Source organism: Scyliorhinus canicula, chromosome 23, assembly GCF_902713615.1.
Source record: "Scyliorhinus canicula chromosome 23, sScyCan1.1, whole genome shotgun sequence".
Taxonomy (NCBI): domain Eukaryota; kingdom Metazoa; phylum Chordata; class Chondrichthyes; order Carcharhiniformes; family Scyliorhinidae; genus Scyliorhinus; species Scyliorhinus canicula.
The window spans coordinates 14348229-14419358 of record NC_052168.1 but is presented as its reverse complement, the minus strand read 5'-3'; the positions used below and the strand labels follow the sequence as shown (position 1 = coordinate 14419358).

General features: G+C 49.8%; 1 protein-coding gene across 2 annotated transcripts; it reads right to left on the bottom strand.

Annotated features, from left to right (window-relative positions):
- Positions 1-11207: 11207 nt before the first annotated feature.
- LOC119956462 (cytochrome P450 2J2-like) lies at positions 11208-46647 on the bottom strand. Of its 2 annotated transcripts, XM_038783730.1 has the most exons (9): positions 46284-46647; positions 42566-42728; positions 38467-38619; positions 35341-35501; positions 32326-32499; positions 20108-20249; positions 16753-16940; positions 14238-14379; positions 12569-12982 (listed from the first exon to the last, which is right to left on the bottom strand). In XM_038783730.1, exons 1-9 carry the CDS (start codon positions 46464-46466, stop codon positions 12801-12803), a joined length of 1488 nt encoding a protein of 495 aa, XP_038639658.1. In that variant the 5' UTR covers positions 46467-46647; the 3' UTR covers positions 12569-12800. The 2 variants fall into 2 exon arrangements, with proteins under 2 accessions (XP_038639659.1, XP_038639658.1); XM_038783731.1 differs by lacking the exons at positions 12569-12982; positions 14238-14379 and adding an exon at positions 11208-11323.
- Between the last annotated feature and the right edge of the window lie 24483 nt (positions 46648-71130).

Sequence of the window (71130 nt, the reverse complement as noted above, 5' to 3'; positions counted from 1 at the left end):
CGATGTTGTGCCGAGCCATGATCACCCTACTCAAACCCATGTATCCACCCTATACCCGTAACCCAATAAACCCCCCCCCCCCACTTAACCTTACTTTATTAGGACACTAAGGGCAATTTAGCATGGCCAATCCACCTAACCCGCACATCTTTGGACTGTGGGAGGAAACCGGAGCACCCGGAGGAAACTCACGCACACAGGGGGAGGACGTGCAGACTCCGCACAGACAGTGACCCAGCCGGGAATCAAACCTGGGACCCTGGAGCTGTGAAGCATTTATGCTAACCACCATGCTACCGTGCTGCGCTGTGGCCGCTGTTCAGATTTAGATCTATCGGGTCTGTAGAAGTAACGGCTGCTCAGCTGGGCTCAGCCGTCTGGTAGCGGGCGTTGACCTTGAACTTGCTTCTGATGGGGCTGCAATTGGGGATAGACGTTGCCGGAGCGCCAAGTCCAAGAGAGGCCGAACACATGGTGGCCTTTCTCTTTATCCTTGGAGGTTTCGCGCTTTTTTGGGCGGTCCTTCGGTTTAGACCCCACTAATTGGGTAATTCTCGATCGCTGTGTTCGATTTGAACCAATAAAGGGGCGGGTGCCCTGATGGCTGGGCGTGTCCTATTGACCCTGTTGTTTACGCTTCCTGAGTACAGGGAGTGGCAACAAAATGTCTGGGATTGTATGGGTTGCTCAAGTATCAGTCCTTTGTCTGACGGAGATGGGCCATCTAAATACTAATCGGTTTGGGATTTCGATACTGTCTGGATTCTTTGCTCACAAATATACATTCGGGCTCTGAGCCTGCCTGAACCTTACATTGGCCATTTTTCCCATTATGCTTTGCGACCGTCCATGGGCAGCAGGGTAGCATGGTGGTTAGCATAAATGCTTCACAGCTCCAGGGTCCCAGGTTCGATTCCCGGCTGGGTCACTGTCTGTGCGGAGTCTGCACGTCCTCCCCCTGTGTGCGTGGGTTTCCTCCGGGTGCTCGGGTTTCCTCCCACAGTCCAAAGATGTGCGGGTTAGGTGGATTGGCCATGCTAAATTGCCCTTAGTGTCCTAAAAAGTAAGGTTAATGGGGGGGTTGTTGGGTTACGGGTATAGGGTGGATACGTGGGTTTGAGTAGGGTGATCATGGCTCGGCACAACATCGAGGGCCGAAGGGCCTGTTCTGTGCTGTACAGTTCTATGTTCTATGTTCTATGTTTCTTATTGTGAGTGGCCATCCCAGATGGCTACAGAAGCGAGCACCAAAATGTTGACCTCCGAACTGCCTGGCTCGAATTTTAAGGTTATGTCCATGGATGTGCAGATTAGGTGGATTGGCCGTGCTAAATGGCCTCTTAGTGTCCAAATATGTGCAGGTTAGATGGGGCTACAGGGTTATGGGAATAGGGTGAGGAGTGGGCCTAGTTAGGGTGTTCTTTCAGAGGGTTGGTGCAGACTCGATGGGCCGAATGGTCTCCTTCTTCACCGTAGGAATTCTATGTAATTCTATGGTTCTGTGTCCCATTGCTCTGGACCTTATCGACCAGATGAAACGGTTTCTCTGTATCTCCTCCTTCTTCAGGCACTGTTCAGCAGGAGGGAGTTGACAAAGAACAACATACAGCACAGCAACAGGCCCTTCGGCCCTCCAAGCATGCGCCGACCATGCTGCCCGTCTAACATAAAACCTTCTACACGCCCGGGGTCTGTATCCTCCTATTCCCATCCGATTCATGTATTTGTCAAGGCGCCCCTTAAACATCACTATTGTTCCTGCTTTCACCACCTCCCCTGGCAGCGAGTTCCAGGCACCCACGACCCTCTGTGTAAAACATCTTCCCTCGCTCATCTCCTCTCAACTTTGCCCCTCGCACCTTAACCTCCTGCCCCCCCAGTAATTAACACTTTCACCTTGACTGCCCACCCTGTCCATGCCCCCCATCATTTTGTAGACTTCTATCAGGTCGCCCCTCAACCTCCGTCGTTCCAGTGAGAACAAACCGAGTTTATCCAACCTTCTCTCACAGTTAACCAACCTCTCCATGACGACCGTGGAGTTCCATTCAATTGGCCCGAGATGATGTTTGGCAAAGGTCTGCGGTATTTTTGCCTATGCCGTCTGCATTCTGGCTGGCCAGGAAACTCTCTCTCTCGTACCGACTGCCGTCAGGCATGTTGGAAGAATGTTTCACCACGTTATCAACACACCTTCTGTGGGCCATCAAGTTCTGGTGGGACTTGAATCCAGAGCTTCTGGCCCAGAGATAGGTTCGTTCCAAGACCCCTCTAACTCTTTCTTGCTCGTCTTTTGAAATCCTTTACTCTTCTGAAACACTGCAATGAAGTTACTGTGAATATCCCCTAGTCGCCACACTCCGGTGCCTGTTTGGGTACACAGAGGGAGAATTCAGAATGTCCAATTCACCTAACAGCAATGCAAGAAAAAATGCTGGAAAATCTCAGCAGGTTTGACAGCATCTGTGGGGAGAGAAAAGAGCTAACGTTTCGAGTCCAGATGACTCTTTGTCAAAGCTAACAGACAGAGAAAGTGGGAAATATTTATACTGTGGAGTGAGAATGAAAGATGGGTCATAGCCACAGAAACCCATGGAAACTGGGTGCTAATGGCCACAGATACCAAGGGGAAAGAGTGTTAATGGCAGTCCCCAGAGAGAACAAAAGATGTGAAAGGTCAAACAGCAGGGAAACTAACATCAGAGGATGAACTGTAGATGTGGGAGGAGGGGAAGGGGGAGGCAAAGAGCAGAAAGGTTAAGGAAATGTGGATAAGATGGGGGGGGGGGCGAATTAAATATATATTAAGAAAGAAAGAAATGGGAAAAGACAGTTAAAATGAAATGGGTTGAAAACAAATGGGTCGAGGTGGGGTAGAGCTGATCATCTGAAGTTGTTGAATTCGATGTTCAGGCTGGAAGGCTGTAGCGTGCCTAACCGGAAGATGAGATGTTGTTCCTCCAGTTTGCATTGAGCTTCATTGGAACATTGCAGCAGGCCAAGAACAGACATGTGGGCATGTGAGCAGGGTCTTTTGTTAAAATGGCAAGCAACAGGAAGGTCAGGGCCCTGAATGCGCACAGACCGAAGATGCTCAGCAAAGCGATCACCCAGTCTGCGTTTGGTCTCTCTGATATAGAGGAGACCACGTTGGGAGCAGCGAATGCAGTAGAACAAATTGGAAGAGACGTAAGTGAAACGCTGCTTAACCTGGACTGAGTGTTTTGGGCCTGGGATGTTAAGCATAGAAGAGGTAAAGGGGCAGGTGTTACACCTTCTGCGATTGCATGGGAAGGTGCCATGGGTCATTTTAACTGCCTTTTGCCATTTCTTTCTTTCTTAATATATATTTAATTCCCCCCCAATTCTATCCACCTTTCCGTAACCTTTCTCCTCTTTGCTTCCCCCTTCCCCTCCCCCCACATCTACAGTTTATCCTCTGATGTTAGTTTCTCTGCTGTTTGGCCTTTCACATCTTTTGTTCTCCCTGGGAACTGCCATTAGCACTCTTTCCCCTTGGTATCTGTGGCCATTAGCACCCGGTTTCCCTGGGTTTCTGTGGCTATGAATCATCTTTCATTCTCACTCCACAATATAAATATTTCCCACTTTCTCTGTCTGTTAGCTTTGATAAAGAGTCACCCCGACTCGAAACGTTAGCTCTTTTCTCTCCCTACAGATGCTGCCAGACCTGCTGAGATTTACCAGCATTTTCTCTTTCGTTTCAGATTCCAGCATCCACAGTAATTTGCTTCTATCACCTACCAGCTCGTCTTTTGGGACTTGTGGGAGGGGACCGGAGCACCTGGAGGAAACCCACGCAGACACGGGGCAGACTCCGCACAGACAGTGACCCAAGCCGTGAATTGAACCTGGGACCCTGGCACAGTGAAGCCACAGGGATAATTAAGTCTTTACAGGTCCAGACCATGCGACTGGAGAGAGGGATAATCACAGGTTATAGAGGTGTGAACTGTCTCAAGCCAGGACAGTTGGTAGGATTTCGCACGCCCAGGCCCCAGATGGTGGTTGGGGGGGGGGGGGGGGGGGGGGGGAGGGGGGGGGGTGAATGTAATACGACATGAATTCGTTCTGAAAGCTAGTGATTCAAAACAATCGCGTTGGACTTTAACCTGGTAGACTTATTACTGACATTTTTCTGACTCATAAAAAGTGTTCAGAGAAAATGTTTAAACCAAAACACAATTTTATCATGCCCCATTGATTTTTTTTCACCTGGGAATTGCTTGGAGCAGTGTTCAGGAGATTATTCTTTAATTCCGGGAGTCATGGGATCAATATTCGGAGCGTTGGCACTCTTTACATTCCAGATCTTACAATCACATAGAAGATGCAGCACACAAATAGACCATTTGGTCCATCTGGGCTATGCTGGTGTTTATACTCCCCAACCCTACTTCATTTGGCAGCACGGTAGCACATTGGTTGGCACTGTGGCCTCACAGCGCCATGGTTCCTTGTTCAATTCCGGCCTTGGGTGACTGTGTGGAGTTTGCACGTTCTCCCCGTGTCTGCGTGGGTTTCCTCTGGGCGCTCCGGTTTCCTCCCACCGTTCTGGTTTAACGTACAGGCAGACTCTGGACTGGATTCTCCACAGCCCGGCGCCGTAATCACGGCCGGCGGCGGGGCGGAGAATCCAGTTTGTCGCCCTAATCGGGCCCGGCTCCAGTCCGGCGATTCTCTGGGCACCGGAAATCGCCGTCACCGCGGTGTAGGCCATTGCCAGAGGCCCACTCATCGATCCTCCGCTCCCGGCCGGCCAAGCCCCCGACGGCGTGGAACTAACCACCTATTGCCGGTCGGGATGCTGGTGTGGCGGCTGCGGACTCAGTTCCCGGCCGTCCTGGTCGGAGGCGGGCTGATCGGAGACCAGGGGGAGCCTTATGTTCTTTGGAAGTAGACCTTGGAAAATAGGCGACAGGTTTAGATAAAGGATCTGGATCGGCGCAGGCTGGGAGGGCCGAAGGGCCTGTTCCTGTACTGTAATTTTCTTTGTTCTTTGTTCTTGTTCTTATGGGCGGCCGGGGATTAAATGTGCGGGGTTTGTGGGTTGGGTGATCGTGGGGGGGGGGTCGCTTTCTTCGGTGTGCCTCCGCGTTCCGGGTCCGCCATGGAGCACGGCGCGGCCGCTGGAGGTCGCCGCCGTGCGCATCCGTGACCTCCGACCCAGACGTGGAAAATAGGAGACAGGTTTAGATAAAGGACCCTAACCCTTACCTGCAGCAAAATCTGCAAGATTCACTCCGGGTCCCTGCTCGCCCCCTGCAGGGCTATGAACCGATTGAACTTAATTGCAGGGATTTCTGGAGTAAACCTCCACTGGTTTCACGCCGGCGTGGGGACATAGTCTCATTTTGGGAGAATCCAGCCCGATTGTGCGGAGTAACGAGAAAGGGAAATCTAGGAACCGACACATCAGGCGGGTCAGTGAAGAATGCAGGAGAGTCGAAGAAAGCAGTGGAGAAAAGATTGAAATCTGTCACGGAGAGAGAGAGAGAGAGAGAGAGGGAAGCCACGAGGAGGGGCCACAGCAGATGGTAAGCTGTTTTCATTTTCATTTCTGGGATCTGGGCGTCGCTGGCGTGGCCCAGCATTTGTTGTCCTTGCCCGGTTGCCCTTTAAGGAGGCGGTGGTGAGCTGCCGCCATCTTGACCCCGCTGCGGCCCATGTGGCGTAGGCACACCCCCTGTGCTGTGAGGGAGCGAATTCCAGGATTTTGACCCACCGAGAGACTTAACTGGGCAGCACGGTAGCATTGTGGATAGCACAATGGCTTCACAGCTCCAGGGTCCCAGGTTCGATTCCGGCTTGGGTCACTGTCTGTGCGGAGTCTGCACATTCTCCTCGTGTGTGCGTGGGTTTCCTCCGGGTGCTCTGGTTTCCTCCCACAGTCCAAAGATGTGCAGGTTGGGTGGATTGGCCATGATAAATTGCCCTTAGTGTCCAAAATTGCCTTTAGTGTTGGGTGGGGTTACTGGGTTATGGGGATAGGGTGGAGGTGTTGACCTTGGCTAGGGTGCTCTTTCCAAGAGCCGGTGCAGACTCGATGGGCCGAATGGCCTCCTTCTGCACTGTACATTCTATGATTCTATGATTAACCTGGACTGGAAGAGGAATGGGTGACGGAAGGGATAAGTTGGAGAATCAGTCGAGGCGACCCCAGTAAAATGGAAGGTGAAAGGCGGGGGGGGAGGGGGGTGGGGGGGGGGGGGGGGGGGGGGGGAGGTGAGGGGGGCGGGCAGGTTGCTTCAAGGCGAGGGGGTGCCAGAATCGTAAAAGTAACCACGCTCGGAAATCAAAACCAAAGTTGGTCTTGCAGGATTACTGTTGAAAAACAAGCTCCTCTTGTTGAGCAGCGAGAGGAACGAGGGGAGATTCAGCCTTGTTCAGCGGGGATGGGTGTCAGTATTGCAAACCTGCTCTCAGCCAGCAGAGGGCGACGTGTCCTAGGAGATGAGGCTGAGGGTCTGGAGGGTGCCTGATGGCTGAGCACGGCTGAACTGGGATTGTCCCGGCTCAGTGAGAGCAATGGAGGAAATTCAGCTCCAACAATAGGGCCTTTGACGAGGGCGGTTCTGATGTGTGCGGCCATGCCTGGTATTAGCAAAGCTTGCCGATGTTTTAGTTAGATGACCCCACCCACTCCTCTCTCTCCCCTGCAGTTCTCTGCGTTGTGAAAGATTGATTTGTTTTCCTGTTTCTTGCCTTCCACTCCGGGGGAGGAGGGGATTTGAAAATTAGCACCCGTCGTTTGCTCAGCTCCCAGCAGCTGTGGTTCATTCGGGAGCCTCCGAGTTGGAATATCATAGAATCTACAGAGCAGAAGGAGGCCATTCGGCCCATCGAGTCTGCACCGGCCCTTGGAAAGAGCACCCTGCTGAAGCCCACGCCACTACCCTATCCCCGTAACCCAGTAATCCTACCTAACCTTTTTGGACACTAAGGGCAAGTTATCATGGCCGATCCGCCTAACCTGCACATCTTTGGACTGTGGGAGGAAACCGGAGCACCCGGGGGAAACCCACGCAGTCACGGGTGTGGTGATGTGCATCACTGTAAATACACAAGGGGTTAATGTAAATACATGTAGACGAGCTAGACACTAGAGGGAGCACCAGAGACATGACACACAGACACTCATCCAATAGAACAGTTAGATAGGACATGACCAATGGGCATTCACGATACACACAGAGGTGACACGACCACAGGAGGGCATTACACCAACCCATATATAAAGGACACCACACACATGATCTTCCTCTTTCCAGTGGAGACACTCAGTGAGTACAGACACAGGGTTGATTGAACATCACACCCACCACGTGGATTGTAGCAGACTGGTTTGTCAGTCTGGCTAGCTATAGTAGGATTAACAGTAGTGTCGAACCCGAGTAATAGAAGTGTATATGGTTTGATAAACGTGTTGAAGTTATCTCCACGTCTGAACCTTCCTTTGTCAAGTGCACCACAAGGAAGCTGCTTATGCCACACTTAGAGCATAACAAGACAACGGGGAGAACGTGCAGACTCCGCACGGACAGTGACCCAAGCCGGGAATCGAACCCGGGACCCTAGAGCTGTGAAGTAATTGTGCGAACCACTGTGCTACCATGCTGCCCAATATCAGGGGCCCATAAGCAGTGCAGAAATTGAGGCTGAAATTTCATTGCAGTACCAAAGAGTCTCGATTGGCCATCTTTCAGATGACATACTACACTAACCCTCAGGGGACCCACGGGGATGCCCAAATTGACCTCCCCCGTGGGGCTTGTGGAGTGCAAGCTCCCCTGCTCGTGTGCGGAGGCCCGTCAGCTGGGACTCGTAGGAATCGCCTCATAAAAGCCGGCCCGGATTGGGACTGCTGTAACGGTTGTCCCATTTGGGGCCTTGGAGATGTAAGCCACGTTGCGGCCTTTACGTACGGTGTCCCGAACGTTCAAATGGACTAAGGCCTTAACCGTCTCCTCTTGTTAAAGATCCAAGGTGGCACTACTGGCGCAGTGGTTAGCACCGCTGCCTCACAGCCCCAGGTCCCCGGGTTTGATCCAAGTTTGGGTGACTGTCTGTGTGGAGTTTGCACGTTCTTCCCGTGATTGCGTGGGTTTCCTCCGGGTGCTCCGGTTTCCTCTCACAGTTCAAAGATGCGCAGGTTAGGTGGATTGGTCGTGCTAAGCTGCCCCTTGGTATCCAGGGATGCGTGAGTTAGATGGGATTGTGGCGATAGGGAGGGATCCTGGTTAAGGGGCTCTTTCGGTGGGTTGGTGCAGACTCAACGGTCTGCGTGGCCTCGTTCGGCACTGTAGGCATTCTGTGGGGTGGGATTCTCCACTAATGGGGCTTTGTTCCCACGCCCACGAAGAAAAACGCGCGCGAATCACTCTGGACATAGCTGGAGAAAGTCCAGGGCGATTCTCTGATTTGCAGGGGGCTGGCAGGGCCCCGGAGCGCTCCTCGCAGCTCCGGCTCCCGGCACGGGGGCCCTGCACTTGGCCAGCTGGACTGAATATTGGCAGCCGCAAAGAAAGCAATCAATTCGCAAAGCGCTCAGTGAAATCTGGACAACCAGTGGTGAAAGAATTGCAGGGAGAGAGTGTAAGATTAATGTGAAAAGATCCGGTTGCTCAGAGAGCTTAAAAACCCAAATTAAGGGGCGGCACGGTGGTACAGTGGTTAGCATTGCTGCCTACGGCGCTGAGGACCCGGGTTCGAATCCCGGCCCTGGGTCACTGTCCGTTCGAAGTTTGCACATTCTCCCCGTGGGTTTCGCCCCCACAACCCAAAGATGTGCAGGCTAGGTGGATTGGCCCAAGGCTAAATTGCCCCTTAATTGGAAAAAAATGATTGGGTACTCTAAATTTTAGAAGATAAATAAAAAGCAAAATTATGATCGGAAAATGTACATCAATCACCTTTAAGAACGGAATATAAAAGCTCAATAACGATGGAGAATGGACATTGCTAATTCACCATGTAATGAGGTTCGAGGCTCCTCGACCATTGAAGAAATTGGATAATTGGTCAGGATTGCCATGAAAATGGACCACAGCCACCATGAATATGCTGGTCAGATCCCGTCTGGAGTGCCATGTACATAAATGGTCACTGAATCACTGGGTGCTATTGTTCTTGAAGGGCAGAGTTACAAATCTTGCAGCGAGTAACTCACTCCCTGACTCTTCAAAGCCTGTCCATCATCGACAAGGCACGTCAGGGGTATGATGGACTACTCCCCACTTGCCTGGATGAGCGCGGTTCCAACAATACTCAAGAAGCTCGACACCTTCCAGTCCACTTGATCAGCACCCCATGCACAACCATTCACTCCCTCCAACACCGACGTACTGTGGCAGCCGTGTGGGACATCCACGAGATGCACTGCAGCAACTCACCAAGGCTTCTTCGATAGCACCTTCCAAACCCACGACCACTGCCATCTGGAAGGACAAGAGCAGCAGATACCTGGGAACCCCACCACCTGGAGGTTCCCCTCCACGTCACTCACCATCCTGACTTGGAAATATATCGGTCGTTCCTTCACTGTCACTGGGACAACATTCTGGAACCCCCTCCCTAACAGCACAGTGGGTGTACCTACACCACATGGACTGTAGCGGGTTCAATAAGACAACTCACCATCCCCTTCTCAAGGGCGATTGGGAGTAAATGCTGGCCGAGCCAGCGATGCCCACAACTCATGAGGATAAAAAAAGCTACCAAACTCTGGCATGAGCAACCTGAGACCCAGACACCCTGGCAGTGCCACCCTGCCCAGAGCCCAACCACCCAGGGGGCCTCCGATGGGCTGGCAAACCCCCCCCCCCCCCCACAGGTGCCGTCATTCCTGGTCCAAGTTTGTGTGGACCAGTGATAACCTGCGCCATGGCGAGGTCTACAGGCCTCCTGGGATAGAACGTATGGTGGCACAGTGGTTAGCACTGCTGTATCACAGCGCCAGGGACCCGGGTTCGATTCCAGCCTTGGGGGGGGGGTCACTGTCTGTGCGGAGTCTGAATGCCCTCCCCGTGTGTGCGTGGGTTTCCTCCGGGTGCTCCGGTTCCCCCCCCCCCACAGTCCTGAGATGTGCAGGTTGGGTGGATTGGCCGTGATCAATGCCTGGGGTTCCTGGGATCGGGCGGGTTCGTGGGCCTAGGTAGTGTGCACTTCCGGAGGGTCAGTGCAGACTCAATGGGCCGAATCTGATATTGCCCTGGTCACAGTGCACCCAAGAGAGAGGGAGAGACACAATTTGGTTGCTTTTCATACTCCCGTTGGTCCGGCCCTCTAGTGATCATGTGGTGCTACTGAGTACACATTAACCCCTTATGTACATGCTCATACAGAGATCACTACATCCCCTTTTTTTCTTGTGTTACATATTTTCTGTATGTTGTAAAGAAAATTGAACAAACATAATGGATGCAGTTACGTAAAATCAATGAGTTAATCAGTCAAATGTTAATACATTTCGTTTCTTAGGTTTTTTTTTGTTTGCTTGAAACAGGTAGATAAATGATGTTATTTACAAGTTATGATGATATTGATGATTATACAAAGCCAAAATTAATATTTCTGAGTCCAATCTTAATAAAAAATTGATGAGTCCAACTTTATGAATTTATTCGGTTGAGTTGCTTTCTTCTTCTGTTGTTGACGTGGTGATGTTAGTGTTGTAATTTCTTTGTGAACGTCGTCAGTGTTCTTGTGTTTAAGTAACCAAGACGTCGTCATGAGGTGTTCGAATGGTCGAAACATTCTGTTGTCTGATTTTGACATTTGTTTCTATGCTTGTGGTAGCGATTCTGTGTTGCATCTTTGTTGTCTGACCTGGACTTTTTCAGGTGCTTGCGGTATTGAATCTGTATGTCATCTTTGTTGTCTGAACTGGAATTTTTCCTGTGCTTGCGGTATTGATTTTGTTCAAAAGCAAGGCATTTTTGTATAGCGATTTCTAGTGTTAGCTACTTATATTGTGAAAGTTCTTCCCTCAAATTTTTATCAGGTAGTCCAGGGGCTGGTTTAGCTCACTCGGCTAAATCGCTGGCTTTTAAAGCAGACCAGGCAGGCCAGCAGCACGGTTCGATTCCCGTACCAGCCTCCCCGGACAGGTGCCGGAATGTGGCGACTAGGGGCTTTTCACAGTAACTTCATTGAAGCCGACTCGTGACAATAAGCGATTTTCATTTCATAAATTAATTGATCCATTATCATAGTGTCTCTGAAATCAGCATAACTACAGCCTTGTGCTATTAACTTGAGGTCTGTAATAAAATCAGTGATGGGCTCTCCATTTCTCTGGCATCTATGCAAAAAGATAAATCTTTCCAGCATCTCACCAGACTGACTTTTACAATGTTCTTCAAATTTTGCAATAATCACTTTAAATTTAGTTTTGCCTTCACCTTCCAAGAAATTAAAGGAGTTATCAATCTCGATATCTTCATGTCGTGCTATTCTGAGTAGTATTGCTATTTTCCTTTTTTTCAGAGACTGTGTTTAAATCATTAGCTGCAATATATACTTGGAACTTTTGTATAAACATTTTCCAGTTATTACTTAAGTTACCGTCAGTTTTCAGCTGCATTTATACTTGAACGTGGTCCATCAAATCGTTTAGTCGTTGAGGATCCATCTGCTGCGAAGTCTTCCACAGTCGAATATCCGGTCTGAATTTTTCTCTCTTTTTGCCTAACCTAATCTAACTAATTCTGTTAAAGCCAACATACATAGAACATAGAACAGTACAGCACAGAACAGGCCCTTCGGCCCTCGATGTTGTGCCGAGCAATGATCACCCTACACAAGCCTAACGTATCCACCCTACACCAGTAACCCCCCCCCCCCCCCCATTAACCTTACTTTGACACTAAGGGCAATTTAGCACGGCCAATCCACCTAATCCGCACATCTTTGGACTGTGGGAGGAAACCGGAGCACCCGGAGGAAACCCACGCACACACGGGGAGGACGTGCAGACTCCGCACAGACAGTGACCCAGCCAGGAATTGAACCTGGGACCCTGGAGCTGTGAAGCATTTATGCTAACCACCATGCTACCATACTGCCCACCTGGTACCATGTATTATTACACTCCTGTATTATCTTGATATACACTGGACCAAACCATATACTACGTTACTCAAACCTTGGTTACTGATGAGGTCTCCTGAATCTCGATGAAGAAGACTCAAACTCGTCCAGTGGTAACAAAAGGTTTATTGAGTAACTGTAACAATAATTGCATGAGTTCTGTGCTTTAACATTGATACTAGGTTGACAAGATCTAACTACAGTAACTACACTAACCATCTGAGCTAATCTGATTCTCCTGCCGTTGTCACAGTTCATCCAAAAGAGAGAGAGAGAGAGAGACACAATGTGGTTGCCTTTGTACCCGTTGGTCCGGCCCTCTAGTGATCATGTGGTGCCACTGATTACACATTAACCCCTTATGTACATGCACATACAGAGATCACTACAATCATTGTTGTGGGTCTAAGATTAGGTTGTTCATAGTTTGGATTTACAGATACCACGGGAAGCAAAGTAGTTGGTAAAATCAACCTTTTATTGAACTATATATGGTATGTATAGTACAAGGCTCAGCTCTACATAGAATTATCTCTCAACATACTTTGTTGTCATGCAATCTTACGTCACTGATGTTGTAACCTAAATAGTTACATATTTAAGATTAACCTCACCGCCAGCCTTCAGTAAGGCTAGCCCCACCTCATCGCCACTGCATTAACCTGAGGTCACAGGTCATCGTTTGACGCCTAATTCCTGCAGCTGACTTGCATCTTATACGGCTGCGGAGTTAAAAGGATTTTATACAAGCCTTTCAGGTCCGGAGAGGAGGTTCTGTCAGGCCAGCGAAACTGGAAGTTCTGAAGGAGCGAGGTGAAGAACAGGAAGAGTTCCATCTTGGCCAGTTTTTCCCCAAGACACGCTCGTAGACCTATCGGCGAATCAAGATTGAAGATGCTTTGCTGAATAAAGCTTAGGGGTAGCTCATGGCGATCACAACACGGGCAGGATTTTGAGTTCCCCATTCCTCCCCCCCGCCCCCTCCCCCGTGGCGGAGACCATGGAGGATGGCGGCTGCGAAGATCTGGGTCACCCGCTGGCACGTCAGTTTCCTGCCCTCACGCCAAGCGGCAGGGCTAGCTATCCGCAAGCGGTGGGTAGCCAACTGGGCTCCTTCAAGCCGACTTGAACCAATTGGCCACCAGGCTCCTGTCGAGGCAGCCTCCCAGTGGCAGAAGAGTGCGGCCAGCTCCCCGCGAAGGGGCTGGTTTAGCACAGTGGGCTAAGACAGCTGGCTTGTAATGCACAACGCGACCAGCAGCGCGGGTTCAATTCCCGTTCCAGCCTCCCCAACAGGCCCTGGAATGTGGCGACTAGGGGCTTTTCACAGTAACTTCATTGAAGCCTACTTGTGACAAGAAGGCAATTATTATTATTATTATTGAGCGTCCAGCTTTGAGAACTTGCATTCCACACATAATTACAGGGCGAGCCTGAGCTCCAGCTATCAGCTGCCTAACTCAGGGATCATCACTGCCAGCTGACTGTTACCAACGTCGTACTTGGTACTGACACCAGCTTTCTTTGGCGTCACGCGCCCCGAAGTCTGGAGGGAAAATCCTGCCTCATTTCAAAAAACTTCTCTTGTTAGCAGGTCCTAGCTCACCCACAACACTCAACACTCCAAAATAAGGCAAAATTGGCAAGAGAATGCTTAAAGACTGGGGATCCACAAACCTTTGCGTTTCCACCTTTAGCGGTTTTTTACACTGTGCCTAACCATCTTTAATGGCCCATCTGGAGGCCCCATGGGAAAATCAAACTAATTAAGGCAGCACCTTCCAAACCCACGACCGCTACCATCTAGAAGGATGAGGGCAGCAGACACCAGGGAACACCATCGCCTGGAATTTCCCTGCAAAGCCACTCAACATCCCGACTTGGAAATATATCAGCTGTTCCTTCACTGTGGTCGGGCCAAAATCACGGATCTCCCTCCCTAACAGCACTGAGGGTGTACCTACACCTCAGGGGCTGCCGTGGTTCAAGATGGCCGCTCGCCCCCACCGTCTGAAGGGTAACGTGGGAAGGGCAATGAATGCTAGGCCCAGCCAGCGACGCCCACATCCCCGTAAGTGAAAATGAAATAAATGATCTCAAATCGGCATTTCAGCCGGGCAACTCACCCATTGAAAATGGAATGAATGCATCTGGTTGGAAAAATTCTCCATTTTCAGTCAGGAAGTTCTCAGGATTGAACTGGTTTGGATGTTTCCATTGGGACTCTTCAAACATGACCGACGACAGGTTTATCAGAACAATAGTCCCCTAGAACGACATCAGAAACAGCTTTGAGGTACATCGTTAAGCAGAGATAGCACATACAGCTCTTGTGCATAATATTGACTCCATGGCCTACATTCTCTAATGATGGATATTGTGAAAAACGCCCCCCTGAAACGTCGTCTCAGGGAAAACACTGTTGTGGGGAGGCGGTGGTGTAGAGGTATTGTCACTGGATTAGTAAACCAGAGACCCAGAGTCATGCTCTGGGGACCTGGGTTCGAATCCCACCGCTGCAGATGTTGAAATTCGAACTCAATAAAAAAAGAATCTGGAATTAAAAGTCTAACGAAGACCATGAAACCATTGTCGATTGTAGCATGGTGGTTAGCATAAATGCTTCACAGCTCCAGGGTCCCAGGTTCAGTTCCCGGCCGGGTCACTGTCTGTGCGGAGTCTGCACGTTCTCCCCGTGTGTGCGTGGGTTTCCTCCGGGTGCTCCGGTTTCCTCCCACAGTCCAAAGATGTGCGGGTTAGGTGGATTGGCCATGATAAATTGCCCGTAGTGTCCGAATAACGTAAGGTTAAGGGGGGGGGGTTGTTGGGTTACGGGTATAGGGTGGATACGTGGGTTTGAGTAGGGTGATCATTGCTCGGCACAACATCGAGGGCCGAAGGGCCTGTTCGGTGCTGTACTGTTCTATGTTCTATGTCGTAGAAACCCATCTGGCTCACTGAAGTCCTTTGGGAAATCTGTCGTCCTTACCCGGTCTGGCCTACATGCGACTCCCGATCCACAGCAACTCAAGAGCAATTCGGGACGGGCAACAAATGCTGGCCCAGTGTTTTCTGGTGCGGCGCACCCCCGCCAGAAGCGGGATTCTCCGTCCCGGCAGCCAGCCAATGGGGTTTCCCATTGTGGGCGGCGCCAGGCCATCGGGAAATCCGGGGGCGTGAGTGCGCTGCCGGCGAAACGGAGAATCCCGCCGATGGAGAATCCAGCCCACGTGAGAGTGATGGGTTTTCTCGTCATAATAATTTTGCAACACCCTCCGCCCTCATTGTGTTCCATCATTGGCAGAGAATGAGCCAGCTTTTCAATATGACTGACAAGAAGTCGTTGACAGGAAAAATCTACTTCCCTCTTCACGCATGTTGTCTAACCTGTCGAACGTTTCCGGCATTTCCTGTTACTTTATTTCAGATTCCTAGCACCCGTATATTTCGCTTCGATTTCAACGCGGTTCTTCCATGTTGTGACGAGCTTTATGAGATACACATGTTGTCAAGTGAAATGAAATGAAATTAAATCAAGTGTCTCCTTAAATTTAAAATGAAACAGATATTGTGGGTTGGCATCGCCTCTCCTCAGAGACAGGCCCATATGATCTGGTTGGCTATGGGGAAATAAACCCAGTCTGAAACCTATTGGAAATCAAGCGACAATTTTCACATCCTGTCACAGACAAAGAGACATCTGCTTTTAGCAGCCACAGATACCCAGAGACATGGGAGAGAGAAAGAAAGACACACAAGAAAGCAGCTACTGCCGTGAAGAGCGGGTGAACTGATTTTTGTGTTTACAACTAACAGTCCAAAGATGTGCAGGTTGGGTGGATTGGCCATGAAAAATTGCCCTTAGTGTCCAAAATGCTATTATTAACCTAGGACAAAGGTTTGGTGCAACATCGTGGGCCGAAGGGCCTGTTCTGTGCTGTATTTCTCTATCTATCTCTATCTAAACAGAAGACTTGCAAACGTTGGTCATCTGTTTGGAAGGAAGGCAACAGGACTGAGGGGACTTGTGGAGTAACCAAGGTGGATATTTCTGGTGAAAATAGGTGCTGGAATATCCTGGCTATTGTGGAACAATTTTCAGAGGAAGATTCAACCTGGCAAGGCAGGGAGAAGTGAGCCTGCTGGGATCCCCGTGTTCCAAGCTGCCTTCTTGCCGAAACCCACCCCCTCGCATGATCCCCTCCCTAAACTGCCCAAGCACCCCCCCTCCCTCGCCCAATACCCCAGACTTACCTTTCTCCGGGATGCGTTGGGCCTTCTTCTTGGGCCTCCTTGCAGTTCCGGCAGCGGCCACTAAATACGGTTTAGGCGCTGCTGGGACTGCTGGAGCTGCCGGCCACCATGATTGGCTGGCAGTTCCTGAGGGTGGGAGGTCCTGGCCAGTTAGTGGCACCGGCAGGCGGGTGTAGCCTTGCCGCAGGGTGTTACGGCTGCCGGGGAGTGGCTGGCTTGGCTCAACGGCACCTTTGACTTTGGGTGAGGGGGGAGGGAGGAGGGGGTGGGAGGGGAGGGGTCAGGGTGGACTGTCCATGCACCGCACAGCCCGTGTTATCATGTTAATCAAAATAGTCAATGATAATGATAATCAGAGAAAAGCACAGTATGAGAAAGAAGGACTACCTTTTTCAATGTGTACCCCATAAATTTAGTGTCTTGCGTTGTTGCATGGCTGACTGCAAATGGAGCTAAGTTCCCAAACCGTTGAACCTCATGAATAACAGCATTGGTATACGGCATGTTGGGCCTGTCAGTCAGCAATGGGGCACGGGACTTGCCAATCACCTTGTCGATCTCCTTCTGACACTTCTCTGCAAAACAAAACAACAAAATGATTTGGGCTGCTCATTTCCCAGGCCATTCAATTGGCTTCTGGACAGATCTGAGGAGATTAAGGCCACACTAAACCAGACACGGGTAGCGAGGAGAAGGCCTATCAGTTCTATTGAATCCCTGCCGCCATTTCCCCTGTTTTTCGATCACTGCTGATGGTTCAGCGAGTAGTCAGCCGGGTCAGAAGCATTGGCCGGATTATTAGGCCTCAAGAGTGAGTTGGTATGCGGAAGGAAGTGGCGTGAAATCAGGTGCCATCGCCTGTTGCCCACCCATCCCCATTGGAATTTCGCCACTGTCAGGAGAGGCTCCAAATCCACCCCACTCCCCCAACGTTGCAACCATTGAGGCACTCAAGTGGCCAATGAATGGCTTCCTCCTCCTGCTCCTGGTAACCTACCAGAACTGGCGAGTGTCCACTCCCTGAGCTGTGTTTGGGGATGGGGCTGGGGTGTGTCGCTCCTGTTCGGACACACTGACCCAACGGAGCCCCCCCACCCCCCCCCCCCCCCCCCCACCCACCCCCCACACACCCAATGGAACTTCAATCCCATGTTTCACCCCCTATTTGACCTCTTGAACTTTGCCCTCCAACTCCCTCACCAGGGCCTGCCAGACTAGCCCCAGTAGAGTTTTCACCTGACCCCGTGAGAGGATTGCCTCATTGCCTGCAGTCCCAGGATTGGCCATTGGTGGTGCTACTGGGCCTGGACAGCTGCGGGCCATTGAGATTGGTTGGCATGTCTCCTCCACGTTTGAGCCAAGTAAAGGCCCACCGACCAGAGAGTCAGCTCGGGGCTGTGCCCGACTATTACCCCAGGGATGCTGGGCCATTGGCTCCACGGAAAATTTCGCCCACTGCCTCCCGATCCTGGCGCGTCTCTCCAGGAAGCCTTATCAAGACCTCAGAGAGGGTACTGAAGGGATTTACTGGAGTGGTGCCAGGGATGAAAGACGTCAGTTGTGAATAGAGACCGGAGAAACGAGGATTGTTCTCCTTAGAGGTTCAAAGGAGATTGAACAGGGGTGCTCAAAGTCATGAAGAATCTTGAGAGACTTCCTAAAGAATTGGTTACACTGAAGCATTTAGTTCTCCATTGGCTGCGTTAAATGTCCAATGTCAAGAAATGGTAGCAAGCAGGTGTTAGGCCTCCTATTTACCTAAGCATAGAGCCAAACACCTGATTCAAGACCCAAGCTGTGGACACCTATCCTGCATACCCTTACCAATATGGTGGTGGGGGGGGGGGGGGGGCACAGTTTTGGGGCTGGGATCTCCGGTTCTCCCAGCCGCGTGTTTCTCGGCGCTGCGCTGTTTGCCGCCGGCGGAATTCTCTGCTCCCGCTGCTTGTCAATGGGATTTCCCATTGAAGAATTCCCATTGCTCGGAAACCTACGGGCGGGGGTGCACTGAAAGTGAGAAAAGAATTCCCAGGGCTGGTGAATTCCGAAGCTGATGTGGAAATGCGTGGACCCAGCAATCCCAAAATATTTTAGATTTTAGGAGCCCATTTTTGTGCCTGTAAAACTTTTGCAGCGTTAACAAATTGACCCACAGTAGGAAAACATTACCACAGTACCACATTTAATTCAGGGCACCACCCGATTTGCGCCAAATATTTTTGTTAATAATCGTTATTGAAACAAGTCGGCTTACATTAACACTGCAATGAAGTTACTGTGAAAAGGCCCTAGTCGCCACATTCCGGCGCCTGTTCGGGTACAAAGAGGGAGAATTCAGAATGTCCAATTCACCTAACAAGCACGTCTTTCGGGACTTGTGGGAGGAAACCGGAGCACCCGGAGGAAACCCACGCAGACACGGGGAGAACGTGCAGACTCCGCACAGACAGTGACCCAAGCCGGGAATCAAACCTGGGACACTGGCGCTGCGAAGCAACAATGCCAACCATTGTGCTACAGTGCCATTTTCTCCCAGGCTGCCCACAGACGTAGCCTATGAGGAGTAGTGAGATCTGCGACTCGGTGAGTCGCACTTTGACCCCTGGGAAGCACCCTGACCTCAGGGAAGCACTCTGACCTCAGGGAAGCACTCTGACCTCAGGGTATCATTCTGACCTCGGGGAAGCACTCTGACCGCTGAGTAACACTCTGACCTCTGGGTAACACTCTGACCTCTGATTCAGAAGTTTGTGGGTTCTTGCCCCTTTCCAAAGATTTGACTGATGCTCCGGTGCCAACACTGAGAAAGTATTGCACTGTCAAATGTGCTGTCTTTCAGATGAAACGTTAAAACCAAGGCCCTGTCTAACCTCTTAGGAGGCCATCAAACCATCTCCATGACACTGTTATGAAGAAGAGTGGAAGCGTTCTTCCCACCGCCCTGCCCAATATTTAACTCTCAATCACTATTAAACAAAAAGATTAGCTGGTCATTATCACGTTGTTATTTGTGGGAACTTGCTGGGCAGAAATGAGCTGGCATGTCTCTTACATTACAACAGTGGATGCAGACTAACTGGTCTTCATTGGCTGTAAAGTGCGTTGGCGAGCTTTCTGGGGTATCCGGCGGCACGGTAGCACAGTGGTTAGCACTGTTGCTTCACAGAAGGAAATAAGGACTATGGGGATCAAGTGTCAATGCCTTATTAATCACATTTTATGGCTTAGTTCGATTCCTGCTTGGCTCACTGTCTGCGCGGAGTCTGCACATTCTCCCTGTGCCTGCGTGGGTTTCCTCCGGGTGCTCCGGTTTCCTCCCACGTGTCCCGAAAGACGTGCTTGTTAGGTGAATTGGACATTCTGAATTCTCCATCTGTGTACCCGAACAGGCGCCAGAAGTGTGGCGACTAGGGGCTTTTCACAGTAACTTCATTGCAGCGTTCTGTAAGCCTACTTATGACGCTAATAAACATCATGATTATTATTATTATATAAATGAAGTCCTGTCACAGAAAAATTGAACTTCATCGATGAGGCTTTCATGGGCTACAGCAGTTCCAGAAGGCGGCTCACCACCACCTTCTCAAGGATAATTAGGGACGGGCAGTAAATGCTGGCCTAGCCAGAGATGCTCGCATCCCATGGAAGAATCATAAAAAAAGTAATGTTCTTGATTATGCTATTGATTTTTCAGAATCCTCATTGAATACCGCTCTACGTTGTGTTGGAAGCTCGGATTTACCTTGTATGTCTGGGTAAGCCATCATGTATAGAAGGCCCCAGCAAAGAGTAGACGTTGTGCTCTCGGTGCCAGCGAGGAAGAGATCATAGACGTTGTATAGCAGATTTCCTTCCGTCAGATACGAATTGGGGTAGTTACGTTCCTGAAAAAGGAAAGGTCTCTCTGATCAAGCACCTTGCAAAGTCAACTCTCGCTCAGTGCGTCGCGCTCTTGCCAATAAGGTTCAGGATTGAAGTCTAACTCCAGGACATGCAGGGCAGCAGGGTAGCATGGTGGTTAGCATAAATGCTTCACAGCTCCAGGGTCCCAGGTTCGATTCCCGGCTGGGTCACTGTCTGTGTGGAGTCTGCACGTCCTCCCCCTGTGTGCGTGGGTTTCCTCCGGGTGCTCCGGTTTCCTCCCACAGTCCAAAGATGTGCGGGTTAGGTGGATTGGCCATGCTAAATTGCCCGTAGCGTCTTAATAAAAGTAAGGTTAAGGGAGGGGTTGTTGGGTTACGGGTATAGGGTGGATACGTGGGTTTGAGTAGGGTGATCATGGCTCGGCACAACATTGAGGGCCGAAGGGCCTGTTCTGTGCTGTACTGTTCTATGTTCTATGTTCTATGACTGAAGAAATCAAGGTTGAAGCTCCTGCCGCAGTACTGAGGGAGTACTGAGGGAGTGCTGCACCGTTGAAGGCTTCTCTTATGTGTGTCTTTCCCTCCATGTCTCTGGGTATCTGTGTCTCCTATGAGCAGCTGTCTCTTTGTCTGTGTCAGGATGTGGAAAATTGTCGCTTGATTTCCAATAGATTTCAAACTGGATTTATTTACCTATGGTCAGCCAGATCACGTGGGCTTGTCTCTGTCATCAGTTTAGTACGATGCCAATTGAGACTGTCTATTTTACCTTAAACTTAAGGAGACATTTTACAACATAAGCATCTCATAAAACTCATAACAAAGTGATAAGTGCAAGAATCGCGTTAAATAAAAGTTAAAGACTGCGGATGCGACAAATCTGAAATAAAAAAACAGAAAATACTGGAAATGTTCAGCACATCTGACAACATGTGTGAGGAGAGAACTAGAATTTTCCTATCAATGAACTTTTGTCAATCATATTGATAATCGCTGATTGAGTCACCAATGATGGAACAGAATGGGTGTGTGGGTTGTTGCAAATTGTTAGGAGCGAGCAAACCTATCATTCTCATACCAAGTGCTGTTCATAGAATCATAGAATTTACAGTGCAGAAGAAGGTCATTCGGCCCATCAGGTCTGCACCAGCCCTTAGAAAGAGCACCTTGTTTTGTTACCTGTGTGGTAGGTAACATGTGCTACTCAATTCTTGGTTGATGATGAGGTCTTCTGAATCTCGATGAAGAAGACTCAAACTCGTCCAGTAGCAACAAAAGGCTTATTGAGTAACTATAACAATAATTGCATGAGTTCTTTACTTTAACCTTGATATTAGTGATAAGGTCAACAAGATCTAACTACAGGGCAGCATGGTAGCACAGTGGTTAGCACAATTGCATCACAGCTCCAGGGTCCCAGATTCGATTCCCGCCTTGGGTCACTGTCTGTGCAGAGTCTGCACGTTCTCCCCGTGTCTGTGTGGGTTTCCTCCGGGTGCTCCGGTCTCCTCCCACAGTCCAAAGATGTGCAGGTTAGGTGGATTGGCCGTAATAAATCGTCCTTCGAGTCCAAAATTGCCCTTAGTGTTGGGTGGGGTTACTGGGTTATGGGTTATGGGGATAGGGTGGAGGTGTGGGCTTAAGTAGGGTGCTCTTTCCAAGTGCCGGTGCAGACCCGATGGGTTGAATGGCCTCCTCCTGCACTGTAAATTCTATGATTCTATGATTATAGTAACTATACGTAACTCCACTAGCCATCTGAACTAATCTGATATTGCCATGGTCACAGTGCACCCAAGAGAGAGGGAGAGACACAATGTGGTTGCTTTTCATACCCCCATTGGTCCGGCCCTCTAGTGATCATGTGATGCTACTGATTGCACATTAACCCCTTATGTGCATGCACATATAGAGATCACTACATCCCCTTTTTTTTCTTGTGTTACATATTTTCTATATGTGGTAAAGAAAATTGAACAAACATAATGGATGCAGTTTGCAAATACATTATGTAAAATCAATGACTTAATCAGTCAAATGTTAATACATTTAGTCTCTTAGGTTTTTCTTCACGTTTGCTTGAAACTGGTAGTCAAATGATGTTATGTACAAGTTGTGATAATATTGATGATTATACAAAGCCAATTAATATTAATGAGTCCAATCTTAATGAAAAAAATTGAGCCCAAATTATGAATTTGTTCAGTTGAGTTGCTTTCTTCTTCTGTTGTCGAAGTGGTGATGTTGATGTTGTCACCTGTTTGTGAGCGTTATCAGTATTCTTGCATTTGAGTGGCCAACAAGTCATCATGAGGTGTTCGAATGGTCGAATCACTTTGTTGTCTGATTTAGACTTTCTTTTCTTTTTCTCTATGCTTGTGGTAGCGATTCTATGTTACACCGTTGTCTGACCTGGACTTTTTCCTGTGCTTGCGGTATTGATGCTGTCTGTCATCTTTGTTGTCTGACCTGGACTTTTTCCTGTGCTTGCGGTATTGATCTAGTGTGGCACCTGCCTTGAAAGCTGGTGTGCTTGCTGGTTCTGGAGCAGATGTAAATTTGTGACATTTTTTGTCATGCCATGGCATGTTTGTAGTCTTGTCATTGTTTTGCACTGTGCTGTGGCATTGTCCTTCATGTACAGAGTTGTGCCGTGTTGAACTGGTCGTTGTTTCATTGTTGTTGTTTCTGTCGTTTCTGTCTTTGTTGTTTTTGTTGTTTTTGTCGTGCTTGTTGTTTCTGTTTTTGTTGTTTTTGCTGTTGTTCTTGCCATTTTTCTTGTCATGCGTGTTGTTTCTGTTTTTGTTGTTTTCATTGCTGTTCTTGTTGTTTTTCTTGTCGTGCTTGTTGATTCTGTTATGCGTCTTGTTGTCCTTGTTGTTGCTGTTGTTGTTCTTGCTTCTGCTGTGCATCTTGTGGTGTTTGTTGTTCTTGTTGTGTTCAATGAGTGTTCCGTGTGGATGATTTGAGTCATTTTCACAGTTATTGGTGTCAGTGTCCGTTGTGGTATCTGTTACATTGAACGTTTCTTCTTGAGAATTATGAGAATGATCTGATGTTGCATTGATGTTGGTGACTGTCATTTGTGGTGGATTTGATTCCTCTTCTTTGCTTCCTTGGTACTCCTCTTCTCGAGTCATTTCTGGTTCACTTGATCATCATTGATTTTGTGGTGTTCCTCTTTTGGAGTCAAAATCATCATGATTTCATTCTCTTGTGGGTCTTGCTGCTCCTCTTCTGGAGTCAAAATCTTCAAGATTTCTATTGACGTGGTCCCTCTGGACTCTTGGTGCTCCTCTTCTGGAGTCAAAATCTTCACGATTTCATTTGACATGGTCTCTCTGGACTCATGAGTAGCCCTCCTCTGATTGTTGAGTCCTTCTGTGCAGACGAGCTGAGATCTGTCAGTCTCACTGTGATCCTGCACATCCTGTATGGGAATTGTGATTTCTTCGTCACTTGTCTCACATACATTCAGGGTAGACATTCAGTGTCTTCTTGTTGGTTAAATGAGCTGGGTAGACTTTCATAGTCTTTTTCTGGTGGCTCAAATAAGCTTGATAGACCTTCATGGTCTTGTTCATGCATGGACTTGGCTATGGAGTCTTTCATTGCTTCCATTTTGGAGTCTGTCAACGAGCTCTCTGTGGAGGCTTGTATCGCTCTCTCTGTGGAGTCTTTCATTGCTCTCTGTGTGGAGTATGCAGTGGTTTCACTGTGGAGTCTTTCATCGCTCTCTGTGTGGAGTCATGCAATGATCTCGCTGTGGAGTCTTTCATCACTCTCTGTGTGGCGTCGTCTTCTTCTTGGGTATTTGACAGGTTGCTGTCATCCAATGTATCGACAATCTGCCATGGCATCATGGTATTGGATTAATCTACCATGAGTAAGTCGTGTTGAGCTGTGCAGCCGTGTTGCTGATGCTGTGATCAGCATATACGAATAACACAGCCATGTCTGAGTAGTATTGTGTGTATTGTTCGATAAACAAATCATCTCTTTTTGTTTTGGAGTTGTCATTGTGCTCTTCAGTTTGGGTGGTGCAGGGTGCTTGTGCCAGGGTGTTGTGAAAGTTATTTTCAACTGCTGATTGTTCTAGCTTTTGAGGTAAGAAAATTGGGTTTTGCAGCTTTAAATTTCTTTTTTTCAATTTTTGTGCATGTCCTTTTTAAGTGGGCGTGGTCCGGGTCCTCTGACATCATGCCGCTCGTGACGTCATGCGGAGGGCTCGATTGCGCATGCGCAATTCCTTTACTGTGCACTCTTTTCGCAACTGCGCCTGCGTGGCTTCTTGAGCATGCGCAGAACACTGTTTCGCTGGTTTGCGTCTTTTAGGGTGGTGCGCATGTGCGCACTGGCCGGAACGCTCTCGCTCAAGATGGCTGCCAATCAAAAAGTGCTGTTGCATTGAGTGAGATTCTGCCTCTGCCTCGTGGTGAGTATTGGCGCCATTTTCACGGATTTTGTTTTCTAGATAATGATTCTGGCTTTGTAAAGACTCAAAGTATTGACGTTTTTTTTTATAAGCAAAGCATTTTTGTATAGCGATTTCTAATGTTAAATACTTTTTTTGTGAAAGTTCTTCTTCCCTCAAATTTTTTTCAGATAGTCCATAAATTAGTTGATCCAATACCATAGCGTCTCTGAAATCAGCATAATTACGGACTTCTGCTAGTACCTGGAGGTCTGTAATAAAATCAGTGATGGGCTCACCATTTCTCCAGCATGGTAGCATGGTGGTTAGCATAAATGCTTCACAGCTCCAGGGTCTCAGGTTCGGTTCACGGCTGGGTCACTGTCTGTGCGGAGTCTGCACGTCCTCCCCGTGCATGCGTGGGTTTCCTCCGGGTGCTCCGGTTTCCTCCCACAGTCCAAAGATGTGCGGGTTAGGTGGATTGGCCATGCTAAATTGCCCGTAGTGTCCTAAAAAAGTAAGGTTAAGGGGGGGGTTGTTGGGTTACGGGTATAGGGTGGATACGTGGGTTTGAGTAGGGTGATCATTGCTTGGCACAACATCAAGGGCCTGTTCTGTGCTGTACTGTTCTATGTTCACCAGACTGACTTTTACAATGTTCTTCAAATTTTGCGATAATCACTTTAAATTTAGTTTTGGCTTCACCTTCCATGAAATTGAAGGAGTTACAGATTTCAACAGCTTCATGTCCTGCTCTTCTGAGTAGTATTGCTATTTTCCTTTCTTCAGACACTGTTTAAATTATTAGCTGCCATATATACTTGGAAGTTTTGTATAAACATTCTCCAGTTATTACTTCAGTTACCATCAGTTTTCAGCTGCATGGTGCAGGCTTAGATTTCAACAGTGTTCTCCAGGCGATGGTGGGGGTGAATTCACCAGCTCCCCAGCCGCGAGCGGCTCGGTGGTGCATCATCGCTGGCAGCGGGATTCCCCGTTCCTGCCGCTGGCCAATGGGTAGGAGTACGCTGCCGACAGAACGGAGAATCCCGCTGGCGGAGAATTTGCCCCAGAGTTTAAGGGGGCGGGAGATCTTAAACCTATCTTCCCTTTCGGATGGATGTACATGATCAAAGAATTTAGATTCATATAATTTACAGTGCAGAAGGAGGCCATTCGGCCCATCGAGTCTGCACCTAAGCTGTAGAAACCATGGACAGGGCAGGCACCATAGCAACATTAAGGCACTATTGTCTACGATGTGGCTAACAGCTAAGTCAGCAGAACTCCAGTTTAAACTGGCCACGATAACAGCAGCGAATCGCATTCCAGAACATGCACAAGTATTCGGACATAAAACATTTAAAACTAATGTTGCACATTGTAGATTGACAGCTTACCGTCAAATCAAACTCATTTGATTCTAACCCAAACCAATTAGGATTACATAGGGGTGTAGATAGTGGCTAAAGACTGATACGATTTTGTATAACTGTGAGGGTCTGTACGGCCATCTTTATTCATGAAATAAAATGAAAATCGCTTATTGTCACAAGTAGGCTTCAAATGAAGTTACTGTGAAAAGCCCCTAGTCGCCACATTCCGGCGCCTGTTCGGGGAGGCTGGAACGGGAATTGAAACGTGCTGCTGGCCTGCTTTAAAAGCCAGCGATTTAGCCCAGTGTGTTAAACCAGCCCCTGTGTGCTAAACCAGCTCTGAATTATTCATGAATAGTTTGATCAAAACTATTCGCTGTCTCTATACTTTCACTTTTCCACTCTAACTCTTGAAGTGAATGCAAGCTGTTTTGCCATAAGCAAGAAACCATTTCTGTATTACTTTGAACGTTAAATTGTGTACAAATTGCTTCTCTTTATGTCCTTTTTGCATGCCGGACATATTAGAGAATAAGATTTAAGTCATTCTCAATTGTAATCAAATAGAGGCAATAAACGATTCTTATTTGCACCCGAGAAGTTTTAACCCAAATTTCTACTCAGTTTTAGTGTTCACAAGTGCCACTAAATCTGCATGGTAGATCTCTACGGAAGCCCATGCCTAATCAAGAAACCCCGCCTAACCTTTTGGACACGAAGGGGCAATTTAGCGCGGCCAACCCACCTACGCTGCACATCTTTGGACTTGTGGGAGGAAACCGGAGCATGGAGGAAACCCACGCAGACACGGGGAGAACACAGAACATAGAACAGTACAGCACAGAACAGGCCCTTCGGCCCTCGATGTTGTGCCGAGCCATGATCACCCTATAGAATAGATAGGATAGATGCGGGCAGGTTGTTTCCACTGGCGGGTGACAGCAGAACTAGGGGGCATAGCCTCAAAATAAGGGGAAGTAGATTTAGGACTGAGTTTAGGAGGAACTTCTTCACCCAAAGGGTTGTGAATCTATGGAATTCCTTGCCCAGTGAAGCAGTTGAGGCTCCTTCATTACATGTTTTTAAGGTAAAGATAGATAGTTTTTTGAAGAATAAAGGGATTAAGGGTTATGGTGTTCGGGCCGGAAAGTGGAGCTGAGTCCACAAAAGATCAGCCATGATCTAATTGAATGGCGGAGCAGGCTCGAGGGGCCAGATGGCCTACTCCTGCTCCTAGTTCTTATGTTATGTTCTTACTCAAACCCACGTATCCACCCTATACCCGTAACCCAACAACCCCCCCCCCCCCAACCTTACTTTTTAGGACACTACGGGCAATTTAGCATGGCCAATCCACCTAACCCGCACATCTTTGGACTGTGGGAGGAAACCGGAGCACCCGGAGGAAACCCACGCACACACGGGGAGGACGTGCAGACTCCGCACAGACAGTGACCCAGCCGGGAATCGAACCTGGGACCCTGGAGCTGTGAAGCATTTATGCTAACCACCATGCTACCGTGTTGCCCCACAGGGAGAATGTGCAGACTCCACACAAACAGTGACCCGAGGCCGGGTCCTTGGCGCTGTGAGGCAGCAGTGCTAACCACTGTGCTACCGAGCCTCCCAAATGATCCCATGACACTATTTTGTACAGGACAATAGGAGCTATCCTTGGCTGATATTTATCCCCCAGTCAACATTAATAAATTGGATCATCTGGTTATTATTGCATTGCTGTTTCTGTGAGCAAATAAATGTCTGTATTTCCCACATTATAACTGTGATTGCAGTTAAAAAAGTACTTCACTGACTGTAAAGTACATATTCTTTCTGTTCTAACATTTTATACATCATGAATCAACATCATTGCTAACTGGAATGTGAATGTACAGCGGATGTGGAGCATCAGCCTCAAATTCGGCTGCCTACAGAAATTCGTCACCATCCTCCAGCTGCTCCACGATGACATGTATGCCATGATTCTCACCAATGGAACCACCACAGACCCAATACGCTGCAAACCAGGGTCAAACAGGGCTGCGCCATCGCACAAACGCTCGTCTCCATCTTCCCTGCAGTATCGCTATATCCCGTCTCCCTGTAGCTCTCCGCTGGTGTGGAGCTAACTTATCGGACAAGTGGGAAACTGTTCAAACTCCCACGCCTCCAGGCCAGAACCTAGACCACCCCAACCTCTGTCATCAAGCTGCGGTACGCAGACGACGCCCGAGTGTGCGCACGTTCAGAGACGGAGATACAAACCATCATCAAAGCATTCACCAAGGTATGTGAGAGATTGGGCCTCAGACTAAACATCCTGAAAATAAAGGTTCTCTACCAGGCCGCTCCTCCAACGCAAAACTGTCCCCCGACCATCAAGATCCACGGTAAGCCCTTGGGCAATGTGGATCATTCCCCTGACCTCAAGAGCCTCCTCTACGGTGCGAGCAGACATTGACGACAAAATCCAACATCGACTCCAATGCGCCAGCGCAGTCTTCAGATGCCTGAGGAACAGAGTATTCGAAGACCGAGACCTCAAACCCAGCTCCAAGCTCATGGTCTACAGATCAGCTGTTGTCCCCGCCCTCCAGTATGCATCAGAAACACGGACAATGTGCAGCAGACACCTCAGATCCCTGGAGAGATATCACCAACCAATGCTGCCTCCACAAAATTCTGCAGATCCAATGGCAGGATAGGTGTATCAACGTGAGTGTCCTCTCCCAGGTCAATACCCCAGTATCCAGGCACTGGTCACACTCGGACAGCTGTGATTGGCGGGCCACATTGCCCAATTGCCCGACACAGGACTGCCAAAACAAGCGCCCTACTCCGAGCTCCGCAATGGCAGGAGGGCAGAGGAAATGCAACAAGGACACTCTGAAAGCTTCCCGAAATAAATGCAACATCCCCACCGACACGTGGGAATTTCTTGCCTCATAACCCACCAGCTGGAGAAGAAGCATCCGCCAAGGCGCCAATCCCCTCGAGGGTCGCAGGGTGGAGCACGTGGAGGCCTAGTATAAACAGTGGAAGGAGAGCGCAGAATCCAGGGCGTCCCACCCACCCACCTCCTCAAACACCACCTGCAAAACCTGTGGCAGAGCCTGCGGATCCAGGATCGGGACTATTCAGCCACCGGAGAACCCTCCCCCCACACCCCCCCCCCCCACCCCCGCTCGGCTCCCGGAGTGGAAGCAAGTCACCCTCAACCCTGATGGACTGCCCAAGAAGGGGATCCACTGGGCAAGAAGCGGCACATTGGATTATGTCTGAAAACCCACCCACGTAGAACGTAGAACAGTACAGCACAGAACAGGCCCTTCGGCCCTCGATGTTGTGCCGAGCAATGATCACCCTACTCAAACCCAAGTATCCACCCTATACCCGTAACTCAACAACCCCCCCCCCGCCTTAACCTTACTTTTTAGGACACTACGGGCAATTTAGCATGGTCAATCCACCTAAACCGCACATCTTTGGACTGTGGGAGGAAACCGGAGCACCCGGAGGAAACCCACGCACACACGGGGAGGACGTGCAGACTCCGCACAGACAGTGACCCGGCCGGGAACCGAACCTGGGACCCTGGAGCTGTGAAGCATTTATGCTAACCACCATGCTACCATGCTGCCCTTTTCGTGTTTTGCTTTTCGTTTTTCACTGACCAGGATAAAGGCAAGGGTACCAAATGGCAAACGGCCAGCCTTTTTCTCCTGCAGTATAGATTGTTGTGCTGATTCGTCGGCTAGTCGACTCTTATTGGCCAAGATATTTGCCATGGAGAAAGTAACAGGGAACTCCAGGCTCCTCAAGCTCCCTGCCAGTTAAACAGAAACCTGGGGCTTGAGCATATTCCTTTTGTTTGCAGAGAAAGCGTCCCTGTGTATGAATGTATGTGTCGCTTCCAGCAAGTATAAATGAGTCATGCAACGAGCTCGACTGATTGCTGTAGATTGATTGTTAGTGTAGATATGCTGGCCCAAAACCAAATGTCTGCCATGAAATATAATCCTGTGATTGGGTAGAACTTGTTGAACAAGCCTGAGTGTGTTAATAGCTACACTAACAATCGATCTAAGGCAATCAGTGTTGCACAACATGTTGCTTTGGGCCACGTGAGTACAGTCTCTACGCTGCATGATGGGTTAACGGCTACATTTTAACAACACCGACAATGGCACCTGGAGCACTGAAATAGGCAATTCACGCTAATCAAATGTCAATGCTCGGAATAAGCTTCCTTGCATCCCATCCGACTCACCCCGAACACCGTAAAGTGTAAGGGATGCCAAGGGGTGGCAACCTCTACTTTCGGATGATGGTCAAAAGTCACAATTGCTTTGCATCCTTTCAAAGGACGTGGGCGTCGCTCGCAGCATTAACACTTGCTGCTAATCCCTAAATTCCTTTTGAGGGCAACTTTACCTGCTCCCCCTCCCTCCCCCCAGGAACAACCCGGTCTTCTGGATGAACGAGAGCAGTGGCATGACCACTATGCCATCGTCTTGCCAATCAGCGAGGTGTAAGAAGAAATGGATTGAGAGTTGGGGCACTCCCCTTATGCCTCCCCTTAACCTAAGTACCTAAACTGAATCAAGGAGCCATTTCACCTTTGAATCAATATTTTGGATTGGCGATCAGGAATTGGGTTGATAACCGACAACTGCTTGAATGTATTAGTTCTGAAGATAATGAGGCGCAGTGGCCGTCAATTGAATCGACAAAAAAACAACGGGAACTGAGATAGAACGAAAATAAAGAATCGCAGAGGCTGGAAGTCTAAACTCAAAACAGAAAAGGGGCCTTCTGATGGGGTCTCCCCACCAACTCTCCCATACCTGCACCCCCACCCCCTCCCACCCCTCCCACCTTCCCGTGGAGAGGATGCTAAGTTTTCCTATTTCCCAGCGTGAAGCATCTGGAACTTTCCTGCCTGGAGACTGAGGCGGGGCCCGAAAAGGCCATTAAGTGGGCACTTAAGGGCCTTAATGGGGGCAAGGGCAGACTTCCTGTCCGAGGGCCTGCCTGCTCCCCTGTCAAATCAGGTCGGCGGGAGAGGGATCCTGGCGGGAATCCCGTCCGTGGAATTTAACATTCCGCCACCCTCCCCCAACCAATCAGGCACCTAGCTGGGCAGCGGTGGGTCATCCCTAGAAGCAGATGTCCTGCCCACTGAGGTCTGCTCGACAGCGCCACTGGGAGGGACAGTGGCCACTGCCGGTACTACACCCAGCCGAGCCACAGGATCACTGATGGACCTGGGCGCAGCTAAATGATGGCGGGGGAGAGGGGTGGGGTCCACAGGGTAGGGGGGTCACAGGGAAATGGGTAGGGCAGCACGGGTGTGCGCGATGGCTCTCAGCCTGTCCACCCATTTCCCGATGCCCGGCGTGCCAGTCAGGCATTGGCCGCTCTTTGAACGGTAGTCACCCCATGGCAACCCCGACAGGATTGCCTTCCAACTGGGTGAATGGGGGGATGGCATTGGATTCTTCCCGGTATTCCAGGCCAGTAACCCTACATCAAAGCTGTCAGAATGAGTGAACAGCTTATTTAATGTGTTAAAGTGGATTGAAGCACCCAGTACCCTGCACCCGCATTACGCCATCAGAACCACTTTAGAATCATAGAATTCATAGTGCAGAAGGAGGCCATTTGGCCCATCGAATCTGCACCGGCCCTTTGAAAGAGCACCTTACTTAAGCCCACTCCTCATCCCTATCCCCGTAACCCCACCTAACCCTTTTGGACACCAAGGGGCAATTTAGCACGGCCAATCCACCTAACCTGCCCATGTTTGGACTGCGGGAGGGAACCGGAGCACCCGGAGGAAACCCACGCAGACAGGGGGGAGAACGTGCAGACTCCACACAGACAGTGACCCGAGGGCGGAATTGAACCCGGGTCCCTAGAGTTGTGAGGCAGCAGCGTTAACCACTGTGCCACCTTGCCGTCCCACTGCCCTGACATTGGTGTATCCCACACTAACCAGCGCTCGAAAATAATCGCCCAATATGGGAGTAAAAGCAAACCACCGTGGGTGCCAGAAATGCGAGCGGCAACCGGACATAATCGCTACAGAATCTGAGCGGGAATCTATGGAGAGAGAGAGAGAGAGAGAGACAGAGCCAGATCGTGTGCCACCTACGGCCTTGTTTCCCTCCTACCAGTAACCGAGCTGTTCCTATTGGGAGGAATTTTCCTTTACCCTTTTTCCATGGGCACATACATTGAGGGACAACAATCTGACCGACGGCGATGATCATGAGCGGGTGGGTTTGAAGTGCTGCACACTCACCTTCTCCATTTCCAGTAGGTAGGCATCAATGAAATCCCGGATCTCTTCCCCATTCAGTGTGTCTTTGTGCTGGTCGATGAAGTCCTGAAGCATGGCTTCGATTGACACCTTGTTTTTGAATATCCTCTGGTGGGGCCCTGGGATGTGCTGCACGTTCGGGATTGCACAGCAGGCCTGAGCAGAGACCACAAGATTTGTTTAGCTTCTATTTCAAAGGCAAGTTCCAAGGTTTTAATACTTAGAATTATCATATTAAGAGGCAGCTTTGGGACAAGGCTGAGTTTCATTGGTGTACAGGAGGGGGGTAGAGTGGGTGGGTGCTGTGTGTTTGTGTGTGTATGAGAGGGGATGTGTGTGTGCGAGCATGTGTGTCCATGTGTTTTAGAGAGCGAGAGCGTGTGTGTGTGAGAGCATGTGTGTAAGAGAGTACCTGTGTGTACATGTGTGTGAGAGAGAGAGAGAGCCTGTGTGTATGCGAGAGCATGTGTCTGTGAGAGCATGTGTGTATATTTAAGAGAGCACGTGTGTGTGTGTATGAGAGCCTGTGCGTGTATGTAAGAAAGCATGTGTGTGTGGGTGCGTGAGAGAGAGCATGTGTGTGTGGGTGCGTGAGAGAGAGCATGTGTGTGAGAGGGCACGTGTGCCTGTGTGTGTGTGAGAGAGTGCGTGTGTCTGTGAGAGCATGTGTGTCTTTGAGCGTGTGCGTGTAATCATGGGTGCAAAAGAGCATGTGTGTGTGAGTGCGTGTGGGTATGAGCAGGTGTGTGTGTATGTGAGAGCGTGTCTGTGAGAGTGCGTGTGAGAAAGTGCATGTGTGTGTGCATGAGAAAGAGAGAGAGAGTGTGTGTGTGTGTGAGAATGTGTGTGTGAAAGGGAGAGATAGGGGGCTTAATTCTCCACCGGCGGGACGCTCCATTTTGCCGACAGCCCGGGGGTTTACCGACGGCGTGGGGCTGCCCCACAATGGGAAACCCCATTGACCAGGTCGGTGAAATGGAGATTTCTGACTGCGTGGTGAACCAGAAATCTGGCACGGCGGGACGGAGAAACCCGACCAGGGCATTTGTGTGAGTGTGTGTGAGACAGTGTTTGGGACAGCATGTGTGTGTGAGCGTGTGTGTGTTTGCGTAAGAGAGAGAGTGTGTGTGTGAGTGTGTGTGTGTGAGAGTGTGTGTTTGCGTAAGAGAGAGAGTGTGTGTGTGAGAGAGTGTGTGTTTGCGTAAGAGAAAGAGTGTGTGTGTGAGAGTGTGTGTGCGTGAGAGAGAGTGTGTGTGAGTGTGTGTGTTTGCGTAAGAGAGAGAGTGTGTGTGAGTGTGTGTGCGTGAGAGAGTGTGTGTGAGAGAGTGTGTGTGTTTGCGTAAGAGAGAGAGTGTGTGTGTTTGCGTAAGAGAGAGTGTGTGTGTGAGTGTGTGTGCGTGAGAGAGTGTGCGTGAGAGAGAGTGTGTGTGGGAGCCTGTGTGAGAGAGTGTGTGCATGAGAGAGTGTGCGTGTGAGAACATGTGTGTGTTGCGTGAGAGAGTGTGTATGGGAGCGTGTGTGTGTTTGCGTGAGAGAGAGAACGTGAGTGTGTGAGTATGTTTGCATGCGAGAGAGAACGTGTGTGTGTGAGTGTGTTTGCGTGAGAGAGAGAACGTGTGTGTGTGAGTGTGTTTGCATGCGAGAGAGCGTGTGTGTGTGAGTGTGTTTGCATGCGAGAGAGAGCGTGTGTGTGTGAGTATGTTTGCATGCGAGAGAGAACGTGTGTGTGTGTGTGTTTGCATGCAAGAGAGCGTGTGTGTGTGAGTATGTTTGCATGCGAGAGAGAACGTGTGTGTGTGAGTGTGTTTGCATGCGAGAGAGAGCGTGTGTGTGTGTTGCGTGAGAGAGTGTGTATGGGAGCGTGTGTGTGTTTGCGTGAGAGAGAGAGCGTGTGTGTGTGTGAGAGACAATGAGAAATCACGACCGGCGCCGGGGCAGAGAATCCATTTTCGTGCATTGAATCGGGACCAGCACCCAACTTGGGCATAATGTGTACACGGCAAACTCCCACAAACAGCAATCCAATAATGACCAGATAAGCTGTTTTTGTGATGTCGATTGAGGGATAAATATTGGTCAGGACATGAGGAATACTTCTCCTGCTCCTCTCCCACATAGTGCAGTGGGATTCTAAATCCACCCAAGCCGGCAAATAGAGCCCAGGTTTCATGTCACACCAGAAAACGGCACGTCCGGCAGTGTAGTGCCCCCTCATTGCTGCGCTGACGTATCGGCCTGGAATTTTAGCTCAAGCCCTTGGGCCTCCATTTTGAGGAAGCTGTTTTCTTATTCCGGGACAAAAGGACTTTGGGCGGGATTCTCCGTGGCCCAAAGGCGAAATAGGGATTGGCGATCGGGCGGAGAATGGATTCCGAAGCTGGTTCTGGGGAAGGTGCTGGTTTGATGCCGGTTTGCGATGCTCCACCCCCTCCAAACCGGGGTCATCAGGATGCGCGTCGCATGCAGTTGGAAGGCCGTTGGCGCACCATCGGCCGGGCCCCCCCCCCCGTGTGATGCTCCGCCCCCGATGGGCCGCGTTCCTGATGGCGCGGGCCACGTGTGGTCTCAGCGGTCGGGAACCCGGCGTGCCAGAGCGGACAGTGTCGAGCGCCGCCACACCCATCCTGGATCCGTGCCGCTGGTTGGGTGGCTTCTGCTAGGGCTAGGGGGGAGTGGTGGGGGTGGGCAGGGGGTGAGCCGTAGGGTCGGGGTTGGCGGGTTAGGGTTCGAGCACGGGCGGCGCATCATTTCCGGCGCGATCGGTGCATGCCGTCAGCCCAGCGCATGCGCGGCCCGGGATCCGGCCATTCTCCGGCTGTTTTCCGCGCGATCTGCAGGTGGTTCACGCGGCGCCGGTGCTAGCCCCTCACCGGAAGGAATGGGTGAGGGGTGCGTGTCGGTTTTCCTGTCAGCAACCACCCGCGGATTCTCCGTTGGCGCTGGCACGTAGCTTCAGGAATGGAGAATACCGCCCATTATACACGTTAATGTTTTTACCACGGCCCAGAATCCCGCTTGAAGCTTCAGGGCCTCATCGAACAACTCGACCAGTCGCTTGAATGCCTTGTCCTCGTAATGGAAACGCTTGCCTAAGATGATCGTGCAAATCACGTTGGAAACAGCACTGGTGATTAGAGCACTGGGGTCAAAAGGAGAATCTACGCAAGAAAGGAAAGCAGGACTCAGGAAAGTGCGACTTAGCCTTCAGTTCTCTGACTGAATGCAGGTACGGCCTATGCTCTGTAATCTCCTCCATGGGTAAGACCAAGCGGAAGGTTTGAATCTATCCCCAGCAGGAATGGGGATCGAAACCTCTGCTGTTGGCACCAATCTGATCCAACCCAACAAAGTCAACTGCTCCCCTCTCCCTCTCCCTCCCCACACCTCCTGCCGGACCTGCTGAGCACTTACAGCACTTCCTGATTTTATTTCTTTCATAGTTTGCCTGTTCTGCCCCTCTAGCCTTAGCGAAGGAGCAGGAGAAAGCTATTCGGCCACTCAGACCTTCGACCTGTACCTTAACTTCATCGATCTACCTTGTTTCTGTAACCCTCAAAACCCTTAACTTCCAATAAAGGTTCCTGATGGGTTCAGTTGGGTTTTAGTTCTTCCAGAATCTTTCTGAATTCTTCCACCCCTCCTGACTTTGAAACATGGAAGTATAACATGGAAGGGGCAGCACGGTAGAATTGTGGTTAGCACAATTGCTTCACTGCGCCAGGGTCTCAAGTTCGATTCCCGGCTTGGGTCACTGTCTGTGCGGAGTCTGCACGTTCTCCCCGTGTGTGCGTGGGTTTCCTCCGGGTGCTCCGGTTTCCTCCCACAGTCCAAAGATGTGCAGGTTAGGTGGATTGGCCATGGCCTTAGTGTCCAAAATTGCCCTTATTGTTGGGTGGGGTTACAGTGTTATGGGGATAGGGAGGTGTGGGCTTGGGTAGGGTGCTCTTTCCAAGAGCCGGTGCAGACTCGATGGGCCGAATGGCCTCCTTCTGCACTGTAAATTCTATGATGATTCTATGATGATTGTAAACTGTGAGGCGGAGGGTGTAGGACTATGAAAGGACACAGACAAGTTGTTGGAGTGGGCAGATAGGTGACAGATGGAGTTCAATGTGGAGAAGTGTGAGGTGTTGCATTTTGGTAGAAAGAACATGGAGAGACGATTTACATTCAGGGATCCAATTTTGAAGGGTGTGCAGGAGCATTGGGACCTCGGTGTTTGTGTGCATCAATCATTGAATGTGACAGGACAGGTGAAGAGAGCAGTTCATAAAACAAATAATATCCTGGACTTTATTAATAGGGTATACAGGGTACAAGAGCAAGGAGGTTGAGCTGAATTTATACAAGAAACTAGTTAGACCTCGGCTGGAATATTGTGGACAGTTCTGGGTGCCACACTACAGGAAGGATGTGAACACGTTGGAGAGAGAGCAGAAGAGGTTTACAAGAATATTTCAAGGTTGAGGACTGATCGGAGAGGTTGGGACTGTTGTCCTCGGAGAGAAGGTTAAGGGGAGATTTGATCGAGATGTTCAAAATCAGGAGGAGGCTGGACAGAGTAGATGCGGGGGTGGGGGTGGGGGGGTGGGGTAGGGGGCGACCGTTCCTGCTCGTAAAAGGATCTGGCACCGCTGGCGAAAGGGTAGAATTGTAAGCAAAATTAAAAGGGATGAGGACAATTAAAGGGGACTTTCACTGTCACAGGAATCACAGAATTGTTGCCGCTGGGGCTGGTTTAGCACCCTGGGCTAAATCGCTGGCTTTGAAAGCAGACCAAGGCAGGCCAGCAGCACGGTTCAATTCCCGTACCAGCGCCGGAATGTGGCGACCAGGGGCTTTTCACAGTAACTTCATCGAAGCCTACTCGTGACAATAAGCGATTTTCATTTCATTTCAGAACGGGAGGGCACAGATTTGAAGCAATTTGCAAAAAAAAGAATAAAACAAATGCGACATGCGAAAAATCTTTCACACGCAGCGAGTGGCTGGAATGCGCTGCCGGGGGAATGTGGTGGAGGCAGGTTCAATGGAGGCATTCAAGAGGGCGTTAGATGATTATTTGAATGGAAACAATGAGCAGGGAGGGGGGGGGGGGAGAAAGACAGGGGAACGGCACTAAGCCACTAGGCTGGTTTGAAGAACCAGTGCAGAGACGATGGGCCGAATGGCCTCCTTCTGCGCGCCAACAATTCTGTGATTTCTGTGACAGTGAAAGTCCCCTTTAATCGTCCTCGTCCCTTTTAATTTTGCTTACAGTTCTACCCTTTCACCAGTGGTGCCAGACCCATCTGAGATTGCAAGTAACCACACAAACAGGGTTAGAGGATCGGACAGAGTGCTGATTCAGTTTGACTGATAAAGGTAAAGTTGATCTCTTTGCCACTGTGCTCAGTGGAGATGGGGAGGGGGGTGGTCGTTTGGTCTCCAGTTTGCTCCTCTTCTTAGGGAACTGCAGTACTCGCAGCAGCCACCACTCGAACAATGGCGCCGCAGGGAGCACAGAGCTGCTGGCCAACTGGTAGACCCCAGATTGGGGCGGAGGTTTCCCCCTTGGCCCGAATTTATGCCCAGCCGAACAATCCTGCCATCCAAAGTAAACCCTGCCACCTCGGGCAATCAAGTAACGACGTGAAGGAATAGGAACTGGAAATATGCAACAAGCCAATCGGCAAATCTCCCTCCACGAACCAATGAAACTTGGTCTCCTTGGCTGTCTCTCAATCGCCTCAGGATTTGGTATTGGCTTCGACAGAAGTGGGGGGGGGGGGGGGGGGGGGGGGAGGCAACCGAATGAATCCTGACGATTGTGACCCTGAAGAGGCATCTCAAAATGATGAAGCATCTTCCAGAATGGCCTCCAACTACCAGAGGCCTGCAGCCCCGAAGATCTGGAGGTCTTCAATCACAAGCCAGAGACTCGTGGAACGGTTGGCAAGTGCAGGGGTACCGACACAAGGAGAAGCATCTGAAAGGGGAAGATGGGTTCGCACTTCAGGTGCGGCGTTAGAATCGTGAAAAGGACTGGCAGCTAGACATAGTCAACGGATCTCGCGCCAATCCCCAACCAGGCACCGATTGTTGCTGTGCAAAGGAGCTACAGAACAGTCTATGCGTTCCTACCTCCCGAAGCTCTGAAGGTTTCAGTCAAATATCGGGTCTCTTCCAGAATTTTCTCTTCAAAGGCCAATTGGCCTAAACCAAAGTTCCTCAAGACACTCATCGTGAACCTACGTTGCTGCTTCCAGGACCCGCCATAGGGGGCTCCTATAATGCCTGAGAGAAAGGGAGGAAAAGAATGGATTAAATCATGATAGCCAGTTTCTGCTATCTGCACTTGGAGGTGCAGGACCAGAATTATACAATGTAGTCCATAGAATTCCTACAATGCAGAAGCAGGCCATTCGGCCCGTCACTTCTGCATTGACCCTCTGAAAGGGCACTCCACCCATGTTCGCTCCACCGCCCTATTCCCATAACCTTGTAACCCCAGCGAACCTGCACACCTTTGGGCACTAAGGAGCAATTTAGCACCCCTAACCTGCACATATTTGGACTGTGGGAGGAAATAGAGCTCCCCGGAGGAAACCCACGGAGACACGGGGGTAAAAGTGCAGACAGACAGCCACCCAAGGCTGGAATTGAACCTGGGTCCCTGACGCTGTGAGGCAGCAGTGCTAACCAATGCACCGACATGCTGCCCCTTTCACTGTGCCTCCCTGCCGCCCTGATGCCACTGTGCCACCCTGCTGCCCCAATGCCACTGTGCCACCCTGCCACCCCGATGCCACTGTGCCACCCTGCTTCCCCGATGCCACTGTGCCACCCTGCTGCCCTGATGCCACTGTGCCACCCTACTGCCCTGATGCCACTGTGCCACCCTGCTGCCCCGATGCCACTGTGCCACCCTACTGCCCCGATGCCACTGTGCCACCCTACTGCCCTGATGCCACTGTGCCACCCTACTGCCCTGATGCCACTGTGCCACCCTGCCACCCCGATGCCACTGTGCCACCCTGCCGCCCTGATGCCACTGTGCCACCCTGCCACCCCGATGCCACCCTGTCACCCTGCCACCCCGATGCCACTGTGCCACCCTGCCGCCCCGATGCCACTGTGCCACCCTGCCACCCCGATGCCACTGTGCCACCCTGCCGCCCCGATGCCACCCTGCTGCCCCGATGCAACTGTGCCACCCTACTGTCCTGATGCCACTGTGCCACCCTACTGCCCTGATGCCACTGTGCCACCCTACTGCCCTGATGCCACTGTGCCACCCTACTGCCCCGATGCCACCCTACTGCCCCGATGTCACTGTGCCACCCTACTGCCCTGATGCCACTGTGCCACCCTACTGCCCTGATGCCACTGTGCCACCCCGATGCCACTGTGCCACCCTGCTGCCCCGATGCCACTGTGCCACCCTACTGCCCCGATGCCACCCTGCTGCTCCGATGCCACTGTGCCATCCCTACAGCAGCTGGTTTCCCCTCGACTAAAACACTTGAATAATTTGCTTAAATTCTGAGATCTCACATGGCAAGGCATTATAGTAGCGGCAAGCTGTGGTCCATAAGACTCAATTAACATTTTCTTCTCTAAGTTAGAAGGTTACAAGTCCTAGTCCCCACTCCAGAGACTCGAGCATAGTGGTGGTCCAGTGCCAGTACTGAACGAGTGCTGCACTGATGCAGGTGCCATCTTTCAGATGAGATCTTAAACCGAGGAATAATTGGCAATCTAGTTGTGCGAGTCCCCTTGGGGATGAGTGACCATAATATGATAGAATTCTTCACCAAGATGGAGAGTGACATAGTTGGTTCTGAGACTAGGGTCCTGAAACTAAATCAAAGAAATTACAATGGTATGAGGTGCGAGTTGGTTATAATGGATTGGGGGATATTACTTAAAGGGACAATGGTGGATAGGCAATGTCAAACATTGGGTGAACTGCAACAATTGTTCATTCCTCTCTGGCGCAAAAATAAAACTGGAAAGATGGCCAAACCATGGCTTGCAAGGGAAATTAGAGATAGTATTAGATCCAAGAAAGAGACATACAAATTGGGCAGCACGGTAGCATAGTGGTTAGCGCAATTGCTTCACAGCTCCAGGGTCCCAGGTTCGAATCCCGGCTTGGGTCACTGTCTGTGTGGAGTCTGCACATCCTCCCCGTGTGTGCGTGGGTTTCCTCCGGGTGCTCCGGTTTCCTCCCACAGTCCAAAGATGTGCAGGGTAGGTGGATTAGCCATGCTAAATTGCCCTTAGTGTCCAAAATTGCCCTTAGTGATGGGTGTGGTTACTGGGTTATGTAGGGTGGATGAATGGGCTTGGGTAGGGTGCTCTTTCCAGAGCCGGTGCAGACTCGATGGGCTGAATGACCTCCTTCTGCACTGTAAATTCTATGAGAAAAACAACAAACCTAAGGATTGGGAACAGCTTAGAGTTCAGCAAATGAGGACCAAGGGATTGGTTAAGAAGGGGAAAATAGAGTACGAGAGTAAGCTTGTGGGGAACATAAAAGGTTCGATAGGTACGTGAAGAGAAAAAGATTGGTGAAGATAAATGTAGGTCCCTTAGAGTCAGAAACAGGGGAATTCATCACGGGGAACAAAGAAACGGCTGAGCAATTAAATACATACCGGACAGAATTCTCTGGTTGTCAGGATTCACTTTTCCCGCCAGCAGTGAACGGCATACGGCCGAGAAATATGCAGCTGGAATACAGGAGAATCCCGCCCACTGCGGTACTGTCTTCACAAAGGTGGACACAAATGACATACCAGAGAAGTCGGGGAACGCGGAGTTTAGTGAGTGAGAGGAACTGAAGGAAATCAGTATTCATGGGAAAATAATGTTGGGGGAAACTGACAGGATTGTAGGCCGATAAATCCCTGGGGCCTGGTAATCGACAGCCCAGAGCACATGCGGAAGGGAATCTGAAATAATGGGTGCATTGGTGGCCACCTTCCAAGATTCTATAGACTTTGCAGCAGTTCCTACAGATTGGACACAAAGCTGGGTGGGAGGGTGAGCTGTGAGGAGGATGCAGAGATGCTTCAGTTTGATTTGAACAAGTTTAGTGAAAATGCTTGGCAGGTGCAGTATAATGTGGATAAACGTGGCAGCAAAAAACAGGAAGGCAGATTATTATCTGCTGTGCATTGACAGAGGGGCATGTGTAACACGACCTGGGTGCCCTTGACAACGAGTCACTGAAGGTAAGCATGCAGGTACAGCAGGCGGTAAAGAAGGCAAAGTACGTTGGCGGTAAAGTACGTTGGCCGACACAGCGAGAGGATTCGAGTACAGGAGCAAGGATGTCTGGCTGCAATTATACACGGGGAGGCGACGCCCAGGATATTGTGTGCAGTTTTTGTCTCCTTATCCGAGGAAAGATGTCCTTGCTCTCGAGGGAGTGCAGTGAAGATTTACCAGACTGATTCCTGTGACCGACGTATGAGAAGAGATTGAGTTGGGTAGGATTGTATTCACTGGAGTTCAGGAGACTGAGGGGCGGATCTCATAGAAACCTATAAAATTCGAAGAGGACTGGACAGGGTAGATGCAGGAAGGAAGTTTCTGATGGCAGGGCAGTCCAGAACCAGGAGTTACAATCCGAGGATTATGGGGTAGGCTAGTTCGGACAGAGACGAGGAGAGATTTCTTCAGCCAGAGAGTGGTGAGTCTGTGGATTTCGCTACCACAGAAAGCCGTTGAGGCCAAAACATTGCTTTCAAGAAGGGATTAGGTATAGCTCTTGGGGCTAAAGGGATCAAGGGATATTGGGGGAATGCAGGACCAGGTTACTAAGTTGGACGATCAGCCGTGGTCATAATGAATGGCAGAGCGGGCTCGAAGGGCCGAATGGCCTCCTCCTGCCCCTATTTTCTATGACCGCTCAGGTGGAGCCCCATTGCATTATTTTGAAGGACAGCGTAGGAAGTTCTCCACTTGGCCCTGGCCCATCCCTCAAACAACATAACTAAAAGAGATACTTTCTGGTTATTTATCACAATGCTGCTTGTCGGGGCTTGCTGAGTGCAGATTGGTGCCTTGTTGCCGACACTCCAGAGATTCCTGACTGGCTGCAAAGGGATTTGGTACCTCCTGGGGTTGTGCTCGGCGCTACATCAATGCAAGTCCCTTTTTGACGCACGAGGGAACCATAACTGATGCCAGCCCCTTCGCGAGAAAGAACAATATGCCAAGAACGCATTACCTTGACCTTTTGACAAGAGGTCAGTTAAGTGCATGTGGGGTCGACCTGCGAATTCTCTGCCTTGTTGGATCAGTGCCTCTCGGATGGTCTGAAACCCGTTCAGGATGATGACCGGCACCCACAGTATATGTGTCGTATAAATGTTCCCGTATTTCTTGGAGAGCTATTTAAGGAACAGTGAGAGAGAAGAAGATGGGTTCCATTGCCAATTGTACTGGGTGGGGAGGGGGGTACAGTTTCTTGGCCTTTCCCACCATAAGCGGTGGAGTTCGACATGGTGCCACTGATTGGATCCCAACTATGAGGCCTAGTTCATAGCCTGGGCCTTCTGTTGGGCGGCGGAGGATTGGGAATGGGGGGTGGGGGGAATGGGTCCAATCCGTAGAGAACGCAGCAGTGGGTTACTCCATTCCAGAGGACCCAGAGGATGGGAAAACGGGCTGGTTTTGTGGTGGAGGGGAGGGGGCGATAAGGGGATTTCTTGTGGGGGGGGAAATCAAAAGTGTGAGGAGGAAGAGATTGTTCAAATCGGCTGTCGTTCTCAGGAATATAGTCAAATGCCAAGGGGTAAGGGTTAATGTTTGAAGATAAGTTGTAATAGGCGGTGGGGAGGGGTGGGGGGGGGATGTATTGGTAAGGGGAATTGGATGGGTGGAAGGTCATTGGGAGTGGATGCCTCATCCAGGTGACCTCTATAGTCGGCACACTGGCACCTGAATCCAGGGGGTAAGTGTTGTTCCATGTGCGAGGACAGCCGTACTTCGTCAGTGCGTTTCTGTGACAGACTTTATTGAACCGCTCTTAAGATGTCTGTATCCAGAGGCAGCCTCGTGGCATAGTGGTGTGACTGTGGAAAGCTTCGTCAGACTGGCTACGTTTCAAAACCTGAAAAGGTTGGAAGGCATAATAATATAGTAATAATAATCGCTTATTGTCACAAGTAGGCTTCAATGAAGTTACTGTGAAAAGCACCTAGTCGCCACATTCCGGCGCCTGTTCGGGGAGGCCAGTACGGGAATTGAACCCAGCGCTGCTGGCCTTGTTCTGCATTACGAGCCAGCTGTTTAGCCCACTGTGCTAAACCAGCCCCCAGGTGCTACTTCCCAGTCCTCTCCTCAGTGGCTTAACCCGCAAGAATGTACCACCTGGAAAGTTTTCCTCACCGCGTGTTGGCAGGGAGGGGGTCGTTGGCATTAGCGTTCCTCCGTACAACTCTCCGAATGCCGGGCGGGCGATGAACGTTTGCCAAGATGGTGGGTTGGAATTTAAGTATGATAAAAGGGTGTGAACCCCTCTCCCCAGGATGGTACATTCCTGCTGTCTGCCCGGGATGACTAAAACACGGAGGCTACCAGCTTTGCGATGGGTGCTGAACCCGAGTGGATCAAGCACTGGATAAATGGAGTTCCTTCATGTTTTTCCGACAGCCGAAAAAAAAACCAAGCACGCAATGCATTCGAAGTTTCACGTCTGAATAGAAAATTCCGGAAACACTCAGCTGGTCAAGCAGCATCTGCAGAGAGGGAAACCAAATTAATGGTCAGGTCTTCGGCATTTCCTCCCAACATGCCTTCGGCAATCAACCACAAGTAACTATCTGGTCACTTGGTACAATCTCGGTACATCCTGAAGGCATTGGGCTGGAATTCTCCGACTGTTGCCATTCACGGTTTCCCAGCGGCTTGGGATGGCTTCAATGGGGAATCCTACTGACAAGTAGCGGGAGCAGAGAATCTCGCCGCTGGCGAACGGTGCACTGCCGTTGGGGGACTGGAGAATCTAGCCCAGGATCAGACGCGACTACAGTGTTTATGCTGCAATCGAGCCTCCTCCCTTCTTTCCTCACCCTCATCTATCATCGGGCTGGCGCAGTGGTTGGCACTGCTGCATCACGTGTATCTATGCCATTCAATTCAGCGGGCTCCACATTCTCCCCACCCTCTGGGTGAAGACGGTTCTCCTGAATTCCCAATAGTATTTCGTAGAATCATGGAATTTACAGTGCCGAAGGAGGCCATTCGGCCCATCGGGTCTGCACCGACCCTTGGAAAGAGCACCCCACTTATTTCATTTCATTTCATTAAGCCCACGCCTCCACCCTATCCCCATAACCCAGTAACCCCACCTAACTTTGTGGACACTGAGGGGCAATTTAGCACGGCCAATCCACCTAACCTGCACATCTTTGGGCTGTGGGAGGAAACCGGAGCACCCGGAGGAAACCCACGCAGACACGGGGAGAACGTGCAGACTCCGCACAGACAGTGGCCCAAGCCGGGAATCGAACCTGGGACCCTGGAGCTGTGACGCAACTGTGCTGACCACTGTGCTACCATGCTTGGGGATTATCTTTTCTTGATGGCCCCTAGTTCTGCTCTTCCCCAGAAGAGGAAGCAGTGTCCAGGATTTTCCAGGATCGGGGTGGGGGGGGGGGGGGGGGGTCGCGTGGGGTGATGCGGTGCGTCAGCCACAACTCCATTAACGTTTGGTGGGACTGGAATGCTCCAGCAGTAAGGGGGGGGGGGGTTTACACAACTCGGCCAGTCTTCATTTCAAGTGAAACAAGGCACAGCCTATCTATCCTTTGCTGATGTTAATACTCACACCATTCTGGTATCACCCTTGTACGTCTTCTCTGTACCCGCTCCAGTGCCTGTAAAGCAGGCTTATCCAACATGTGGGCCGAGGACCGAATGTGGCCCTCGACCCCTCTCTATGGAGGTGGGGGGGGGGGGAGGGGCAGTGGTTTCCATTGGTCCAGTAATCTAGGCAGCCAGGGGCTTTGGGGTCCCGGGTTCCAATCGCACCGTGGTAATTTTTTAAACAGTCTAAATGATGACTGTGAAACCATTGTCATTTGTCATTAAAAAAGAAACATTTAGTGAAGGAAACCTGCCAATACTCTCCTGGTCTGGCCTACATGTGACCCCAGAATCACGGCAAAGAGAGTACCTATTAAAATGCCCTCTGAAATGGCCGAGCAAGCCTCTCAGTTCAAGGGAGGTTAGGGATAAGCGATAAATGCCGGCTGGCCCATACCCCACGAAGGAATGTTTTGAGAAAATCAAGAACCCATAGAATCTCTACAGTGCAGAAGGAGGCCATTCGGTCCATTGGCTCTGCACCGACCCTCCGAAAGAGCATGCTATCTAAGCCCACACCCCCTAGGCCCTATACCCGTAACCCACCTAATCTGCATATTTTTGGACTGTGAGAGGAAACCGGAGCACCCGGAGGAAACCCGCAGACACGGGGCGATCGTGCAAACTTCACACAGGCAGTCACCCAAGGTCGGAATCGGACTCGGGTCCCTGGCGCTGCGAGGCAGCAGCGCCAACCACCAAAGCCCTTCCATGCAGCCCCTGGAGCCAGTTTTCTACATGCCCCTCCAACAGGAGAGTTTCCGGTTCCAACAGGGGAAAATCTTCAGGGTGCTGCTCCGCCAATCCCGGCCCGTATCGTTTCCCGTGTTTGGGAGCCTGGTGGCGAGACTATCAGCTCCAGGTGTGGGGAGAGAGAGAGACAACCTGAGATTGGAGGAGCGGCTAACACCAGCGACGGTGAGGAGGGGGGGGGCTGCGGAGAAGGGTCAGGACCCCGGGAGCTGAGACCCAGGGAGCCAAGGAGCAGGGATGCTGGGGATTTAATAGAAGGAATAACACAAAATATCAATAAAAGACAACCCCCCCCCCCCCACCTCCCGGCAGCACACCATTACCTCAGTCACGATGACCTGGGGAGGACTTCGGCTAGGATTAAAGATATTTCCAAGGAGCGACCAAGGAGAGGGCCCTGGGGGGAGCTCACTGGTCCTTCTTCCTTGGATGACCATAGTTACCAGTAAGAAGACCAACAGGAATATCAGGAGTGTCTGCAGGTCGAGCCACCGGAATGGAAGCATCTTCGACAAAAAGCTAAGCGCTTCCCTTTCCAAACCTTTCGCAATCTCCCCGACAGCTTTTTATTAACTGGTGGCCGAGCAAATAGTTAGGAATTAACCAGCCCCACCCGAGAGTGGGTGTTCTCTTTCCCCCGCGGGCCCGGGTTGTGGTAATCAGGCCGGGTTAGAATCTATTTCCCAACTCCAGTTGTTTACTGTTTGCACAGCGAGGAGAGGCGGACCGTCCTGGAGATTTGCTGCTGAGATGGGTTCTGGTTGGTTAATCTGACGTCGCTTGGCAACCACTCCTGGCAGAGTTCCCAGAGCTGCAGATTCTTTCCAAGTTTGAAAAGAAGGTCCTTCGACAGGCTTTGTAGGCCTCTCATGAACAGGTATCGGATGGGCCCAATGCCTGTGTTGACACCCAGACAAGGCCTCAAAGACAACGAGGAGCTTTTCTTGCAAACTGTAAGTCTCCCTTACACAGTGACCAGTCTGTGCACAGCAGCCTCTCACTCGAATTTCATGGAAGCCCTACAGTGCAGAAGGAGGCCATTCAGCCCATCCAGTCTGCACCGTACCTTTGGATGAGCACTCTACCCTTGCCCATTCCCCCCCCCCCATCCCCTTCACCCCATAACCTAACCTTGAAATCCCTAGTAACTAAGGGGCAATCTATCATGGCCAATCCACCGAACACGCACATCTTTGGACTGGGAGGAAACCGGAGCACCCGGAGGAATCCAGCGCAGACACGGGAAGAATGTACAAACTCCACACTGATAGTCACCCGAGGCCGGAATTGAACCCGGGACCCTGGAGCTGCGAGGCAGCAGTGCTAACCACTGTGCCAACCTGCCGCCCACTAACACGATCTGTTTTTAATTTGAGGGGTTGCTTTGTGATGACCCTGACCAGGATCACAGAGAATCACTATTAGATCTCCCTAGCGTGTACCTTGTTGAGCACGAATTCCCATGGTAACGGGTGGAGGCCTACCCAGCGGGGAGCCTGCTACCAAGCCCTTTAAATGTCGCCTGAGGACCAGACCTGGCAGTCCCGGACTGGGACAGTTGTGTTGTGAGCCATGGGTGTGGCTATACATTTGAGTTTAGAATATCTCTGGTTAAACCTTCATCGTTCAGTGTCCCGAATTACTACAGGCTAGGATTTCAGGGGCAACACCCCTACTTCGTTTACCACAGAAAATGTAACCTCTTGCGCCTCAGGCAATTGAAAGTCCATGGGCAGGGTCATTGCTGCTGCATTGTACCCTAAACTACTGCAACTTCTCTTCCCCTTTTCCTTCCTCGACAGGAAGTGATGTTTGGACCACTTTCACCACTGCTTCCTGTGGCCCTTTGTTTTTGCTCTTTAACCTTCCGTGGGATGGTTCGGCGTCGCTGACAAAGGCCAGCATTTAATTGTTGCCCATCCCCAATTGTCCCCGAAACTGACTCCCTGCTGTGGGGGCCGGGAGTCACGTGTAGGCCAGACCGGGTAAGGACAGCAGATTTCTCGGCAGCATCTGTGGAGAGAAAGTTATAGAATTTACAGTGCAGAAGGAGGCCATTCGGCCCATCGAGTCTGCACCGGCTCTGGGAAAGCGCACCCTACCCAAGCCCACACCCCCGCCCTATCCCCGTAACCCAGTAACCCACCCACCACTGAGGGCAATTTTGGACACTAAGGGCAATTTAGCACGGCCAATCCACCCAACCTGCACATCTTTGGACTGTGGGAGGAAACCGGAGCACCCGGAGGAAACCCACGCACACACGGGAGAGAACGTGCAGACTCCGCACAGACAGTGACCCAAGCCGGGAATCGAACCGGGGACCCTGGAGCACAATTGTGCTAACCACTATGCTACCGTGCTGCCCTAAAGAGAAACAGAGCTAGCATCGAGAGTCCGTACAGCTCCTCCTCAGAGCAGGTGACCAAACAAACTCAGGGTGGGATGGGCGATCGTGAGCGGTGGGGGGCGGTTGGGGGGGGGTTCAGCTCTGAGTATTTTCCAGAATGTTCTGCTTTTTTATTTCAGATTTCCATTATCCGCTCTATTTTGCTTTTATTTAAGGACAGCTATCCCTCTCTCTAGGCATCTCTGGGTGGACCAGATGTGTTTTTCGTTTATAATCGATGATAGTTTCATGGTCATCATGACTGAGTCTAGCTTTTTAAAATGTTAAATGAATTAGTGGGATGTCGGCATTACTGGCTGGGCCAGCATTTATTGCCCATCCCTAATCACCCATGAATTGAGTGGTTTGCTCGGCCGCTTCAGAGGGCATCTTTTTTTTAAAATTTAGAGTCCCCAATTGTCTTATTTTCCCAATTAAGGGGCAGTTTAGCGTGGCCAATCCTCCAAATCTGCACATCTTTGGGTTGTGGGGGTGAAACCCACACAGACACGGGGAGAATGTGCAAACTCCACACGGACAGTGACCCAGGGCCGGGATTCGAACCCGGGTCCTCAGCGCCTCAGTCCCAGTGCTAACCACTGCACCACATGCCGCCCTTCAGGGGGCATCTTTAAGTGTCAATCACATTACTGTGGGTCTGGAGTCACGTGTAGTCCAGACCGGGTAAGGACGGCAGATTTTCCTCCCGAAAGGGCATTAGTGAATCAGATGGGTTTTCACTGCAATCGACAATGGTCATCGTTAGACTTTCAACGGCAGATTTTTTTAATTGAATTTAAATTTCACCATGTATCATGGTGGGATTCGAACCCAGGTCCTCAGAGCGTTACCTGGATCTCTGGATTGCTAGGCCAGTGACAGTACCACTATGCCAGCATCACACCAGTCAATTCATTAATTGAGTTTGAATTCCATTGGCTGCCTTGGCAGGATATGCACCTTATGAGCCCCACAGTTGGGCCTCGTGATTATTGCTCCAGTGACTTTCTCATGACGTGCCTCTCTCCCATAACCTGGTAGCACAAGTGGCTAGCACTGTTGCTTCACAGCGCCAGGGTCCCAGGTTCGATTCCCCGCTGGGTCACGGTCTGTGTGGAGTCTGCACGTTCTCCCCGTGTGTGTGTGGGTTTCCTCCGGGTGCTCCGGTTTCCTCCCACAGTCCAAAGACGTGCAGGTTAGGTGGATTGGCCATGCTAAATTGCCCCTTAGTGTCCAAAAAGGTTAGGAGGGGTTATTGGATTACGGGGATAGGGTGGAAGTGAGGGCTTAAGTGGGTCGGTGCAGACTCGATGGGCCGAATGGCTTCCTTCTGCTCTGTATGTTCTATAACCTGCCGTCATCTTCCCTTGGAGACCTTTAAATCTCCAGCAAGCCCACAAAGCAGACCAGGAAAACATCCCGCCGTTGATGAATTTACAGCCACAGCTCATGGGTTCGATGGGCCGAAGGATCTGCTTCCGTGCCCTTATGTCCCAGAACGACCTTGGAAAGAGTCCAGAGGAGGTTCACAAGAATGATCCCTGGAATGAAGAGCTTGTCATATGAGGAACAGTTGAGGACTCTGGGTCGGTACTCGTTGGAGTTGAGAAGGATGAGGAGGGAGAAAAGAATAAAATATGTTGACGGAGTTCGATGAAGAAGGAAAGGAAAAACCTTGTGTGGTAATGCTAGCCGCATCTAATGGGCCGAATGGCCAGCTGTTACGGTGTAACTCATTTGCAAGGCTTCGGCATCTGCAATATGATTTTTGCATCCACTCACGATCACGATTAAGTAGCCCGCAAATCATAATTTAGCTTTGGTAGGTGTTGCATGAGAATGAGCCAAGGCTTTGTGCTCTAATCAGGAAAATGTTGCTCACTCGAGTGTGAATTTCTACTCAATGTATTTTATTCTCCTGAGGTAGTTGTGCAGTGATCAAGTTGTGTTTGATCAGCGCTGACTCATTAAGCAGCCTGCTAATAATTCAGGAGACCGATGCTCACTCAGTCTGAATCAGCGTGTAAACAGATTCAATCATCTGTTAGCGCAAGTCGTGGATGAAAGACATTCTCATTTCACTCATCAATTGTCGAAGAGACTGGACTGCCATCATTAGAGAAGCAATTCCCGGATAACTGAAGAACAGCGGAGACCTGACAGCAGATTGGAAGTCATATGTTCAGGGTTTAAACCTATAAATATTCCAATTCTTGATAAAGGACCCATCCCTCATCCGAGTTGGCAGTCATAATGGAGCGACACTGGGTGATTAGTAAATGGAGCTTTCAATCATTCCACACAATTTCAATTCTGGAACATTTTTCCAACCATGCAAAAAAAACCCAAAAAAACAAATGTATTCACATGCAGGAGATTTCAACAGACCAGATCAGCTGGATTTACTGAAGCTGGATTGGTTTTGGTTATCAGGATCCATCACCAGTCTGTGATTTCCCAAGAAGTTTAAATGTCTGATGGGCTGTTTCTCGCTGTCTCCCCCATGCTCCAGATCCTCCAGAAATGTCTCTCATACAGAGATATATAAACCCCTCCGCCGCCCCCCCCAATCAACCCGATTACTAGTCCACCCGACCAGCCCCTTACCTATGATGAATGCAGAAATTGTTGGGTACAGTATTTTAAATTTGTGGCAGTAATGTTATTAAAGAACCGAAGTTCATGTATCCAGATGGAATGGCTGCTGAAGCTGCAATTAAGGAGTTATAAAAGGCGAGGTCATGATTGTTTCTAACCGTTTACTTGTTTTCTTATGGAACATTGCTATTATTGCTGGCGATTCCCTCGAGAATATTGTTTCTGCGGGATTGTATGCAGTCCTACCTAAGCAGATGAGGTAACATTGTTGTGGGATACAGATGATGTAATTAGTGGGAGGAGCCAGGTCTGTCTGCAGTTTTGCAGTCTGCTAGACATTTTAAAGTCGAACAGCAGTTCTGCAGAATGCTGTAAGGTTGAGCAGAAGCCTCTGACCAGACAGAAGGAGTTTCAGATTGCTCTTGAAAGGTTCTCTCTCCTAAAAAATCTCTTCACAGATAAGCAAGTAAATCTGTTCTTTTAACTTTATTTATAAGTGGCATTTGAACTGTATTGGAGTTCCTTCGTTGGAATATTTACAGTGAAGGCGTAAGACGTAAGCTTAAGTATTTCCTTGTGTTTAAGAACTGATAATTGTCAAGCTATTTTCTTTGATGTTAATGCGGGTAATTCTGTGTTTAAATTGAAGTTTGTTTGAACATAAAAGACACAGATTGGTCAGAGCCATCACTCCTGGGGTGAAATATACAAATTTAGAAAAAGGGGCGGATTCTCCGTCCCGCTGCATCTGTTTTCTGGTGAGGTGCATCCCTGTCGGTAATGGGATTCTCCATCCCAGCAGCTGGCCAATGGGGTTTCCCATTGTGAACACCCCCACACAGTCGGGGGATCCGCGGACATGAGTGCGCTGCCGGCAAAGCGGAGGATCCCACCGAAGGACAATCCAACTCAAGGTGTTTGAGGTCCTTGTCTGTATCCTAACATGATGTGGAGATGCCGGCGTTGGACTGGGGTGAGCACAGTAAGAAGTCTTACAACACCAGGTTAAAGTCCAACAGGTTTGTTTCAAACACGAGCTTTCGGAGCACGGCTCCTTCTTCAGGTGAATGGAAAGGCTTGTTCCAGAAATGTTTATATAGACACAGTCAGAGATGCCCCGGAATGCGAGCACCTGCAGGCAATCAAATCATCAAAGATGCAGAGAGAGAGGTAACTCCAGGTTAAAGAGGTGTGAATTGTCCCAAGCCAGTTCAGTCGGTAGGCCTCTGCAAGTCCAGGCTTGTTGGTGGGGGCCGAATGTAATGCGACATGAATCCCAGATCCCGGTTGAGTCCGCATTCATGCGTGCGGAACTTAGCTATAAGTTTTTGCTCAGCAATTTTGCGTTGTCGCGTCTCCTGAAGGCCTCCTTGTAGAATGCTGACCCGGAGATCAGAGGCTGAATGTCCTTGACTGCTGAAGTGTTCCCCAACTGGAAGGGAACAGTCCTGCCTGTTGATAGTCGCACGATGCCCGTTTATTCGTTGTCGCAGTGTCTGCATGGTCTCGCCAATGTACCACGCTTCGGGACATCCTTTCCTGCAGCGTATGAGGTAGACTACATTGGTCGAGTCGCACGAGTATGCGCCGCGTACCTGGTGGGTGGTGTTTCCACGTGTAATGGTGGTGTCCATGTCGATGATCTGGCATGTCTTGCAGAGATTACCCTGGCAGGGTTTTGTGGTGTTGTGGTTGCTGTTCTGAAGGCTGGGTAATTTGCTGCAAACAATGGTTTGTTTGAGGTTGCGCGGTTGTTTGAAGGCCAGTAGTGGGGGTGTGGGGATGACCTTGGCAAGATGTCCATCCTCGCTGATGATGTGTTGGAGGCTGCGAAGAAGATGTCGTAGTTTCTCCGCCCCAGGAAAGTACTGGACGACGAAGGGTACTCTGTCAGTGGTGTCCCGTGTTTGTCTTCTGAGGAGGTCGGTGCGGTTTTTTGCTGTGGCGCGGTGGAACTGTCGATCAATGAGTCGAGCGCCATATCCCGTTCGTACGAGGGCATCTTTCAGCATCTGTAGGTGTCTGTTGCGCTCCTCCTTGTCTGAGCAGATCCTGTGTATACGGAGGGCTTGTCCATAGGGGATGGCTTCTTTAATGTGTTTCGGGTGAAAGCTGGAGAAGTGGAGCATCGTGAGATTATCTGTGGGCTTGCGGTAAAGCGAGGTGCTGAGGTGACCGTCCTTGATGGAGACGAGTGTGTCCAAGAATGGAACTGAATTTGGAGAATAGTCCATGGTGAGTTTGATGGTGGGATGGAACTTATTGATGTATCCCACCATCAAACTCACCATGGACTATTCTCCAAATTCAGTTCCATTCTTGGACACACTCGTCTCCATCAAGGACGGTCACCTCAGCACCTCGCTTTACCGCAAGCCCACAGATAATCTCACGATGCTCCACTTCTCCAGCTTTCACCCGAAACACATTAAAGAAGCCATCCCCTATGGACAAGCCCTCCGTATACACAGGATCTGCTCAGACAAGGAAGAGCGCAACAGACACCTACAGATGCTGAAAGATGCCCTCGTACGAACGGGATATGGCGCTCGACTCATTGATCGACAGTTCCACCGCGCCACAGCAAAAAACCGCACCGACCTCCTCAGAAGACAAACACGGGACACCACTGACAGAGTACCCTTCGTCGTCCAGTACTTTCCTGGGGCGGAGAAACTACGACATCTTCTTCGCAGCCTCCAACACATCATCAGCGAGGATGGACATCTTGCCAAGGTCATCCCCACACCCCCACTACTGGCCTTCAAACAACCGCGCAACCTCAAACAAACCATTGTTTGCAGCAAATTACCCAGCCTTCAGAACAGCAACCACAACACCACAAAACCCTGCCAGGGTAATCTCTGCAAGACATGCCAGATCATCGACATGGACACCACCATTACACGTGGAAACACCACCCACCAGGTACGCGGCGCATACTCGTGCGACTCGACCAATGTAGTCTACCTCATACGCTGCAGGAAAGGATGTCCCGAAGCGTGGTACATTGGCGAGACCATGCAGACACTGCGACAACGAATAAACGGGCATCGTGCGATTATCAACAGGCAGGACTGTTCCCTTCCAGTTGGGGAACACTTCAGCAGTCAAGGACATTCAGCCTCTGATCTCCGGGTCAGCATTCTACAAGGAGGCCTTCAGGAGACGCGACAACGCAAAATTGCTGAGCAAAAACTTATAGCTAAGTTCCGCACGCATGAATGCGGACTCAACCGGGATCTGGGATTCATGTCGCATTACATTCGGCCCCCACCAACAAGCCTGGACTTGCAGAGGCCTACCGACTGAACTGGCTTGGGACAATTCACACCTCTTTAACCTGGAGTTACCTCTCTCTCTGCATCTTTGATGATTTGATTGCCTGCAGGTGCTCGCATTCCGGGGCATCTCTGACTGTGTCTATATAAACATTTCTGGAACAAGCCTTTCCATTCACCTGAAGAAGGAGCCGTGCTCCGAAAGCTCGTGTTTGAAACAAACCTGTTGGACTTTAACCTGGTGTTGTAAGACTTCTTACTGTATCCTAACAAACATTGGAACCTGGTCAGGGATCTTAACATACCCAATATCTGACGTGACCCCCCCCCAATGCCTGATCCTACCACCCTGACCCCTGTCGAACGTGACCCCCCTCGCCCCGCTACCAACCCAACTAACCCTTAGCCCAACAAAATCCCACTAACCAAACCCCCATCTCCACAACTTCCCCGATGTGGTTCAACGACCCCTGCCCCGCTCCCAGCCCCTACCCCACTTGCTCTTTCAGTCACCCCAGCTGAAAGCAGGTGATCCCAGAGTGATCACCGGCTGGTGTGGACTGCGCCCATTAAGATGCCCACCGCCCGTACTGTGGCATCACCAGTCATGCAGAAGTACGCACGAATCATCAGAGAGGTCAAGTAGGCCTGTGCCCTTTGAACATAGGAAATAGGAACAGGAGGGAGGCCATTCAGCCCTTCGAGCCTGCTCCGTCATTTGACAAGATCGTGGCTGATCTGACACTCACTCATCCACTATGGGGCCTCACGGTAGCATGGTGGTTAGCATCAATGCTTCACAGCTCCAGGGTCCCAGGTTCGATTCCCGGCTGGGTCACTGTCTGTGTGGAGTCTGCACGTCCTCCCCGTGTGTGCGTGGGTTTCCTCCGGGTGCTCTGGTTTCCTCCCACAGTCCAAAGATGTGCGGGTTAGGTGGATTGGCCATGCTAAATTGCCCGTAGTGTAAGGTTAATGGGGGGATTGTTGGGTTACGGGTATACGGGTTACGTGGGTTTAAGTAGGGTGATCATTGCTTGGCACAACATCGAGGGCCGAAGGGCCTGTTCTGTGCTGTACTGTTCTATGTTCTATGTTCTATGCACTATCCTGCCTTCTCCCCGTAACCCTTCCTTCCCCGACTGATTGAAAACCTATCGATCTCGGTCTTGAAAATGTTCGAGGACTCGGCCTTCAGAGCTTCTTCCTCAAATCCATTTGAGATGAGCCCCCCCCCCCCCCCCCCCCCCACCTTATTCTGCCACTTTCCCCTCTGGTCCAACACTCTCCCATGAGTGGAAACATCGTCCCAATATTGACCCTGTCAAACCTCCCCTGAGCCTCTGATCTGCTTCAATTCTGCTGAACCCTGCTGCAACAGAGAGACTCACTGTCGGGAGTTTCAGAAACACAAAGACCAGGAGGAGGCCATTCAGCCGCTTGAGTCGGGTTAGGCCACTCAATTGATAACGGCCGATTTGTAGCTAGTTGGTATCTTGAGTTATAAATACAGCACGGCATAACATCTTGAAGCCTTTAAACTGAGAGAGAGGGAGAGAAAGCCAGTAACAGAGTGGGATCTTCATTTCGTGGGAAGTAATCCGCCGGAGGCGATCGCAGTCCGATTGCCAGTGTTCAAAATAAGCGGAATTAAGACCACTGACTTCGACAGCAGGGTGGGGGGCGGGATATGCCCCATGATATCACAAGGCAAGCATCTGAAAAGAGAAATTAAGGGTTGGTAACAATATACAAGTGAAGTTGCATTGGAAGGACTCAAGATGCAGCTGTTAGCATAGGGAACTGAGCAGGGTGATTGTTTCCTCAGATGCCCTAAGCTGCCGCCTTATCCATTGTAACTAGAACAGTGTCAAAGGTCGTAAACACCACAGACATGTCTTTGTTGTGATGGCATAATCACCCTGTATGGGTATAACTGTTGATTGGGTAACTGTGGTAGAAACATCGATCCTCTGAAAGAGTACCCTACCTAGACTCTATCCCTGCCCTATGCCCGTAACCCCAACTAGCCTTTGGACACTAAGGGGAAAATCGATTCCCATAACAGCCTCCCCGAACAGGCGCCGGAATGTGGCGACTAGGGGCTTTTCACAGTAACTTCATTTGAAGCCTACTCGTGACAATAAGCGATTTTCATTTCAAATTAGCATGGCCAATCCACCCAACTTGCACATCTTTGGACTATGGGAGGAAACCGGAGCACCCGGAGGAAACCCACGCAGGCGCGGGGAGAACGTGCCAACTCCACACAGTCACCCGAGGCCGGAATTGAACACGGGTTAGCATTACTGTCCAACAGCACCAGGGACCGGGGTTGAATACGAGAAAAAATGTCTTCTGGAAGTCAATTGAACAGATCATATCCATTCCCCTGAGTACTCCCATTTCCAATACTCCTCCCACGCCTGGTTGGACGCTAAGGCAGACCTCCGTCCATTTCCGTAGCTAGTTATTCCCAGGAAAGGTCGCTAGTCTGTCGCCAGAGGCTTACAGCTTAAGGGGGCTCCTCTCCACATCAAGCGTGGCTGATCAGGAGTCTCTCCCACTCTTACCGCCAACCATTGGCGTGTCTGGAAAGATTTTGCAGGTTGACACATTCAATCAGTTTTGGCCGCATTACGAGCCTTGACCATCGGGTCGTGGGTGGGACTCGAACCCGGAGCTTGCGGCTCAGAGGAATAGACACTAACCCATTACCCCACAAGATCTCCCCCTGATTATGACGTGCATCAAATACATCAGGCAATGCGTAACCTTTACAGACCCATGATGATTTTCTTTAATCAGCTGAAGATCACCATTTGACGCCGTGCCCTTTGACCCTGAGAGATTCACTTCGTGCAACTGTGTGGTTAACTAAAACAAGGAAATTCTCGGATTGATGAGCTGGGATGCCGACTCCGTCTGTGTTTTCCTCTCTCCACAGATGCTGCCGGGGTGTTTCCAATATTTTCTGCATGTATTTCAGATTTCCAGCAACCCTAGCCATTTGCCAAGTTGGAAGAAAAGCTGCTTCGAAAGAAACGGGCCTTCTGAGAGCAGCAAAGGGCTCGATGATGAATGTGGCCTAGCCTGGAGTTATCTGACCCTGAGGGCGAATTGGTAAAAAGATCCCTGACCTGTACTCTTCCCCCGCCCACCTTTAATGTGTAAGTTTTCAAAACTCAGGCCTATCACTGACTCACAGTCGTTTTAACCTTGGGCCTGCACCGTGGGCCTCAGCTCGTAGCATTGGCTTCTTAATTTAATAAATGTCGTAACTCCCTACATCTCCACAGCCACTGAAAGCGTTTTCTTCGCAGTGCCAAAAATTCAGACCAAGCATTTTTGAAAATTATTTCCGTATGGTGTGGACGAGTTGCCCTTGAGCTGAGTGGCTGGCTCCGTCTTTTATAATAATAATCTTTATTGTCACAAGTAGGTTTACATTAACACTGCAGTGAAGTTATTGTGAAAATACCCGAGTCCCCACACTCCGGCGCCTGTTCAAGTACACTGAGGGAGAATTCAGAATGTGATTCAAGATGGCGCCAGAGGCATGGCGACTCTCTGCGAGCTCTCTCCCCCTGTCCCTTTTCTTTTATCTCCTAACAGCGTTCTGACCTACTAAAACTATTTTCCTCTTTGTTTGGCCCCTTGTTCCGCACTGTAACCAATCACTGTTTGTCTATATACCATTTGTCAATGTCCTCTAGAACATAGAACATAGAACAGTACAGCACAGAACAGGCCCTTCGGCCCTCAATGTTGTGCCGAGCCATGATCACCCCACTCAAACCCACGCATCCACCCTATACCCGTAACCCAACAACCCCCCCCCCCCTTAACCTTACTTTTATTAGGACACTACGGGCAATTTAGCATGGCCAATCCACCTAACCCGCACATCTTTGGACTGTGGGAGGAAACCGGAGCACCCGGAGGAAACCCACGCACACAGGGGGAGGACGTGCAGACTCCACACAGACAGTGACCCAGCCGGGAATCGAACCTGGGACCCTGGAGCTGTGAAGCATTTATGCTAACCACCATGCTACCCTGCTGCCCCTAATGCCCCATTATTCCATTGTTCCTCTGTTGATTATTCTTTTTGTCTACTATGTACGTACTGTGCACGTTCCCTCGGCCACAGAAAAATACTTTTCACTGTACTTCGGTACATGTGACAATAAATCAAATCAAATCAAATCCAATTCATCTAACAAGCACGTCTTTCAGGACTTGTGGGAGGAAACCGGAGGGCCCGGAGGAAACCCTCGCAGACACGGGGAGAACGTGCAGACTCCGCACAGACAGTGACCCAAGCCGGGAATCGAACCTGGGACCCTGGGGCTGTGAAGCATCAGTGCTACCCACTGTGCTACCGTGCCACCCTTTTCAGAGGGCAGTCAAGAGTCAACCATTTTGCTGTGGGTCTTGTGGTGGTATGTTGGTGAATGGTATTGTACATAGTTAGTACTGCGACCTCCAACCAGTTGGTGGCGTCAGACCTTTGTGATGTGACGTGGGACACGTGTGGCAGTGATAGGTCGCAGAAAATTCCAGGCAAACGGACGATGACAGAAACAAGCCCGGAATTCACAGGTCTCATTACAAGCTGAGTTCGAGAGAGACCAGGGCCGGGAATCTCCGTTGCGAGTCCGCCTCGTTTCCGTTGCTCGCGAGGACCGAGAACTTGACCGTCAGCCAAATTTCCTACTCACTGCGGCGGGTCTGGAGAATCCCGCTGGCGTGAACGGATGGAGAATCCTGTCCATGATATTGAGGAGTATATTGGGAGTAAAACAAACTATTTCTGGTAGTTGGGAAGTTTACAACGAGGGGCCTAGTCCAGAATTTGGAACCAGACCCTTCAGGAGTGAAGTTAGAAAACACTTCCAGGCATAAATGCCGAATGTTGTTCGGGCCTACCCCCCGGCGGGATTTCCAGCCCCTGCCAGGGGCGACTTCCCGCCACCTCAGTGGTTTCCTCAGCAGCGGAGGGTGTGGGCCCTGTTGACAGTGGCGGGACTGTAAGATGCCACTACAAGTCAATGCCAGGCTACCTCTGCCGGCGGAAAATACGCCACAGTGGGGGTGGGGATTGTGCGGCGGTGGCGGGGGGGGGGGGGGGGGGGGGGGCTGGTGGTGGTACATGTTTGGAACTCTCTTCCGCAGACTGCAACTGATGTTACATCAGTGCTGGGCAACCCAGCCTGGCGAGTAGGCCGCATTCGAGGCCCCCCTTCATCTCAGTGGGCCGTCAGATTGAAATCGGGGCTCGTTCACTGACCCTGACCCCCATGAATGAGATGAGACACATTTATGACACGCTGAATATTTCACAACGAGATATAGAAAATGCTGAATCATTTATTGATTAACAGAACTGTCATCAACTTCAAATGGTAAAAACACAGAAAATATTTACACTTTGGACACAGAGGGAGCGCACGGCTCTCACAGTCAATGTTGTGAGTAATCAACACGCTCCTCACCTCACTCGCCCTTGCTTTACGCGCAAATCACTTCAGCTATTCCGGCAGGAGAAGAAACTGCGCGGACGTGAATCAACGGGAACGTGGCGACCCTGCGCCTGGGCAACGGTCAACAAAATGTCTCGTGGGCGCGCTCAGAACCCAGATGGGCTGGCGCAGACAGGATGGGCTGAATGGCCTCTTTCTGCACAGTAACATTTCCATTATTCCATTGTTCTAACCTAACCGTATTTACATTAATTTAAAAAAAAAAATTTAGAGTACCCGGTTATATTTTTCCCCAATTAAGGACGGTTTAGCGTGGCCAATCCACCAACTCTGCACATCTTGGATTGGATTTGTTTATTGTCACGTGTACCGAGGTACAGTGAAAATTTTTTCTGCAAGCAGCTCAACAGATCGTTCAGTACATGGAAGAAAAGGGAATTAAACAAAATTCAAGAAAAGACAAGAAAATACATGAGAATACATAATAGGGCAACACAAGATATACAATGTAACTACATAAGCATTGGCATCGGTTGAAGCATACAGGGTGTAGTGTTAATGAGGTCAGTCAATAAGAGGGTCATTTAGGAGTCTGGTGACAGTGGGGAAGAAGCTGTTTTTGAGTCTGTTCGTGCGTGTTCTCAGACTTCTGTATCTCCTGCCTGATGGAAGAAGTTGGAAGAGTGAGCAAGCCGGATGGGAGGGATCCTTGATTATGCTGCCTGCTTTCCCCAGGCAGAGGGAGGTGTAGATGGAGTCCATGGATGGGAGGCAAGTTTGTGTGATGGACTGGGCGGTATTCACGACTCTCTGAAGTTCCTTGCAGTCCTGGGCCGAGCAGTTGCCATACCAGGCTGTGATGCAGCCCAATAGGATGCTTTCTATAGTGCATCTGTAAAAGTTGGTAAGGGTTAATGTGGACATGCCGAATTTCCTTAGTTTCCTGAGGAAGTATAGGCACTGTGGTGCTTTCTTGGTGGTAGCGTCGACGTGAGTGGACCAGGACAGATTTTCTTTGGGTTGTGGGGGCGAAACCCGCGCAGACACGGGGAGAATGTGCAAACTCCACACGGACAATGACCCGGGGCCGGGATTTGAACCCGGATCCTCAGCGCCGGGAGGCAGCAGTGCTAACCACTGTGCCACCCCGCCGCCCCGCACCTACATTCATAATCAGACGGCTGCCTTTAAGCAACGGCAGATCTGGAAAGCTCTCTGCGTTGATTGATCTTACAGCCTGGGCTCTTGAAAATCATTCCCGCAATATAACTATTCAGCTGTCAGGGGTTAAGTAGATCAGTATTCGAAGCAGGATTCGATAATATAGCTCCATTCAGCTCCACCATTCAAAATGGCTGACCATTGACCTTAACTCCACTTCCCCAGCCCTTCCCCCATATCCCTCGATTTCCCTGAGATTTCCCCCCAAAAAATCTGCCTTCCTCAGCCTTAAATATATTAAATATACCTCAGATTATATAGTTCAGAAGACTGAGAGAGGGGGGAATCTCATATAAAATTCTAACAGGACTGGACAGGGTAGATGCAGGAAGGAAGTTCCCGATGGTGGGGGTGTCCAGAACCAGGGAGCACAGTCTGAGGATACGGGGTAGACCATTTAGGACGGAGATGAGGGGAAATTTCTTCACACAGAGTGGTGAGCCTGTGGAATTCGTTACCACGGTAAGTAGTTGAGGTTAAGCATTTGTTATATTACTCTTTGGTAATATATTGTTACTCTTTGCTTTATATATCCAGAATGGTCTGATGGTGTGATTCTCAAGAAATCACCGATCTTCAACTTAAAGCAAAATGGATTCAATGAATAACGAATTGATTAATATTGAGTTTGCACACTCTGACAGAACTCTAACTAGTGATCAAGTCATTCAGAATAAAGTATTAACTGTATTTATCTACACGTGCTAACTATGCTATTATCTATCTCTCTAACACTCTGCTGTCTAGTTACTCCTGGTTCGAAGATCCTTTGAGTTCTTATAGCAGCGGGGCAGGTTTAGCTCAGTGGGCTAGACAGCTGGTTTTTGATGCAGAACAAGGTCAGCAGCGCGGGTTCAATTCCCGTACCAGCTGAGAATTCTGAATTCTCCCTCTGTGTACCCGAACAGGCGCCGGAATGTGGCGACGAGAGGATTTTCACAGTAACTTCATTGCAGTGTTAATGTAAGCCTACTTGCGACACTAAAGGTTATTTATTTATTTATACAGGAATCTAGTGCTGCCATCCAGTGGTTGGCTTACACTGTGATGTAGTCATTAACCCTTTATATGTCTCTATATATACATATGTTCTGTGCTGTACTGTTCTAAAAAAAAATATCACTATAGCATTATAAGTTTTCAAGAAGCGGTATATGAAATGAAAAATGGAAATCACTTATTGTCACGAGTGGGCTTCAATGAAGTTACTGTGAAAAGCCCCTAGTCGCCACATTCCAGCACCTGTCCGGGGATCGAACCGTGCTGCTGGCCTGCTTGGTCTGTTGTAAAAGCCAGCGATTTAGCCTTGTGAGCTAAACCAGCCCCTATATATCGCATTTGGGACGACGGGGATCAATGATATGGGGCAGGGCAGGGGGGGGAGCAGGCTATCGAGTTGAATGATCAGCCATGATCATAATGAATGGCGGAGCGGGCTTGAAGGGCCGAATGGCCTCCTCCTGCTTCTAATTTCTATGTTTCTAAATGATGGAGCCTCCTCTTTCATTTCCATAAACTGTTAAAAAAACATCAACGCTTTACCCTTTGTAGCCAGCAAGTAAGAAAGGAACCATGCAGGGAGTAACAAGGGGCATGTAATATTAAACACCAGAGGCTTTCTACAGACTGTCTATAATAGGATTGCGATATCGGTGCAAAGGTGCTGAGTACAGCGGGCCTCTCTCTCTCTCTCTCGAGGAGAGACAGCAGTGGTTCACAGTTCCCAGTATCTGCCGCCCCCCTCTGACTTTGACAAATGGGCTCACTTACCCAGACTGACGGCGGGAGCATGCCCTGCAATAAACGTGGAGGCTGCTGCAGACGCTGGTGAGAGACAGCGAGAGAGAAGGAGGATGCGTGGGATGGAGGAATAGGCCAAGAGCAGCAGCGACCAGCTGTTGCTGTCCCTCGTCTCCATCCAGCGGTTCACCGTGTCTCAGGAGGGCAAAACCATTTTAACTCTTCAAGGTTCACAGTGTTATATTCTCTTGAAGCAAGGCGAATAGAGCACAGCGACCTGGTAGTGTGTTGCTGCTGTGCTTGTTCTGTGTCGGTGTTTGCCCATCATACAGTGCAGACACAACAGCATTCAAAATAGGAAACAGGAGGAGGCCATTCATCCCATCGAGCCTGCTCCACCATCTAATAAGATCATGTCTGAATTAACACTCACTCAGTCCACTATCCTGTCTTCTCTCCATCATCCTTAATTCCCCTAAAAACCTTCCAACTGCGGCTTTGAAAACGTTCAAGGACTCGGCCTCCACAGCTTCCTGAGGTAAAGAATTCCAAAGATTCACCACTCTTTGAGAGAAGAAATTCTTCCTCAGATCCATCTAACTGCTCCGAGGAAGGAGCTGCACTCCAAAAGCTAGTGATTTGAAACAAACCTGTTGGACTTTAGCCTGGTGTTGTAAGACTTCTTACTCTACTCTCTCCCAGGAGTGGAAACAGCCTCCAACATTTATCCGTCGGACTCCAAAAGGAATTTATGTGTTTCGATCATATGGAGTAATAGAGTCAGATAGTCATACAGCACAGAAAGGGCCCTTCAGCCCATCATGTTTGCGCCAGTCAAAAATAACCAATTAACTATTCTAATGCCATTTTCCAGCACTTGGCCCATAGCCTTGTCTATCTATAGAAAAGCTTCGCCTGGACAGGTACCAGAGCCCTGGACCCTCAGATTAAAAGTTTGATGCTCTACTTAGCATAAATAGTGGTTAGCATAAATGCTTCACAGCTCCAGGGTCCCAGGTTCGATCCCCGGCTGGGTCACTGTCTGTGCGGAGTCTGCACGTCCTCCCCGTGTCTGCGTGGGTTTCCTCCGGGTGCTCCGGTTTCCTCCCACAGTCCAAAGATGTGCGGGTTAGGTGGGTTGGCCATGCTAAAATTGCCCGTAGTGTCCTAAAAAGTAAGGTTAAGTGGGGGTTGTTGGGTTACGGGTAAAAGGGTGGATAGGTGGGTTTGAGTAGGGTGATCATTGCTCGATGCAACATCGAGGGCCGAAGGACCTGTTCTGTGCTGTACTGTTCTATGTTCTATGTTCTATGTTCTACCGACTGTGCTACCCAGGTGATGCACGATCAATTGACCACCGAAGCGAGGTTGTAGTCCGAAACTGAAGGCTTTAATAGACAAGATGTTTCCCCAGCAGCTCAGGTACAGAAGGGAAGCTGTGGGGAACACACGGGCTCTTATACCCCGCCTCACAGGGCGGAGCTACCTTACAGCTCTAACCAATGGGTGACGAGTGTTACATACCATTGGGCCAATGAGCAGCGAGCCTTCTCCTCCATGGTGTCTCGGCATTGCTAGTTACCGTAATACCTCTAGTCATACTACCACACCAGGCTATCACCTCTCATTCTTCTGAACTCCGAAGAGTACAGGCCCATGCTGTTTAATCTTTCCTCATATGACAATCCCTCCATACCCAGCCGGGATCATCCCAGTAAACCTCCTCTGTACTGCCTCCAGTGATAATATATCTTTCCTTCTAAAACAGCTTCTTCCCTGCTGTTATCAGACTCCTGAATGACCCTCTTCTGGACGGAATTGATCTCTCCCCACATCTCTACTGAGCAGTACTACATTCGTGTACGCTGCACCCGGTGCCGGTGTCTATGTATTTACACGTTTGCCCTATGTTTTATTTTGCTCATGTATGGAACGATCTGTCTGGACTGTATGCAGCACAATACTTTTCACTGTGCCTTGGTACATGTGACAATAAACAAATCCAAATCCTTAAATAAGACCAAAACTGTGCATAGTGCACTGTCACCAGAGCATCAAGTGTCTTACTGGATTCTCCGCCCCCCCCCCCCCCGCCACGTGTTTCTTGGCGGTGGGAGGGGTGGGGGGGGGCACCATTCGCCAGTGGCAGGAATCTCTATTCCCACCATTTGTCAATGATGTGGTATTACCATAACTATCAGCATTCCAAGGGTTAATGTAGTGTCGAGAGCAGCCACGATAGGGAGCTGCAGATACAACTATATAAGGCGGTGATGCTAGACCTCAGGGGAGGAGTGTGTGCAGGAGGTAGCTAGTGAAGGCCATAAAAGTAGATAGTGTGTGTAAGGTTAGATTATAGTGTATACCAGTAGTGAGATTAGCAGTAGACGAGTGTGGTTAGATGTTATTGGTCAATTGTCTACATTATCTACAAGATAATGAATGGCTTGGATAGGATGGACGTAGGGAAGTTGTTTCCATTAGCAGGGGAGACTAGGACGCGGGGGCACAGCCTTAGAATAAAAGGGAGTCACTTTAGAACAGAGATGAGGAGAAATTTCTTCAGCCAGAGAGTGGTAGGTCTGTGGAATTCATTGCCACAGAGGGCGGTGGAGGCCGGGACGTTGAGTGTCTTTAAGACAGAAACTGATAAATTCTTGATTTCTCGAGGAATTAAGGGCTATGGGGAGAGAGCGGGTAAATGGAGTTGAAATCAACCATGATTGAATGGTGGAGTGGACTCGATGGGCCGAATGGCCTTACTTCCGCTCCTATGTCTTATGGTCTAATTGTGCATTCTTAAGGACTAAGTATCGAATCCCAGTTTAGTAGTGTAAATAAAGTCATAGCTTTGTTTAAGTGAAAGTCATTTTGTGGTCTTTGTGGACACCATGCCAACCATCCTGAAATAAGCAACACAAAGGGCACCACAAATGAGATATCCCATTGAAGCCACCCCATGGCACCGGGAGACCCACGGGCAGATAGGCACTGCTGGCAGGAAAAGTGACTCGCAACGTTGGTAGAATTCTGGCCATTGGTTTCAGGGCCAACTTAACAGGGTCTTGTCTCGACCAACAGGAAAATAAATCACAGAGGGCCTCTATGCATGGCCAGTTACACAATTTGTGACTGATTATCAATGCTCTCCACAGCCAGTTCTATCAACTAGAATGCCCATCATCATATTCTCATTACACAGTCTTCTCAAGGCAATTAAACATTAACAATAAATGGGTCCTTGGCATTGGCCAGAGAATAAATACCTATTGGGAATAGATTTTTCTATAATTCATTCATGGGAGGTGAGCATCGCTGGCTGGGCCAGCATTTATTGCCCATCCCTGGACAAACCGGACGGGTTACACCTGGGCAGGACTGGAACTGATGTCCTAGAGGGGCTATTAGCTGGAGCGGTAGGGGAGGATTTAAACTAAAATGCCAGGGGGATGGGAACCTATGCAAGGAGTCAGAGAAAGAGGGAGCAAGGCCAAAAGCAAAAAGTAGAAAAGTGAATAAGAAAAGTGGTAGGTGGAGAAACCGAGGACAAAATTCAAACAGGGCAGGAGAGAAAACTATTGGGAGCAAGACAAGCATTGTGCAAAAGACAAACTTAAAGGCTCTGTGCCTGAATGCACGGAGCATTTGCAATAAAGTGGGTGAACTAATCGCGCAGATAGATATAAATGGGTATGATATAATTGGGATTACAGAGACATGGCTGCAGGGTGAACAGGGATGAGAACTGAATGTCCCAGGGTTCTCGGTATTTAGGAAGGACAGGCATAAAAGAAAAGGTGGTGGCGTGGCATTGCTGGTTAAAGAGGAAATTAACACAATAGTGAGAAAGGATATTAGCTCCGACAATGTGGAATCTGTATGGGTAGAGTTGAGAAATACCAAGGGACAAAAAACATTAGTGGGTGTCAAATATAGACCCTCAAACTGCACTGGTGAGGTTGCGAATGGCATTAAACAAGAAATTAGTGATGCATGTAATAAGGGAATATCGCTGATTATGGATGATTTTAATCTTCACATAGTTTGGGCAAATCAAATTAGCCATAATGCCGTAGAGGAGGAATTCCTGGAGTGTATACGGGATGGTTTTCTTGACTAATATGTGAAGGAACCAACTAGAGAGCAGGCCATCTTAGACTGGGTACTGCGTAATGAGAAGGGAATTATTGCCAATCTGGCTGTATGAGACCCCTTGGGGATGAGTGACCATAACATGATAGAACTTTTTATCAAGATGGAGAGTGAAGTAGTTGATTCGGAGACTAGGGTGCTGAATCTTATAAAGGGAACTATGAGGATATGAGGCGTGGGTTGGCCTTGATAGATTGGGGAGAGAGTTACTTAAAGGGGTGACAGTGGATAGACAACGGCAAACATTCAAGGAGCGCATGGAGGAACTACAGCAACTGTTCATTCCTGTCTGGCACCAAAGCAAAGGGGGTAAGAGGGCCAATCCATGGCTCACAAAGGAAATTAGAAATAGTATCCGATCCAAGGAAGAAGCATACAAGATTGGCTAAGAAAAATAATAGGTCTGAGGATTGGGGGCAGTTTAGAATTCAGCAAAGACAAAGGGATTGATTAAGAAGGGGAAAGTACAGTACAAAAGGAAGCTTGCAGGGAACATAAAGACTGACACTAAGGGTTTATAGAGATATGCAAAGAGAAAGAGATTGGTAAAGAGAAATGTAGGCCCCCTACAGGCAGAAACAGGGGAATGCAGAATAAGGGACAAAGAAATGGCTGAGCAATTGAATACATACTTTGGTTCTGTCTTCACAAACGAGGACACAAATCAGATCCCAGAAATGTTGGAGAATGAAAGGTTTAGTGAGAGGGAGGAACTGAGGGAGATCAACATTAGTAGAGAAATGGTGCTGGGAAAACTGATGGGATTGAAGGCGGATAAATCCCCAGGGCCTGAGAATCTGCATCCCCGAGTGCTTAAGGAGGTGGCTCCGGAAATGGTGGATGCATTGGTGGTCATCTTCCGGGATTCTATAGACTCTGGAACTGTCCCTGCAGATTGGAGGGTAGCTCACGTCAGTCTGATATTCAAAAAGGGCAGTAGAGAGAAAGCAGGGAATTATAGACCAGTAAGCCTAACATCGGTAGTGGGGAAAATGCTTGAATCTATTATCAAGGACTTTATAGCGGAACATTTCGAAAGCAGTGGCAGGATCAGTCAGAGTCAGCATAGATTTACGAAGGGAAAATCATGCTTGACAAATCTGTTGGAATTGTTTGAAGAGGTAACCAGTACAGTCGACAAGGGGGAGCCAGTCGATGTGGTATATTTGGATTTTCAGAAGGCGTTTGACAAAGTCCCGCATAAGAGATTATTGTGCAAAATTAAAGCGCATGGAATTGGGGAAATATATTGAGGTGGATAGAAAACTGATTGGCAGAGAGGAAACAAAGAGTAGGGATTAATGGGTCCTTTTCAAATTGGCAGGCAGTAACCAGTGGGGTACCACAGGGATCGGTGCTGGGACCCCTGCTATTCACAATATATATTAATAATTTGGATGAGGGAACAAAATGTAACATCTCAAAGTTTGCAGATGATACCAAATTAGGTGGGAGGGTGAATTGTGACGAGGATGCAGAGATCCTGCAGCATGATCTGGACAGGTTGGGCGAGTGGGCAAACCAATGGCAGATGCAGTATAATTTTGGATAAGTGTGAGGTTATTCATTTTCAAAGCAAAAACAGGAAGGCAGATTACTACCTGAATGGTTGTAAATTGGGAGAGGGGAGTGTGCAGCGGGACCTGGGTGTCCTTGTGCACCAGTCGCTGAAGGTAAGCAGGTGCAGCAGGCGGTAAAGAAGGCTAATGGTATGTCGGCCTTCATTTCGAGAGGCTTCGAGTATAGAAGCAGGGATGTGTTGCTGCAATTGTACAGGGCCTTGGTGAGACCACACTTGGAGTATTGTGTGCAGTTTTGGTCTCCTTCTCTGAGGAAGGATGTTCTTGTTCTCGAGGGACGGCAGCGAAGGTTTACCAGACTGATTCCAGGGATGGCGGGACTGTCATATGAGGAGAGTTTGACTCGGTTGGGATTGTTCTCGTTGGAGTTCAGAAGAATGATGGGGATCTCATAGAGACTTATAAAATTCTAACGGGGTAGATGCATGGAAGATGTTACCAATGATAGTTGTGTCCAGAACCAGGGGTCACAGCCTGAGGATTCAGGGTAAATCATTTTGGACAGAGATAAGGAGACAGCTCTTTACGCAAAGAGTGGTGAGCCTGTGGAATTCATTGCCACAGGAAGTAGTTGATGCTAAAACTTTGAATATATTCAAGAGGTGGCTGGATATAGCAGTTGGGGAGAATGGGATCAAAGGCTGTGGGGAGAAAGCAGGATTAGGCTATTGAGTTGGATGATCAGCCATGATCGCGATGAATGGCTGAGCAGGCTCGAAGGGCCAAAAGGTCTTCTCCTGCTCCTAACTTCTATGTATCTATGTATCCCTAATTACCCTTCAACTGAAAAGTTTGCTCACCCGTTTCAGAGGGCATTTAAGAGTCAACCTCATCTCTGTGGATCTGGAGTCACATATAGGCCAGATCAGGTAAAGGTGGCAGATTTCCTTCACCAAAGGATATCAGTGAACTAGATGGTTATCACTTATTGTCACGAGTAGGCTTCCAATGAAGTTACTGTGAAAAGCCCCTAGTCGCCACATTCGGGCGCCTGTTCGGGGAGGCTGTTATGGGAATTGATCCGTGCTGTTGGCCTGCCTTGATCTGCTTTCAAAGCCAGTGAATTAGCCCTGTGCTAAACAGCCCCTAGTTACTGTGAAAAGCCCCTAGTCGCCACATTCCGGCGCCTGTTCGGGGAGGCAGGTACGGGAAGGACTTTGGGGACAGGACATGGTTCTTCAAAGAGCTATCGTAGGCATGATGGGCTGAAAGGTCTCGATCTTTTGTCTATCGTTCCATGCAAGGCTTCACTGTGTCGAAAACAGCTCCTTTGAACTGTTGCAAATAGAAAGGTTTCATTGCTACATATTCACTTCTGTCGAACTCTAACTACAACCATAGTTTCATTTTACCAAAGATTAAAATTTATCAATCTATTTCCCCTCAGTTTTGTCACACACACTAGTTATATTCATTGCTGCGGTATGATATATGTCATTCAGAAGATATATTGACAATGTTATTAATATAAATTAAACACACGTATTGCAGCTCTCGATAAAGTACCCTCTGGTGTTGGACAATTACAGGGATCTGAATAGATGTGTTATCCAATCTATTGATCCATCACACTTTCATTTCATGTTTACTTTGAAGCAGTCTGTGTTTCAAATTACTGTGCAGAGGAATAATGGTGTTCATAAAAAGAAGATTACACCGCCCGTAACTTTCAAGACAGACTCGTTTTTAATAAATGTGTTTTATTTCAAATTCCGATGTTTTTTTCCCCCCCCACATATCACCACCTCAGCGGGATTTGTTTATTTTTCCAACTGTGAGTGAGGAATGGGCGATTTGCTACCTTGCCAGTCACTGGGGTCAGAAGGTCGACGCAGTATTGAAGCCTCCGCTCGCGCTAAAGCGGTGCCAGCGGCGGATCGACCGACGGCGCTTGTCCCTCTGAGCGAGAAGGCCGAGGGATTCAGTCCCGGGCCTGGGACTTCAAGTCCAACGCGGGACTGCCGGGCGGATTGTAAAAGATGCCTGGTGCTGATCAGAGGGGAGCGGGGGCGCTATGGGACGGTCCTTGGGGCTGCCTGCGCGCCCCCCCCCCCCCCAAATCCCAACACCTGCGCAGGGCACCCCACCCCAGTTCGATGGCCGCCGCGCAAAATATGCCAGCTTGGCCCCTTTGAGATGCCAACCTGCCAGTGCTACCTGGGCACCTTGGCTGTGCCAGGCTGGCACAAAGGATGCCAAGCTGGCACTGTCAGGGTGCCAAGGCGCCAGCGCCAGTCTGTCCACGTGTCACCAGCAGTGCCAGGCTACCAGCCTGCCCACAGGGCATGCACCTGTGGCCTCCAATTCCCTGGGTGCCCCCATGAGTGCTATTCTGTCTGGTCCCTGTTTGTAAAGACCAGCACTGAAGGCCGCTCACCGAGGACACCGAGGCGAATGGATACCGCGGAAATCTGCACGTTAGAGTGAGATTAGCTGTCTCGCTTTAACAGGCAGATTTGGCATAAAGTGATCCCACCTGCACTGGGCGGGAATTGCATCGCAACGTTTTGGGTCTCACGAGACACAGCGAGCCGGGAAGGCAGGGTCTCCCAGACTTCTATCGGCTACGTTACGCCGCGGCGAGCTGCTTTTCGGGCGCAGCGTGGCCATTCGATCGCGCCCCGTATACCCGGCCGTCATCACATGCGGTCTGTGGGATCTTGCTGTGCCATGCCTGGCCACATTGCTTCCTGCATCACAACCTGGCCGCTGTCCGATCGCGCTGA

Bases quoted from the DNA above. Each gene is read 5' to 3' on its own strand.
- LOC119956462 (XM_038783730.1), bottom strand. From the start codon at position 46,466: ATGCTTCCATTCCGGTGGCTCGACCTGCAGACACTCCTGATATTCCTG. The intron at 32,500-35,340 runs GTAAAAACATTA...GTCTCTGCTCAG, and splicing joins AAGCGGGATTCTGGGCCGTG to GCCTGCTGTGCAATCCCGAA. The intron at 14,380-16,752 runs GTAGTCCTTCTT...ATGTCGTTCTAG, and splicing joins TGGGGTACACATTGAAAAAG to GGGACTATTGTTCTGATAAA.